Raw genomic sequence first — 72,089 nt, 5'->3', positions numbered from 1 at the left:
TTCTATTAATTTCAAACTGCACGATGTGACTCGATTATGGTATTTTAGATGTCATGAGAAAACATCATTCAACTATCAAATTCCCACGAAATAACTATGTGTACATATTATATCAAGTGCAAATACCTGAATGGAATGAATTTCCGAAAAATTCCAATGCTTCATTTCAAACCGAATGATTTGGTTCATTTTAATTCAGACTTCCCAATAATTCTTTACAAATGATTATAATATTTACTATAAAATATTTCAACCTCTCTAGCTGTTGGCTATAATATTTTGTTGATACACATTACAGCAACTTTCTGTTATTGAAATTCCAATACTGACTCGCCCAATACGCTAAAATCAATTTCTTTTAAAAGTTATTCGTTTATTCGATCGAGATGAGTCATTGCTATCCCTAACATGAGCATTGTATTAATTAGGATGTATTATTTAAAGGCAATAACTCCAAATTTTACAAGTAAAAACCAGTGCTTAACTAATGCTAGTTCTGAGACAGATTAAGAAACGCAATGACATTCCTATTTATTCGTCTTTTCAAACTTTTTTTTTACTGAAAAAGCTTCAACTCATTTTTTTCTCATCACTCAAAATTTTTGCTACTCGAAATATGGAACAAAATAAAATTCACAACATTTCAAGTACGAATGGAAATGAGATGTGAGTTTTCAGGCTTTTTATAGTTTAATTGGCTTCATAACTTCATTGTACAGCAAAAAATTTCTGAAGACTGTATCTGTTTAAAATATATAAATTTTATTCAAGCACTAAAAAAAGCATATGCAGGAACTACAGTCTTGGCAAGATGGTGAATTTTTAACACTCCATTCCCTCTAAAAGAACGAAAATCTGTTGGTGCAGCCTTTCCACAACCTATGAAAACCACATCTGAATCCATTTTATAATCAAGTGTTTAATCCAGAGCTGGAAACTTTTGTGAGCATTTCATTCTTACACAAGCGTGATGCGATTTGATATGCTTCATGTTTACCGACCTCTTCAGGCAAATATTGTGCTTTAACTACATAAAAGCTTAATTAAGTGATTCACATTCGTACACTAGTAAGACTTGTGTACTTAAAGATGAAAGACATCGCATTTTTATCAATGATAATATTAACTGCCGGTTTAAAATTCAAAAATTTGTTCTTTTATAATATTAATTTTGAATCCGAATTCATTTTGAAATCATATTAATTAAAGCCACAATTATCCAATACGTTGAAGGCTATTTTAAATAGGGTGCAATCTGATATGTACTATTTATAACAAATGAATGAAGTAGAGCTTCCGATACTAAGTCATAAATTTTCTAAAGCTCTAGTACGATACCTTTTCGAGTATTCGGATTTTCAATTAGGCAAATGATTAGAATTGCTGAGTTTCAGGAATGATGGGGAGGGGGGGCAGAATGCAGGTAGGTCTATTAAAAATATACATCATTGTAAATAAATTCGTCAAAAGAATAAATTCCATGAACTATAAAATATTAGGGCTATAATGTTTGTTAACACTAAATCCCTAAAATCATAAAATAAAGTTGAGAATAATTATTTGAATCTTAATTATTAACTGGTTATGGCATATTCAATTTTACAAGTCATTGCTTGTAAAATTGAATGTAATTTTAAAATAATTTTTAAAATTACATTTGTTTGAAATTTATTATTTCTTCATAATAAAAGTTCGTTCTTTTGATCTGATATAGCTTTAACCTTCTTACTGCCGCATTTTTAAAATCACTATTTAAATGCTGCGTTTGCTAACAAATTCAATTTTTTAAAGAATGGAACTGCTGTTATATGGCACCCGATAATGATATGATACGATTCAAATCTGTAACAGTAAAAAAGATAAGCACATGAAGATAAAAAATAACGGGATGCAGTAAAATACTGACTGAATTACAACCTGCGAAAATGAGGGATAAGCATCCGAATGATGAGGGTCAACATCTAAAATATAACCTTTGAAAGAAAATAACTCGAAATATTTTTTATTCAACAAAATATCTGTCTTTAGAATAATTCAGTTCTGAAATTTTAAGAAAATATGCATATAAAACTGAGCTATTGACTTCTGAATTGAACACGAAAATTAGTGAAAGCTGAGTTGTTTGGATGGCAAAAAATTAATCTATGTATTGCCACGAAGCTATTTAAAAAATTAACAATGATAAGTCAAAAGTTCTGCAAAATGTCTCACTAAATTTGCTAGTTTTTAATGAGGGGGTTATAATTATTATTGGAACAACAAAATGCCTGCATCCGCCCCCCCCCCCCACGATTTTAAACAATTCGGGCGATTGCATATTTATCGGCTATGATACACATTTCATTGTTAAACAGTAGTTAAACCCGATCCCATTATTATTAAGTTAAACTGGCTTTAAGTTAACATAGAGGCGGCATTAGCAAGGGGGCATTTACTCTGTTGGCAACCACTTCCCTCTCCCCGTCTGCGAGAAATTTAAGAGTTCCATCATTTCAGAATGGTTATGGAGACCTGAGTATTAACGATTATAACAATTTAAAAACCATCTTAAAGTTAATATACTGTATACAATCGAAACATCCGAATAAGGTTTAAGAGGTTAGACTACATTTGGCAAATTGATAAGCTGACAAATCAATAGGATGTCGCTTTTATCGATAATCTTTGGTTGGACGTTTGATATCACCGATAATTTTTGGTTGGCGTTTTTTGGACAACGACGTCAGGTCCGCAGATTTTCCGCAGAAAAGAATCTGAGTATCTGAATTAAAAAAAAAGGCCAAATAATATTTAATGTCCTTTAACTAAATTGAATTATTATGAATTATTTTAAAGAGAAATAAGAGAAAATAGGCTTGCCCTCTTGTTGGATTTATCGTGCCCCCCCCCCACCGTAGACTATCTTCTGCCGCCACCTTACGTCTTAATTAAACGAGGAATTTCTCAAAAAAATTGAAAGCAACTGTGAAGCATGTTGGTGGATCGGTAGTGGTCTGGGGCTGAATTTCAGCTACTGGCCCAGGAACCTTGCATTTTATTGAAGGGAGATTGGTTTAGAATATATACTTAGACATTTAAAAGAAAAATTTACAACAATGTGTGCGGAAACTTTCTCTTGGCAACAAGTGGTGATTTTATCAGAATAATGATCCCCGAAACAAAATTTATCGAACGCCTTCCTGAATTCTATATAATTGTCCTTATGTCATGAATACTCCACCCCAAAGCTTCGATATAAATTCCATCGAAAATTTATTGGAATACCTTAAGAAAAAAAGTCCGGGAACGCGTGATTTTAGACCTCTCCGTCCACAGTTTTGATAAAAAAATACGCCCATTCAGGGTTTGAACGAACTTTCACCAAGACTGATTGCCTAAAAAATTTCATCGTTGATTGTTCTAAAATAATGATAATAAAAATTCTATAACTCGATAAGACAATCTCAGAAAATTGAAACGTTAGACTACCAAGATCATTTTACTGAATAGGATTTAGAGGAACGAAGAACTGTACAAAATTTGGACATCATAATTATTTTCAGAAATACATTTATAGATTGAAGATAAACTGAATTTTAAATTGAATCAGAATTTCTTTTTTGAATAATTCTTGGAAATATTGCATACATTTTTTTAAAAAATATTCTGTGGTACACTTAAGATTATAGCGTTCAAAGATTAGATTTTCTTTTATTATGTTTAAAAAAAATACGTTTCAATTCATGAAAAAAGTATGTATGTATTGAGGTTTTATCTCTTCCATTTTAAATTTAAATCTTGCGTAAGTTAACAGAAAATTAGAGAGATAATATATAGTACAATGTTCTAAATATCGTAAGACTTCTATAATAGTACGAGTTATATGAATAGAACTTTGAAGCTTAAAAGTATTTTACTAAAGAAGCTTATTAAGAGACAACGGCACATAAATATTTGAAAATTTCAGAAGCATTACTTTTCGCGAACCAGCTGTTCGTTAAAAGGTGACTAATGTATTTGTAACTGCCAATTTTTATAAAAAATTATTTATTTATAAAAGTAAAAATTAAAAAGTTATTTATGATAGGTAAAACAATAAAGCCTAAAAAATTTTACACTTAATATAGGACAATTTATTCTGTATGATAATCAAATTTTTTTCCCACATTTATCAGTATGCGAGTTATACAAGAACCCGTCGTAGAACAACAATTGAAAATTGAAAATAAAAAAAAAAGAAAAAATTTAGAATTATAAAAATTCTTTACCTTGGAATTTTTTCAGCTCATTCGTAGACGAAGAAAGTTTGTCCAATGATACAGCAGGACGAAAGTTAAGGTTTAATGTGGTATCAACAGGAAATTAAGGCAGTCAGATATTTTCCACCATGATGAAACATCTGTGCACTGAGAACACTTTTCAGAGGAATTCTTGGTTAACTTAGGTGTTCTTAGTCTTGAGTCAGCCTCCAGCTTCCAACATACAACCCTCCGTAGTTTCATATTTTAGAATTGAAAAGGAAGAATTAGTAACATATTATCATTCACCTGCACCAATATTTGTTATATAAGATAAAAAAGTTTAATAATTCAAAAATATATAACATCTTAAAGCTTTTGTATGACTCATCAGTTATCAGTTCTTTGGAGTGACTGAAAATAATTGCAATCTTGCAGTCAATAATTGCATGTTTTTCTTTCCTTTATTGGTATTTTGAGGCGAGTTTAGCACAAGTATACATTCGTGAAATATTTTGGGAACAAATAGTTGAAATTGGCATTACAGATATGCAAATAATAATAATGCTTATAATACTCGTGATTTTTATACATTCAATTTATTTCTTATATTAAAAAAATGTCCAGGATTTCAAAAATCAAATTATAATAACAAATAATGAAAGAAATAAGCATAACGAAGCTCACCATCTCCAAAAGGGCAGCTAAGTTAAATGAAACTTTCGAAAGTGTCCAGACAAATAAATAGCTATTATAAATCATATATTAATATATCTATAAATATATGGCCCTGTTGTTTATATTTACTAAAAAAAGTTGCATTTGCTTCCACATAGATTTCTAAAATACTAATCAATCCACTAGTGACCACCAGGTGTCTTGTTTGATACTGCTGTGCAGTATACTGCGTCTTCCGTCTTTTGGACATTGTGATTCTTTTATGCTTATGTGTGTTATTGCTTTCTGCACGTACTTTTGAACTTAGTCTCCTGAACCCAGAATTGGTTTGCTAACTGTTTAGTTTAAATATTCCATTTTAGTCAAATGAACTATAAAATATACGAACCCTTATTTATCGCCCATGTTTTGTCAATGGTTGGGTTGACGGATGGCCTAGCCCCGGCAGGGGATTATCCATGGTAAGGAGAGACTTCACAGAGCTTTATTGTCACTATTTTGCCGTGGCCGTCTTCGATGAGATTTGGAGATGGCGAATGTCATTGCGATTGTCTGATAGAAGTGTGAGGGTGCGGGGGTACGCTGCCGTTGGGCTTAATGAGTTTTTACTGCTTGTGAGCTAGAATTGGCTATTGAGATATAGTTTCAGTTTGAAATAATAAAAGTTAGGAAGAAAAAACTAGAGCGGTCAGATAAATTAAAGTAGTATATTACGGGGTCTTCTAGAGTTTGCAGTTGGTTTATATTTAGGGATTTTAACTATTGCTTCATTCTTATCCATGTTTTTAAAGAAGTTAGTAGCTAGTTTTTTAATGAATTTTTTAAGAAGGGGATAGTCTAGGCATCGGTACATATTTGTATTGGGCATGAAGTATTTCATATTGCAGAAATTTCTAATTAAGTTATTTTGCTGGCGTTCAATAAGTCTAAAATTAGCCTTGGCAGCATATCCCTACACAGGGCATCCATAAGTTAATACTGGACTTAAGTAGGCAGTGTATTTTGTCTACTCATTTTGGAGTTTCGAGAAATTAATGGATAAAATTTACGAGTTAGGTCTCGAAACTTTTTAGCTGTGTAAATAAAGTGGGGTTTCCAACTTAATTTCCTATCTAGGATAACGCCTAAATATTTGCATTCATTAGACCACGGGGCAATTTGATTTTTAATTTTGACTGAGGGTGGGGGATTCTTTTTACAGTTACTTTTATTAAAAACTATAGCTTCAGTTTTATTAGCATTTATTTCAATTTCCCATTCAACGAACCAGTCCTCAAAAGATTTAATATGTCTGTTTAAAGCTATGGTGATGAAATTTGGATTTTTGTTTCTACCTAGTATTGCAGTGTTATCGGCGTACATACACAGCATAGTGTTAAATTGCTTGGGGATATCATTAATAAACAAGGAAAATAAAATTGGCCCTATATTAGACTCTTCAGGTACACCTGCAAGAATAGGTATTACATAAAAAAATCCATTGTTTATTTTGATTTTGAAGGATCTATCACTAAGGTAAGAAATTATAATTTTGATAAGGTGTGGGGGTATGTTGTAATTATTTAGCTTGTAAATAAGGCCATCTTGCCACACTCTGTCAGAAGCTTTCTGAATGTCAAGGAAAAATGCTGCCGTTTTTTGTTTATTTTCAAAACCTTCCTCAATGAATTCTACTGCTCTAATTAATTGGTGGGTTGTAGATAGGTTACGACGAAATCCAAATTGTTCAGGAGTTAGTATATTATGTTCTTCTAGGTAATTATTTAATCTATTGAGAATTATCTGCTCAGCAATTTTGCTGACAGAGGGGATATGAGTCTATAACTGCAGGGATCAGTTGGGTCTTTTCCAGGTTTCAATATGGGGATAACTGCAGCTGTTTTCCATAACATGGGAAAATGTCCTAATTTGAGAATACAATGAATTATATTAAAAATTTTAAGTAATTGTCCGGAAGTGGTTTAACATTTTGTTGTTAATATTGTCAAAGCCAGGGGAGTTTTTGACATTAAGTTTTTTTTAATATGATCTTTTAATTCATCAGTTGAGGGAGGGGGTTTATCAATAAATTTTTGTAGCAGTGAGTCGAGAAAACTTTTGACTATATTATTTACATTATGTTGTGTGGTGAAATCGCTCAATTCATTAAATTTAAATTGTTTTTCAAGGCTAGCCGCCAAGCAGTTTGCTTTTTCTTTATCAGTTATTGCAATACTAGCAGGGCCTTTAAGGGCCGGAATTTTTTGTATTTTACGTTTAAAAGTTTTGACAAGTTTCCAAATTGATCCGTCATCTGTGTTTATAAATTCATTGTTTTGGGTTTTATTGTTAAGTTTTTAAATTTCCTTATTAAGTTGGTTCATTAGTCTCTTGAAGACTGGGTCTCTGATTTTTTTAAAAATTTTCCTGGCAAAGTTTTTATCCCTAATAAGGTCTCTAATTTTGGGGTGAATTAAATTTTGACTATTTATAATGGGACTTGACGGTAGATTTTTTTTGTTAATAATTTGCGATTCGAAGATGTTAACAAAATAATCAAGTTTATCAGGGTTTGTAAATTCATCGATGTTTGGGGTTTTTGATTGACTGATGCTTAATTTAAAATTATTCCAATTTGTTTAGTAAAATTATTGGGCAGGGAATATTTAATGAAAAAAATTTAGTAAGATGGGATTATGATCAGAGCTAGGTTCAGGTAAGTAGTGAATTTCATATGGGTACAGGAAGTCTTTAAGGTGAGGTTTATTGTATTGGCTGACTGGGGTCCAAATCTAGTGTGTGTGTGTGGGGGGGGGGTGCTATAATGTCTAATCCGGCCTGAAGGGCGAATGATTTTAGGGAATTACCTTTTGGGCAGTTATGCTTACAATCCCAACTAACGTGGTGAGCTTGAAAGTCTCCGCAAATTATTTGATTAGGTCCTGTTTGCATCAGGTTTTCAATGGCGAAAATAAAATTTTAATTATCTTCACTAGGGGGGATATAAATAGAGATTAGGGTTATTGGATCTTGATTTTTGAAATTTAATTTTACCACGCTTGCTTCTGCATGTTGTAGTAAAGGTGGGGGGACCTACCTCACTACCTCACTGTGAGGTAAACCGTTTCTAATTAAAATTGCAGTACCGCCGCCAGCCTGGTTAGTCTGTAACTGTAATATGAGAAACAGTTTGCCAGGAAAATTTTTCTTTGTGGCCTAAGGTGGGTTTCTTGCAGTAGGATTACATCGGGGTTATACTTATTTACAAAATGACGAAGGTCAATTATTTTATTGTTAATGCCATTTGCATTCCAGTAGACTATGCGAAGGCTATTGCAGGAGAAAACTAGTTAATAACAGGTTGACTTGGGTTATCGAATGCCTTCATGAGTATGTCCAGTTTTTCCATAACAGTGTTTGCGGTTTTTAGTTTTTTAAGCTGTGAGAAGAGTAAAGGGTACTCGGTCGTTACCTTTTTAAGTTCTTTCATTACTTCTATAATGTCAGCGAAATCATTGCCTTCTAAATGTTTTGACATTGACTGTAAGCTCTTCAATAAATAATGGTTCTCTCCCCGGCAACCTTCAAGGTCTTACACTCTTTCGGGTAGGCTGGTCGTTGGGTAGACCAAGACCAGGTGCCTATTGTCACATCCTAGATATTCAACACTCCCAATAATTTATGGCAGTAGAAATTTTCAATTTTTCAGCAATTCCTTTTCCCTTTGGCATATCAAATTCATTAGTAGATAGGATACCCAAATAAAGATTATAATTTTCTATGGGAATAAAAAGCTTGAACACTATCTAGTACACGTAAAAAATATGATGCATTTTGTGTTTATCTTCATTGAGAGCGCATTTGGACTCTTTCCTTTTGATTGACTGGCCCCAAAATTTTACCAACATTTACAATTTTGACTAAGTTCATAAACCAAACAAAATTACTCACGTATGTTTTTGAATTATTACATCCACACATCCACAAATACACAGATCGACAGACTACCAATCCTAGACGGATTTGATCCAAAACTGGATTAGTATTTAAACTCTCTTGATAGAACTTAGATATCTAATTTCATTCACTTAGCTCGATGAAGTTTTGAGTGATTTTGTTCACAGACAAATAACATTCCAAAAATGATATATTAGGCCACAAGGAAGTCAAAATAAAACGTGGAGATGCATCAAAAACTCGGTATAATTTAAAATAATGTAGTGAATAGCTTATAAGCCAGTTAACAGCTGCGCTACACGAGCAGTTGTTTTTGTATTGCGGTTATGTTACTGGGCTGCGAACCACAAGGTCCCAGGTTCTATCCCCGCTTATACCAACTCGCCACAATAACATTACTTTTTCTATACTTAGTATAACAAAAATATTATGCTTTTTTACTATACATTATAAAAACTAATTATAAATAGAAAGGAAAGAATTTCCAATTTGATATTTGCTAGCAGTCATGTGTCTACTATTAATTTATTTGTAATGTCATTTAAAAACAAACGCAAACTATAAAAGAAATATTGAAATATGAATTTTTTTTCATAAATATGATAACTTATAGCAAATTAGTGATGCCAAATAAAAAGAACAAAAACCTACGTACTCGAATTTCTGCGTACTTCTAAATCTGAGTAGAAATACTTATGAAAATTAGGCGCTTTAAATTCCTCGAATTATGTTATCAATTCGAATCTGCACAATGTATTCGCATCCACTATTTGTAGAAGAAAATTACCCATTCTATATTTATTGAGTAATTAAATCACCTAATCATCATTCATCATCATTTAATCACCTAATCATCATTTAATTAATCACCTAATTAAAGTTTGCGAGCAATGCTTCCATTGAATTGGTTTATAAAACCATTTTCTTTGAATCTTTTAATACAATAAAATTCTCATTCTTTCATTGTTCGCCGGTATCATCAAATAATGACAACTTCGAATTCTTTCTTACTGGCATTTAGAAAAAATCCGCAATCCCACACATTTTTTATACTAATTATTTTAACTTAGAATATATACTCGTAACAGGGCCGAATTCAAATGTGTAGGAGCTCTTAGACAATGCAAGTTTCCTTCCAAAGAACCAAAATCAGATTTTATTTTATTATTGATTTTAAATTTAATATAAACAGCCATTAAACTTTGCATTTATGTATTTATTTGACCTCCTAATTAGATGATACATATTTGAGACATTGTTATTTAAATCTCCATAATAAAGAAGGACACTTGAGATATTGAGACATTAATAAGCGATTTTGGCGTTTTAAATGACGTAACACATTGATTTATTTACTAAAAATTCAATCATTCGATGTACATATCAGAAACGCCATTATAGCCTACAAGTTTAACAAATTTGACTAAACGAAATAAATTATTTAACTTCAGAACTCATTTTTAAAATAATGAGATTCAATTAACAGCGTATAAAAAATGTAGAAATAATTTTAAACAAAATAGTGAAATAATTAAATATTTGAAAATTTATATATTATACAACAAAATATATTCTGTTGTATGTAAGTGAACCAAATACGGAAAAAACTAAATTCGCACAAGTCTGTAAATGATTTTTTTGGGGGAGGGGGGCAGATTCTCAAAAGATGATGAACGATTATGAGAGTGATGCGCGATTCTCATAAAATAAATTACGGTGCACAATTAGAATACTCTGAAAATACCAAAGAAAAAATCTGAGGTTTTCAGCCTCCCGAAAGTCGGGGGGGGGGGGGGCTCTTAAGCAGTAGTTTACCATTTTGATAATCCAGTTCCGATTTGTCCGCATTTTTTTTTCCTATGAACTTTCATCTGATATTTCTACGTTACGATTGATGCGTGGATGTGGTGATTTGAATAACGATTACGCATCATTAGGAATTTTGCAAATTATAATTGATTATTCAAAACATTATGAAAATTCATTATATTCTGTCTAAAAAGGGTAACAGCAAAAATATTCTCTTACATTAAATAACACTAGTAGAAAATGACGGATTTATGGATAGGATTATAGATATTTTAATTAAAAATAAATTAAGTAGAAAATTAAAAAGTTGAAGGTAACAGTAACGGCGTTCTCACAACATAAAAACTCTCTCAACATTATGACTTAATTTTATAGCCATATATTTCTTAAAGAAAATGACACTTTAAACTCACACATTTGGCCTTGATGAAATATTAGTCAATCAAATTCATTAATAAATATACTTTTATTTACCTATTGAACTACTTCCATTATTGTTATTGGCTAAATAAAATAGTTTTCATTTAAAACATTAAATCAGGCTTCTCAGAACTTATCACAAGTCTTATTGTTTTAACCCGAAAATTTAGTCCCAATAACAAATGCGAAAAATTAAAAATGCAAAAACATTAATTAACAACTTAAAAAGTAACTCAGTTTAAATAAAGTTCATCCGTTAATTTTAATGAAATATTTTAAGCCAGAACAGTTTTCTTGATTTTTATTGTAAACGGAAAGGATATAGAAAGGAAAGCACTATGAGAATGTTTAATGAAAGTAGGGCACGATGTATTAAAGAAAATATAATCAAACTTACCGAGAAAATGCTCCTTGAACATTTTCATCATTACAGTATCAATTTTTTTCATCCAAGGTAGCTTTGAAATAAGGAACTAAGCTAAATGATAGTTGGTTTCCTATTACAAAACCTACCTTCTAAATTTATGAATCATACATTATATAGTAGACTCTTCTACAACGAAGTTAAGAAGTTTCATTACAAGGAATCGCCCTGTTAGACAAATTCATTTACAAAAAGAGTACCAAGTTGCTCATAACGTGTAGTCATTAATACGCGGTTTATTAATCTCGTTGTAGGAGAGTCTACTGTATATTATTGACAAAATCTTGTAATCACAATTCAAATGTTTATAATAAAATTATATTCTAAATATACATATGCAAGCGATGAATTTTTAACACAGTTACCGAACTGTACATGTAGAATGCTGAGAGGTTCCACCCCTTTGATCAGCGTCTCGATTCGACTTCTGGCTCCGCCTCATCACCATCGTTCTTCGAGCGTTTCGAGGGATTCACCCGACACGACATTCCTTGCGACCGGGAACGAATCCCACAATGTTCGGCAAAGCCACAGTTTCTGTTCGTGCATCCCCGCTTATCAAATGAAATGTGATGAATGTTTATTGCGTACAAATGGATTATATTTGAACGATATTTTTTTTAGGGTAACGGTCAGTGCCGTAGAGAGAAAGGAAGGATTACTGCCCGGTTGTATCTGCATGGTGCATTTGTTTAAAAAAGCGTCGTGAAGACAATTTATAGTCAGTGGCAAGAGCTGAGAATTAAAAATAATAAATGAATAAAATTATTCTAAACATTTCTCAAGAAGAAAAAAATAAAACGAATAAAGTAAAGTACTGACGTCGTTCTTGTGTTTGTAAACGTGAACAGTAAATGATAGTCTTCTTCATTTAAATTTAGTTAAACTGGATTAATTATACAGACGTCACTAATGTGATTTGCTTACGTGTTGCGATCCCCAACTTTTTAGCCTTTATTACTTCATCCCTTTTAGTCTTCAATTATGAAAGCAGTTAATGAATCATTTAAGGCTTAATACATTAGTCTTAAAAGGGTCAATGGTGATTGACGTTTAATTATTTCAATAGTTGTCCTTGTTGGTCATTAGTTTAATATTTTTCATCTCTTTGTATTTCATAATATTGCGTGACTGATGTGGCGTTTCTACATACTGCTGAGATTTCGACTGAGAATATTATTTGATAGATATATGATCATTTATAGCGAAATTATCCCTTTAGCATCATGAAGTGCAATAATAGAAAAATTGTACAAAAATATTAAAATGCTAATTGTGCTTATATATCCCCACATTTCAGCCTGAAAACCAATATCCATTTTTTACAACTAATTCATATAAAATTCCATTATTATACTTTCTATGCACTCCTGTTGAGTGAAATTAAATGTTCTAAATTTCAATTAAATGGTTCAGTATATGATTCTATTATATTTTAAATATATCAAATTTAAATAGGGTTATTGCGATTCCGTTGTCTGCATGAGACATAACCGAATGTTCAATCCAGAATAGAGAGACCTGGATGAAGTGTGATGTAGTTTCGACAAATTATAAATATTGTTATTTCTTATAACCAGGTCCCTCTCGGGCTTTCAAAAACACAAATGGAAAGCTATAAATGGAAAACTAGTCATTGCATACAAATTTCAGTGATCTTGTAACGAAGCCAATAACGTACTCGTATTATATTTTGTAATACTCATCAAATATAGTAAATTTTTCTACATAATATTTCGCACAAAAAGCATCACTAATCCTTCACTGATCTGATATATTTCAGATTACTGAAAAACGTTTATAGATAACCAACTTAATGACTATAAAACTATTAGTGATGGATTTTGCAATTCTGCAAGATGGACAGAGGAGAGGATACTATATGTGCCGGATATTTACCGGAGCGTAATGAGATGCGACTTTTCACTGCACTGAGAGCTTGAGTTGCCACTGACTATAGTATATTTACTATTGCGTCAGAGACACGACTATGTTTCAAACTTTATTCATTAAGGATGTTCATTAAATAAATGGCATGTATCGACGAGTTTTGCTGTATAACAGTTCTTTTCTCCCATTCTTTTTTAATGGTTTTATAAATTCTGAATAATAATAAGGCAAAGGTTCGAATTATACTCAAAAATATGATCTATTTAATTAATATGATAATCGTTTTGGCCCTAAATCTTGGGACATTTTTCGTAATATGCTCAAGAAATGTGTAACGGCAGTTGACATTAAGCGAGAGCATATTATTCCCTGCCTGGTAATGATTGAACATTCATGGTGAACTGTGCGGATCATTCCGCTCATTACATTAATTGAGCCAAGGCAAATATGAAAAGGGAAGAAGCAAAAAGATAATAATAGTCGACTCTCTACGCCACTGACAACTACACAAACCAATTCCGAAATTATTTAACATATGATTATGGCTTGCTTTAGTGCTTGATAAATTCACATTGATTTAACAAAAGATAACAATGATATTCCCAGGCGTGGCGATGTTAGGAATTCAGCTCCAATCGAGGCTACTTTGACAAGACGCTAAAGTATTATTTTCATTCATTTGCTAAATTGTTGCGGAGAATTCCGCTAGAGCTTTGGGCCTACATTGAAAATGTGTCGCCACACCAGAGATAACAATACAAGGCATCAATAAATAAAATATTGCAATAAAATCTATTATGAGAAGTAAATAGGATTTAAGCAGCAAAATTCCTCTTCAGAATATTAAGCATAAGTTTATCACTTGGGTATACCTATGATTTTAGAATTTTGTTTCATTTCACAAATTCGAAAAGAAGCCAATGGGTACTTTGAGTTTGGTTTGGTTTACATATATTAACGTCTCGTTTTAAAGCAACACTAGGGCTATTATGGGACGTACCTCATCATTTTAAATCAAGGCGAGATGATGAGGTTTACACTTGATCTGGCACCCCACATCTAGAAATTTCCAAACCAGCGGGAGAACTATTGTCCCCGATGGATTTAACGTGCACCAAACTCAGTTATATGACTGCACTTAGGTGTAATCGGGTCTCGAACCTGGAACCCTTTAGTCCCGAAAACAAGATCTTACCACCAGGCCACTGCGGCCTATGGATATTTTGAATATGGCGAAACATCATTCATAAATATTTAATTTAATTTGATTTTAGACCAAGCTTCTTTTTAACTGACCTGAAGTGAAAAGAAAAAAATCATATTTAACTTTCTATTTTAAGATGTTGCTAGCATGTATTATTTTTTTTAAATCAGGATTTCTTTTTAAAATAAACAGGCATCAGTATTCCTAGTGATAGACTAATAAAAAACGAATTAAATACCTTATTTAATTGTTGCTCCACAGAACTAATGTTTGCGTTTTTTAGTGTAATCAGATATTAGAAGGTCAGATATCCAAGAAGTGAAAATTGAACTAATGTTACAGAACTATGAAACGGGTTTTTTTTTTGTATCAATATAATAAATTTATAACCATTAATCATTTTATGTAAACTTTCTAAATCTTTATACAGAAAAAATTTATTCAACCTTTTCTTTACAGCTTATTATTGAGAGATATTATTCTTAGCGTATGATCCTGCATTACTTAGAAATTTATGCTTCTTCAACTTATCATTTCCATTCGGAATTAAAATCTATAAACCAATTGCCCGTTAGATTGTTTTATTACCTTTTTCTACTGTACATCCCAAAGTATGACGAAGGAAACCGAAAACGTATAATATTAAGATCAAGATTAATATTAAAAGGTTAGAAACAGTTTCTGTTTCTATGTAAAATTTAAGCTTTAAAAGAATTTTCGAAATTTTTATCTCCAGATTATTTTTGAGATCAGAAGGATAAGATAAAGTGATTTCTAAAAAAGATCATGTATGGGATATCTGAATAACGAGATATTAAAAATATCTCTTTATTCAAAAATAACCATGGTACCCACTATCACAATGTCAATTACACTAACATACAATACAAAATTATTTTGATTTATATTTAACATTCTGTGCTGGTTTTTACCACAGAAATTTTAAATTGTTTCTTAGTATACGATTAATATATACGGGAAAAAAAAATTTAAACTGTAAATGTCATACGTATTTTAATAGGGAAATAAAAGTATGATTATTATTATGAGGATATTTTATTATAATGAGGAAAATTATTCCTAATTTGAGAGTGCTGGTTAAATTTTCAACGAAACTTAACATTTCAGGAGTTTATTATCAGAAAAATTATTTAATTCATACGCGTCGGGTACAGTTACATGAAAATTTAATATTAAATCTCAGATTAATTAAAAACCCATTTTAAGAGTGGTAAAATATCTTAATGGATTCGACTGACTAGGAAACAAATCAACTGCACCTGAAACGCTAGTTAATTTTCCCTCGAAGCATGTTAAATGTACAGCTCAATTTTCCAGTATTTTCATACGTCCAAATCCGAAGCGGCGATTTGTGAAAAGTTAATTTCACAGTAAAAGTTCCTTTTGTTTTTCGATGGGATATAGATGATGGAGAAAAGAGAAGAACGAACAGTCAGTAAAATCCGCAAAAGACGAACTTTCAAGCACGCAATTCAGTAAATAACTGTAAAACTCAGATGTTAAATAAGAAACAGTCAAAACGTAAAATAATTCATTATGAGGGCACTAACAAATTTTAAAAGTAAAAAAAAAAAAATACATCTAATCCTTCAAAATTACTTTATTAACATGCATCTGGCTCATATGTAAGACGGATATTTAGGGAAACGGTTTTTTGAGCTCATGATTTTAATGACAACGCTAAAGCGAGAGCAAAATATTGAAAAAATATTTTATTTCTGTAAAAATGAAATTTTTTATTTTCCTTAACCATTCAAAAAATCATAAATGCTATTTAATTTTCAGTCATTTTATCACAAATCGATGATCAGAATTATTTCTTTGAGATAATTCTAATTAAATTACATATTCTATGAGACGGTTCTCCACAACCTAGAAATAGAGGAGTTTCCTTTATTTTAAATTACTGTAAAACGTATAAATATAAAAATATACATTACGGAAAACATTAACAATGGAGCAAATATTTGAAAATAACAAAACAAAGTTTTGATAGAATTCAATTATTTCCTAAGCACTGCAAAATGAATATTCCTTTTGGAATTCTACGCATATGGTAAATGAATAATTGAAGTACCTGAAAAATGTCATCTGACCTCTAAAATGGATCCTATTCCGAGCTAATATAAACTATCAAACACAGAAAATCTACAAAAATTTTTTTTTTTTTTGTAAACAGGCATTTTGTACTAATATCAATGTGAAAAAATAGCGACAAAGTCTAAATCGACCAAGAAAACGAGAAAAAAATCGATTGTATTTGAAAACATGAGCTCGAAAGCAGTTGTTAATAGAATACGAGAACAATTACCTGTTCTACCATTGTGAATCAAAAAGTATTCACATATATTGAATCTAAATCATGAATGGATGCATTTATAAACAATACAGAACAGCCTTTGAGAAACAGAATTTCTTACCATATGTGGGAATAAAAATTTTTTTTGACTATTAGCAATGACGCGGACTTCAGATTGCTTCATTCGTAACCAAACAAATATTAAATAAGATATAACTACCTCAAGAGAAAGTATTTGAATAACTAAAAAAGTTACCCAAGTTCATAAGATGAGAAATGTTTTTGGAAAGCATACCCCATACCATTTTCAAAAGAAATTTCAATTTTGAGTTAGCAAGTCACTTGAAAAAAAATTCTTCAATTTGATTTACATGCTAAATAAATGTTTCTTCTATATTCCGTTAAGTGACAATGATCTAGCTGAATTTTAGTTGGTCGAAAGAAGAATGAAAGAAACAATTTGTCATTGATAAGATTCTCTAGACAAATGCAGGACTTCAAACATGTAAACATTGAACATGAAGAAACTTTCGCTATCATACATTCAATGTCTTATTTATTTTCCAAAATTATAGAAAAACAACAGTTTTCTCAAAAAGGCACAAACAGGAATGTTTAAATCTTTACTTTTGTAGTGCTGGTAACCTAAAACCACATTTGATCAAGCACTCAGGAATAATCTTCGGTTATCTTCGCTCTCAAGCCGAATCATTCATCCAAATATTGGAATTGCTTTTGTTTCATCTTCCAAAATAAATTGCCACTTCCTCGCATTTCTCTATAGATGAAATACTAAACTAAACCATGAACATAAGTTCAAATGCTTCATTTCAGATCTTCAGATTTTAATAAGAATTCAAAATGAAAAAATAATAATAATTGAATATCATTTAAAGCTCGTGGAAACTATTTTTGTTATTCTATTTTTTAAAATATTTAGAAAATAAGATACTTTGCATAGCTCTTGCCAAGCAGTGGAATTTCAAAAGTGATATTCAAATCAGAATTTTAATTTTATTTTAAATATAAACAGAAGTTCAAATAGTTTCATATTTTGTAAAATCAGTCTTTTTTGTGGCTTTTAACACCATTTTATTTTCCTAAAATATGCAAATTTTAATTTTGAATGAAGGAGAATGAGTTATTTGAGGAAAATTTCTTCGAAATGAATGAAAAGCCGAGGAAAACAAAAATTAGGTAAATATCTTTATTATTTTTGCGTACAATTCGTAACTTTGATATGTGTCTCGTATTTCCATACTTTGATCAAATATTCTCACAGAAACGAAAAATTATGGATTATAGTTGTTTTTAAAAATTTCAATAAGTAAAATATTTTTATCTTTCTGGATATGATGCAATTTTTTTTATATTCATAACTTGCACAGCATTGCTTAGTTCTGCATTTTTATATAACATGAGCTTACCTCTCAATTTTGAATAATTTAGCAATAAATTAATGGAAATTAGATTTTGAATCCGATATACCCAAGTCTCTCTTTGAGGTGTTTTAATTAAGAAATCCTTCATTTTAACCTAAAAAATCATTAAAATAAATTTTCTAAATTATTTCCCCTGCGTTTCTTACTCGTTTTCACTCAATAGCAGAACTGGGATTGAACAAAAAAAAATTTTAGAATTATAATGTTCGCGTGGGAAAATTTTCGTATATATTTGCAAGAATTTTATTTATACAATAATATCTTTAAAAATATTTATCATTGATCAACTTTTATCGCCTTCACTATTTTCGAATTGTTCGAGAAAACATACTAGCAGCCTCATATGTGGTGCAGTGCATTTCAAAAATTATTTCAAACCATATGATGGGGAGCAAGTCCTCGTATTATTAGCATGCCAAGTAGATAGAAGTTAGGACAGCAAAATAAAGTTCTACGAAATACTTTTACCTATATGAAGGGAAACTGCTTCCCCCGTGCTTTCTTTATTATTGATCGATTTAAAAATTATGAGCAAAAAAAATTAACGGTTAAATTTATACGTTAAAACACTTCAATATATGAATTGTGGAACTGCAATACATCGAAGCACTCGGATTGACGCATTTTAAATTCAAAAGTTACATTCACGGCTTTATTGTTGTCTGCTCGATTCAAATTTCGGGTATGAGAGAATATGGGTTATAATAGATATAAACTGTTCTATCACAAGTTTTATATTTACGATTCTGTAAAATTTTTAAACACTATTTTGCCTGTAAATTTCTGCAAATTATCAATGATTTAATAACTGAAATTCCATTTTTAAAATTCATGAGATGAAAATGATTTTAGAACAAGAAACCAACTTGTAGTTTTTAAGTATATTGTAGATCTAAAACTACTCTACTACTTTTTTCGTTAAGTTCATACAAGGCAGCAACAGAAAAAACTTTTAAAAATATATATGAATTACTTTGCTAAATTTACGTACTATTAATGATGAATATTGAACACTCGTAATCTGTAGAAAGGATAATATGAAATAGTTTAGAATTTTCGAAGAATTTTAAGATAAAAAGAATACTAAAAATAGCCTTATTTTGAAAGTATCATTCTCTTAAAAAATTTCCGCACAATTATAGGCAGACTCGTGCATATTTAGGCCTAATAATTAACGTTTCGCTGAAACATCCCCAGAAAAATATATCTTCGTTGTATTTACCCAATTTTTTTCCTTATGTCCAACTTCGATACTACAAGTTTAGCACAATTACATGTTTTAAAATATCTTCCTATTCTAATTTAAGCATTTTATATTATAAATGGAGTCGCAAATGCTTTAAGCAACTAAAAGAGCATCCATTTCGACTAATGAAAAACTATTTATTAATTTAAATTTGTGAGCACCATTTAAGTGCGAAACTATCATTTAGTTCCTGCAACGAAGTCGAATAAAAAAAACCAAATCGTCTGCCAATGAATAATTAAATCATCAACTGCAATTCAGTTGTGGTCCAATTAAAATAAAAAAAAAAACATTCCGAACAATAAAGATTATCGATTAAATATTTTTATTGCGAGTAATCTGAAGAAAATTGTTTGAATCAGAACAACATTTTTTTTTTAATTAGGCACTGTATTATATTGCAAAAGAGATGTATGCGATCAAAGAACAAAAACAAATTTAACTGGCTTCAGCTTTCATGCGATAAAACATTGTTAGGTATATAACATAATGCACAATAAGTAGTGGATTAAATTGACAATAGAATATCCAAATTCTGAAATTATTCCATGGGCTAATCAGGAAAATACTAAAATAAAATTCTCAATTTCGCAAATCTTGGCAACTTAATCAATATAGTCATGTACAAGAATAGTATGGAAGTCAATGCTTTAGTAATCTAAGATGTAAACTTTCAACTATGCAAATACGGTAAAAACCACCTCTCGACAGTTCAATTACAAAAATTCATATCACTTATCCGGTTGTGTATTCAACTACAGACAGGTAATTTATATTATTAAAAAAAAACTTTTTTTAAACCTTTAAAGGAATTTTCAAGGTTTTTTTTATTTATTTTGAAGATTATTAAGAAGTTTCAAGTCAATTGTTTGTCTAATTCACAATTGATTCGACCTGGTGTTGCATTAAAAAAGATGAATAATGATTTTTTCGCAAATTTTGCTCTTCAATATACAGCGCGAAAGAAACTGATTAAAATAGAACAAGAAGTAATCGCAAATATTAAGATGGGACTCATTTTAAGTATTATTCTATCATTCAAATCTACTATAGCAAAATAATATTTCGATGGAAAATTTGGTTAAATAGTGACTAATAATTTCGCAACATGAATTTAAAAAGACAGAAAGAAGGTTAGTTGTATTAACGGTAGTCTCAAGCAATTGGCACACATATCACATTTTTGCAGTGAATTAAACTGAAAAATTCCTGCGATATTTAAAACAATAGATTAAATATTTGACGTTCGAAGGTGTTTAAATTTTATTAGAAAATATATTTATCCAAGCTTTGAAGAATCCTGAATATTATTAAATTTATGAGATTTTTTTCTACAATTATGATCGATAAACTTCTTTAAATTTATGATTATAAACAGCTAGTTTGTTTTAAGTCGCCTTTCAAATAAAAACATTGTTTACCAACGGATTCTAAAATCCTCCGTGCTTTTGCGCATGCGTTAGGATGGGTTTAATTCGACAAAATAGAGGTGAAAAGAAAGGAGGGTGATATTTAACAATAAAGTAAATTCTGGAAATGCGCACATCATTTTGCGTCTAACCCCTTAGTGAGATAGAATCATCGAATAATAGTCGTCTCAGAATACTGAAACGAACAGTAATACAATTCAGCCTTATCTTTGTCAAATAAGACTGAAGAGAACAGTTTATTATTACTTACAGCACATTATCAAACAAAAATAAGATTCGTGTCACATATATAATAATTTAATAAATATTGTTAATTTACAGAAAATCCAGTTTGCTCAAAAAGTTCTGAAAGCTTAATGTATTGATAATAAAATTTAGTAACAAAAAACTTCCTATCATTCCAAACTAGACATTTTTATAATAGTGATGCATTTAAAAGTTAAATTATTTCGTTTAATAAAATTTAGCACATCAGTATTTTTTCAATTTTTAATTATTGTAAAAGTATTACTAATAATAAAATTTATATATTTAAAGAAAGTGCACACACTGCATCATGTGCAAAAAAATAACGCTATTTAACAAGACATTAAAAATATGCAATAAAGGCAATTTTTTCCTGAATCACTGTTTAGACAGTTTAAATTGTAAAAATCGCATTAATTATTGAAAACTGAAATGATTGATTTTTGGTTCAAACAATTAATAGATTGATTGCCTTAATGCCTCAAAATCCAACAATGAATACTTGTATATTTGCACCATTTCATTAAACAAAGAATTATCATTTCAAATAGCAAAAATCACAATTTTAGCATAAAAAACATTGTAACTCAGGTTTCCATACATTAGATCATTTGAACATGTTGAAATACATAGTCTTCTGATTCGATTATAATAGTCTTCAGATTATAGTAATTATAAAGAGTGATTCAATATTTTTACATCCATTTCCGCAAAATTTTCGTGGCAGTCAATGTGCTACAAGCGTCATGAACTTGAAATTGTTATAAAAAGAATATAAATATATAGTATGTTTTATAAACTAAGCACAAAATTTATGAAACATAAAGGAAATATCAAAATACACTGGTTACAAGTATAAGCATTTTAAAGAAGAGGGAATGGAATTTTCTTTTTCATTTTTTATTTTCTTTTTCTAATGATTTTTTTTTTGCATTTTTTTTAAATTTCTTTTTTCTTTCTTTTTTTTCTTTTCTTTTTCTTTTCTTTCCTTTTTTTTCTTTTTTTTCTTTTCTTTCATTTTTTTTCTTTTTTTTCTTTCATTTTTTTTCTTTTTTTTTTTCTTTTCTTTCATTTTTTTTTCTTTTTTTCTTTCATTTTTTTTTCTTTCATTTTTTTTTAATTTTCTTTCTTTTTTTTATATTTTTTGAATATTTCTCATTTCCCCCTTAAACATCATAAATACAAGTTAGAAATGCACAATAACAGCTACGAAATAACTACATTTATATTAGATTCTTCCACAAGTAACGTGACAAAGTTTTACCCCATATTGCACAATTTATTTTTTCAATCACAACTGTGTAAACAAATGTAAATGAATAGTTAGAATACATTGCAAATATTAACTTGTCGGCTTAGTTATTTAAAATTAATTTTTTAAAGCAAAACGAACTCAAATTCTTATAAATTAAACTAAGATTTCTTTATATATAAGATTCCCTACACCTAATTTAAAATGTAACAAATTTTTTAAAATCATAATAAAAATATAAATGAATGAAAAATTTTAAATAATGTAAATAATTATGCAATATAGGGTTAATATATGAATTTTAATAAATAATATTTCATTAATCTGAACACAAATCATTACCATTTACAATAAAATGGGAAATAATGTGGTCAGATTTCTAGGAATAATGTTTATTTTAGTTTAGCTGTCCTGCATGATTTTAATTTTCAATGCAACTTTTCATTCAAATATTTTTATCGATTTATAAACGTATTTCTGACTTGCAGGAAATACATAATGAAAAAACAATGAAATTCAGGAAAAGAGAAATTTTCTGAAATATCTAGAAGTTTCTTTTTTTAATTTTATTAGAAGCCCTCTATGAAAATGAATGTTAATAGAATTAATAAATTTCAATATAATTCGAATAGAATAAACTTCGATATCAATTAAAGTATTTCCTGTTTTATTAAAAGGAAATATTTTAAATGCAAGATTATAAACAAGTCTAAAATTCTGGCCTGTCCCATGCAGTCCGTTTGAACTGGCAACATTAAAAGATGTTCATGTCACTTGCACATGTTTGAAATTAATGTTGATTTGAGACTGAGACTCCAAAACATGCAAAGATTCTTAATATCCTGCATTTCCCCTAAATGGTAAGTTTTGGAAACGAATTAAAATTCCAAAGTATAAATCGGCTGGAATAGGTTTTATAGATTATGACTTGAGCAGATATACATAGTAAAAAGTCGGTTAACTTTGTGAACAGTTAAAAAAATATTTAATTAATGATTTTAATATTACATACTAGATTTTTTTAAATGATTACTTAAAAATATATAAAATTTATCAAAGAAAGTATCATAAAATGATTTTTTTTTTTCATTTTCAGAAAAACATTTGCTGAAATGTTCATTATGTAAAACAGATTAATTCTTTTCGAATTAAACAGACATCGGAGTTATTTGTTGCACCAGCGCAATACAACTGCATTTTTCAAGTATTATCTCCCAATATTAAGAATATTTTAACGAACATTTTCTTTCAATTTCATACTAATTCTATGCTAAAAATATTTTTTTTATTACGAGTTTATAGTAAATTATTTTATAAAAATCATTATTACGCTATTACACATAGTATTCATCCGAAATTGCAGCATCATAAATATATAATATGGTCAACAAGTATAAATACTATGAATATATGATATGGTCATTATCGCACATAAATCAGCAATATTTATACAAGCAGAGCAAAATTATTCGAAGAAGCAATGTTCACAGAAAACATCTTTTACAGTCTACAATACTAGGTTGAACACTGCAGCATTCAACTAAATAATGCAAAAAGAAGAACTACTTTATGAGACTGCTAGTGTGCCAAGTCCACTCCACAAGCATGGAAAAGTGCGATTAATTTGTCCGTAATGATGGAACATATATTTTTTGAAGAGATTGAAAAATAGCATTTTCAACGGATGCATAAATAAATTTTCGATGCAACGTTTTCGTTTTGATAATGCAATTTTAAGCGTTCAGAATCATTTCACTTCACAAACGTTCAGTGGTCGATACAATGCATTCGACTAATGAATAGCAGAAAGATGTGGCATTAACAGTTGCCTCCCACCAAATTGCCCGTCTTTCTTTTCAAGAATAGTTTTTTCTCGCCGTTTCCGCTTAAAGGATTCTAATTTACAGGCAATTTCGTCAACTAGTTGAGAAGTTCAAACTTGTAATTTTAAGACTGATCATCTGCTGGTGAAAGAAGGCCGATTTATTTCTACATACACGTAGAAATAGATTATGGATGTTGACCTGAGAGGATGGCTTTTAGAGTTCCCAGATGAATTAAGAGAAGATTTAACTGTGAAGAATCAGTCTTGAGCCTGGAAACTTATCTGCAGTAGATTTTATTCATACAGCAGTTTCTTTCCTTTACATTAAAGTAGTCTTATTTTATTTTTTTTTTTTTTTTTTTTTTTTTTTGCAGCTGTGCAAGAGGATTTATTTTTAATTGTAGACAAAGATTTTTTAGTTTCTTCTTGCAAGATTTTTTTTTTTTTTTTTTTAGTTTCTTCTTGCAAGATTTTTTTTTTTTTTTTTTAGTTTCTTCTTGCAAATTTTTTTTTTTTTTTAGTTTCTTCTTGCAAGATTTTTTTTTTTATTTTTTAGTTTCTTCTTGCAAGATTTTTTTTTTTTTTTTAGTTTCTTCTTGCAAGATTTTTTTTTTATTTGCAACAGTTTATTAGAGCCAACAGTTTTTCACTTGCAACAGTTCAGCGAAGGCAAGAGTTTTTTTTTCTTTTTCAGTTGCAACAATTCATTGAAGGCAAGAGGGTTTTTTTTTTTTTCTCTCTTGCAACAATTCATCGAAGGCAAGAGTTTTTTTTTTTCTTCACTTGCAACAATTCATCGAAGGCAAGAGGTTTTTTTTTTTTTTCACTTGCAACAGTTCATCAAAGGCAAGTTTTTTTTTTTTTATTTGCAACAGTTCATCAAAGGCAAGTTTTTTTTTTTTTTTTATTTGCAACAGTTCATCAAAGGCAAGTTTTTTTTTTTTTTTTATTTGCAACAGTTCATCAAAGGCAAGTTTTTTTTTTTTTATTTGCAACAGTTCATCAAAGGCAAGTTTTTTTTTTTTTATTTGCAACAGTTTATCAAAGGCAAGTTTTTTTTTTTATTTGCAACAGTTCATCAAAGGCAAGTTTTTTTTTTTTTATTTGCAACAGTTCATCAAAGGCAAGTTTTTTTTTTTTTTTTTATTTGCAACAGTTCATCAAAGGCAAGTTTTTTTTTTTTTTATTTGCAACAGTTCATCAAAGGCAAGTTTTTTTTTTATTTGCAACAGTTCATCAAAGGCAAGTTTTTATTTTATTTGCAACAGTTCATCAAAGGCAAGTTTTTATTTTATTTGCAACAGTTCATCAAAGGCAAGTTTTTTTTTTTACTTGCAATGGTTAATCAAAGGAAGAGGTTTTTCCCCTTGCAACAGCCATCATCACTTGATCACGACATATTCGATATATAGTTTATAATGGGGGGACATTCCATTAACCAATAAAGCCTTCACCAATTCATATATCTGATATCACTAACCTTCTCGCATAATGCATTATAAGTTGAAGAGAAGACAAGAAAGTAAAGAAAGTAGTATTTGTGGTACTGAATAACATTCGAAATCGTGTTTGTTTTTTCCTTCCTTCTCTTCTTAGTTGCATATTCGTTCGTGCTCACTTGTGGAAAAGCTGGTAATTTTGAAACATTATGCTCATGCGCATCACTTCTACGCATCAATACAAAACATTAGCGGCGTAAGTTCAGTTCATGTCACAATTAACTGGTAACCATGACAAATTTATTTCCATTACCGTAGGTGAATAACTGGTAAGGTACACTGATGCAGTCAAAGAAGAACTTTACAGTAATGAGAGTTCTTTTCCAATAATCGTTTTACTACTACTTGCAAAAATCATAAGTTTAGTGTTATATATACAATTGCAGAACAGAAACTAATTTGTACATTTAATTGAACATTTGAAATATACAGAAACAATTTTGATGCTGCAATTTTTAAAAGAGAAATATAAAGTACTATATTCATTTCACATGTATTTAACTTAAAATTTGGTTATCTGAATTATTAGAAATGCTATTTTTATTTTAAAAAATTATTTATCACCAAACACCTTCTATAAAATAAACAGAATTTCCAAAAAAAACATCTTTTTTTACTGGGGAATAATCACATTTGATAAATATCCTTTGTATATTATTTGTATAATTATGATAAACAATAGTTTTTATTTCAAGACAATGTTTCGGAAACTTCATAGAAATGCTTAATGCACTGGTGCAAAAAAAACTATAATGTAAATTTAATTTCCTTTATAAATAATATTTTTGGAGTCTCAATGGTACGAGGAAAAATAATTACACATAATATAATTATATAATCAGTAATATAATTAATACATATAACATTCTCTAATTCAACGAACATAAAATATTGCAGAAACTATAAACGTAAAGCTTCGCACATAACATACACATATAATTTATATCATTCATCGATACAAACACTTTGATAATTTTTTCCACTTTCAAATTTACAATAAGTTTGCATTTCTAGATCAAATAATTATGGAATATACATTTACAATATGCATTTAATTGGTGCAATATACATTTAATAGTGCAAAATACATTAAGTAAAAAATAATTTCAAATAAAAAATATTAGATACAATAAAACATTTAATAAAAAAAATTAAAAAATTAGATCAGAAGTTTCTTTAGCATTTTTATATCCAATTACTAATTTTAAATATTAATATCTAAAATCACTTTTTAAAGTTCTTAAAAGTAAACTTTCGTAATTATTACTACTTCATGAGCAAACTAGCATTCATTTCATGAGACAAATGTCCTAATTTCAATTATTAATTTTAAAAATGCATAGAATTATTTATAATTATTATTAACCGAGTCATAATTAATAATAATAAATAGCAATCAATAACTTCTTTAATGTGCTGTAAGAATATTTAATCAATTTCATGAAGTCTTAACATACCTGCTTGTACTTATAAAATGAAATACTGCAGCAAACAAATAAACATTTGTTTTCTTTAGCAATTTAGATTTCATATTTGAGCTAATTCATTCCCATAATCCATAAAAATGAAATTGTGATCATAGAGAAAAATTTTCAGGATAACACATTTTTTTTTGCAATAAATTCGAAACCGATATTTTAAACCAAAAATAAAATCTCACCTAAGCTTACTAATCATATTTTTGTCACACTATTCATTTCCGCAATTTTATATTCCTATATTTAAGGATGTCTCCTGTGACTTAAAATTGTATTTCCTATTGCTGTAATGACTGAAGAGATCTATTTATCATCAGCATTAAATGTACCATATTTAATTTTCAAGACATTTCCGTTATATCCATCTCGACAAAATTGCTCACAAATTCAAAATAAGGCAGTCGAAAATTTTATAAGCATAGAAAATTTCAATTCTGTTACATGAATTTGAAGACAGTCCATTATAGTAAAATAGCCTTTGTTTAGCATTAAATACTGAAGTTCACTGCAAAAATGTTACAAAACAGATGAACATTCTAAATTGAATAAATTGTTGGAAGTTAAGCCAAATTTTGTAAGGATCACAAATTAAAATACAAAAACTAATAGAAGTACAAAAAAAATTGCTCAAGATTATCATTAGTTAACTTGATAATGATAAAATTTCCCACAATTTCGAACGTTTTCTTAAATCAAATACGAATACGTTCCATTATACGTTCAATGAGATATTTTCATGGAAATGAATGTTAATAATTCTTATAATCCACATCAGCGAATTACTTCAGCCTATAAAATTTCGGGAAGATGAAATCACTAACAAAGGAATACTTTAAGTATATTATTTACACATATTTCATTTTTGAGATTCATCCAAATATTAAATATATATCATTGTAATAATATAAATCATTGAGTCCCATCCAGATTTTTTAGACTTTAAAATTTTATAAATTAACAATTGACGAAAAAATGTTCTGTTAAAAAATAATTTCTATATCGAGATTCATCTTAGCATTAAAATTTTAAGAAAAAATTACTATGCTTGATGAGTAAACTAGAAAAGGAATTTAGACAGGCAAGAATCGTTAAAACTACAATGAAATAATACGTCCTTTCTAGTTGTATAAATCCTGTCATCTAAGTTTCTTGTAAAAAAATATGATGCTAGAAAATCGCAGAATTATATTTGTAGAAATTTGATCAATGGTTGACATACACATGAGCAGAATCATTAATGTACTGAAGAAAATATGACGAAACTTAAAGAAACGGTTCTGTTGTAACAAATGAGTCATGTTAACTAATAGTTACAGTATTTTCATGATTAACCCATCGACATTTGATATTTTTAAGATTTCGTTGCTAATGCGATTTGAAAACACGGCAAATTGAAAAGATGTCATTTAGATATTAGAAGAGAATTACCTTTGTTCGATCAAGTGATGGAATTAACATACTAATGAGAAACTAAATTGCGTATTTTTTTTTCAAATATGGAAATGTTTTAGTTTTGCACTAAAATCACAACGGAGGCAATTGCTATTACATATTTAGATTCATTGGCAGCCTTGTAAGATTTCCTTGCTTAGAATAGCCTTCGACTTATTTTTTTTATCTGTTTCACGGAAAACATGTATCGTGAAGTCAATAACTTCGATCGGTCGGTAGTTGGGAAATTGTTCTCCTAAAATTTGATTAAAATATATTTTATGGTTGAAAAAGAAGCCATAAAAATTAAAAGTAAATATAGATGCGCCATATTTTATACAGTAATCATGACTTTTAGTAATTGGTTGCAGTATTGACAAGATTCTTCATTTTTAGATTAAAGCTATGAAGAAAAATAAAGGTTGCTCGCAAGTCTTTTTGAGTAAATATATTATAATTATATAGCGGTTCCGATCATTTAGGCGCGTTTATTTCTTTTTAAAGATACGCTTGAATTCAAGGGAAACAATGCTACCATTCATCATTGAACTATTAGCATTTTTTTTTTAATTGTCTTGATGGAGTGAGAAATTGCTGCTCTTCTTTATAATAATATCCTACATAAGAACACAAGGATTATTTTGAAATAAATTTCGTAATTCTACATCGTGAACAGATGCCGTGGACGATACCTGAGCAAATTCCCCTCCAAACACAACGGTTTGAAGGTAGGTGTGGATGTTAAACCTGACGTCCAAGGTCACCATGTCCACATATGTCAGAAATTAGATTTCGGACCTAGGACTTATGAAAGTCGATAATGTACTAGTCTATTTCTATTAAGTTCAATACTTATTTTTGTTATCAATGCGCAATCCTTAATATTTTGCTATCCGATATCGTTTTTACCCGGTTTATATATGAAATGAATATTGAAGCTAAAACTAGTTTCTTCTCCCCCCAAGAGACTCCCAAGGAAATGTTGAGAAAGGTTTCTTGGAATAAAACAGAAAACACCTTTTCTTAGAATTTTCTTTTTAAAGATCGCGAAATTTTGGTTTGGAATGGATCGAGTCTTTAGTGATGAACTTGAGACCTAAATTATTCATTATGATCTTAATTTCCATAATAAAATTGAAAAACTGTACATTTTATTTGAATTTTGTTAGGTATTCAATCTTTGTCGGATTTCAGGCGAACCATGTTATCTATTTAGTTTTCCACTTAGTCAAAATACGCTTTTATATCTGTTAATGGCTATGCTTGAAAATTATCTTTTCGAATTTTCTACTGTTATTCGGGTTATTTACACTATAAAACGGTAAGATCTTTTCAATATCATTAGGGGGAAACTCTAGATATAAGGGAAAATAAGGAAAAGCAGAGATTGAATCGGAAAACGGAACTCTCTCAGCTAATCTGGGACAATGAGAGGTTTGAATACAGACAGAAATAAGATTTTCCAAACGCATTACTGATGGACATTCTACTGGATACAAAAATACTCCACTAAATGGTGCTTTCCAGTTAACAGTAATTCAAATGAATAAAAGTAAGATATCCAGGTAAAATAATTTTAAAAATTATATTTTTAAATTAAAAATTAAATATTAGTGGCTTAATTCATTTTATTCATTAAGGATGATAAATGTAAGAAGTGCCAGAAGCGAAAATGTCAAGAAATCGCAAATATCTGCTTTTGCACATATCTAGGTATTTAAAAAAATTTAGGATTTTAATTCCCCCTCAATGTGAAACTTCTTTTTGTTTCTGAAACAATAAATTAGTTTTAAATGCATTTAATACTTTCGGCGTCTAATTCACCCTGTAAAGAATATCTATCTTTATAGTCCGCTGAGAATTATTTAGAGATCTAATTTTTTTTTCGTTTATGACATTATAAGGTATCATTTATATGCATGCAAGTGCAAAAACGAATCACAGATCAAAGCCTGTATGGTACATATCAGTCAGCGTGTAAGGCGTTACTTTAAAACTGCGAAAAACGGAAAGAATTTTTTCAAGGATTTGCTATAAAAACGTGAACGACCCATTTTAACTATTTATATATTTAAATTGATGATTCATGCATTTTAATATCGGACGTTACCAATTTTAGGGGTTTTTCTTTGCACTTAAATTTAGTTGCGCATAATAACTGATATTTATAACTCATTGATCATTTTGCACATTTAGTAACATTCATGTGTGAGTTCCTTCAGTTTTTTAAAAATAAAACCGATTCTGATTTTCGACTAGTTAAACAAACATGAATAATTATAACATTTTTAAAAAGACATCACATTAATGCTTTCAAATTTAAAGGTAGAATTCGACCTTTAAAATTATCTTAAAAATGAAGGTGGGTGGTAACAATAGATATGTCACAAAGAAAAATAGTATCGCATTTTTTTTTAAATTGGGGGTAACAGTTATTTTTAAAACATCTTTATCTAATTTTCACAGCATAACATCTGGAAAGATTAATAACAAAAATGGCAGCATACACAATTAATCTATTTCCAGAAAAATCAAATTACTCTTGAGAATAATCTCAGAAATTCGCCTATATATCCATACTAAAAATTAGTTTAGATAAGAAACGAACGTTATATAAGAAATTCTTTTGAAAGTTTCGCATTGCATCATACCTAATTGAAGCATTTTTGAAAGACTTAAATTTCGAAGCTAGAACAGAAGTTATTGTCATAGTTTTTGAACTACAAAAATATATTAACATCTGGAATAAGATATTATGTAAAAAATCTTATGAAAGAATTATACTTTTCCATAATCGTTTTCATCGTGGGTTTTAACCTCATATCAGTATAACCTATTCCATTCAAGTGCCATACATTTCAATACTTCTGAAAATGTTTGAAATTTTATCCCTACAATTTTGGGAAATACAAAATGTTCACTTTGATAAATATTCTGAAATGGAAAAAGAATCTAGATCACTACAAGAACATTTTCTGTTGAACAGCAAATCGAATTGTAAATGAACGGAGCATTACTTTCGAGCTCATGTTGTTCAATGGCAAAAAAGAACTGAAGTAAACGCAAGAAAGGAATTAAATCAAAAATAAAATTTAAAAAACAAAAGTGATTATGGTTGCATGTTTAAACTTTGCAACGACATCATTTCGAAAAATGTGCACATAATTCAAGAAAAGGAATAAAACATTATCATTAAGTGACAAGGCCTTACAAATCATCATCTCGATGCCTGACAATTATACACCAAAGAAAAACAATTTTCACGAAGGCATAACATCTAAAACAAAATCTAAAACAATTCCCATTTCAAACTCCAGTTTAAAGCATCTACTAAAGAGAACAGAAGATCCCTTAGATTTACATTTTCAAGAAAACAAGAAGCAACGTTTATTTTTCTTCAATATTTTTATTTAACATCAAAAGATTCAGTGGGGCAGAAAAACTGAATTTACTTTACTGAACTTTAACCAAAAAATTATAATTTATTCTTTTTATTCCGGACAGATTTAAATTTCAATCTAACGCAGAAGGATTTTATCGATTGAAGAAATACGAAAATTTTCGAAGCTCGTCAACTAAAGCATCAAAATATTAATTTATCAGAATGGAAACAAAGCTTAAAATATATAAATAAAATTTATATATTTTATCTTCTACACAACACATTATTTCACGTATCCATCCAATGAACATGTCTAAATTATTATACCCCGAGGAGATAGCACAAAAAACAGGAGTTATGCAGGCTATAAAAAATACGAATTCAAAATTGCAATGCATGTCAGAGTTTCCGAAACGAGGTAAGATTTTGTTTTAATCTCAAACTTCAGATCAGAGAAAATAACCTCTCCATCAAAGAATTAAAAACATATAAACGTATCAAAAAATAAGAATCCAAATAATGCATTTTGATTAAAACTTTGTCATATTCATTAATTAAACCATTCCGCCATGATTTTTATGAATTTGATTCGATTTTTCTCTAATATAACTTCGAATAGGCAGGTTCTGTACATAAATAAAACAAATAAACATCGCCCACTATTTTAAACTAAGAATTTAAACCAAGTTTTTGTGTAAGAATATAGACAATAATTTTAAAGATTTTTTAAAGACTCAATTTAATGATATCATCTAAAATATTACACGAGGCTTGAAAAAATTTAGTTGTAGATAACAGTCATTCTAAATGTAAATCAATATTTAGTACAACGTCAGAAGGTTAATAATGTATTTTACTGTCGTAACTGAAAAAAGTGAAAATAGTGGAATACTTTCGAAGTCAATATATATATTTCTAACTTGTCAGCTGGCACATATTTGACTATTCGTTAGATTGAGAAGTCAATGCACAGCCACTTCAAAAATTTATATTTTTTGAAATAATGCAAGGAATTTAAAATGTTATTTTTCAATATTTCACCATATTAAAAAAAAAATCCTACATATATTTAAAAGAGTTTTAAATGATTTTTCAATATTTTTGAAAAAAATTTCAAAATTTTTCGTAATTTAATTTTTTTTCACACTATCATTTTAAATTTAGTTAATTTCTAATTTATATAATTTAGAAAATTTTACTTTAAAAAATCTACGTGTTACATTAAATAAGCAGAAAACGATTAATATTCCTGCTATAAGATCTCATTTAATACATTTTATTTGAACTGAGTGCTTTCATAATCTTATTAAAAAAAATTTACAAGACACTAATAAACATTGTATATTAGACATATCATCACCTAATTTAATAATAAGCATGAATGATCAAAAATATTGTGCATTCTCATTGATAATTTAACTGTTATATAATTTTGATTAATTTAATTAATGACCAGTGATGGTCTTACATCTATTAAATTTTGAAGCATATTGATAATTAATAATATTCAGTTTTTATCATTTTATTTTATTTATTACTAGCCGCCTTTGGCGACCAGCCGGTTCGCCAATCTTAATGTTCGTTAAAATTTTAATAATTAAATATTTTATGCAATTTCTACTTCAATAGCTTCTTCATCAAAATATTTTAAAACTTCAAATTTTGATTATCATATAATTCATTCATAATATTATAAAGGCCTTCAGTCATAACGTAATATGTATCTCTCATTTTCTGTTAGCACCCGTAGAATTTATGCTTTAAATTAAAGTGGAAAGAATTTATCTTCAATTAATATAATAATATTTTTTACTGAAACAAAGCATTTTTTTATAATCTGATTACTGAAAATAGAGTCACTCAGCGTTTAAACTTTATGGGCACTAAAGAATATCTTTTTTAATTTATGTAATATCTCAAGAGTTGGTCAACAAAATTTTCTTAGATTCATTATGAGCAGATCGATTAATTAACAATGTTTAAATTTAAATGCATCAAACACTAAGAAAATAAAACGAATCGTTTAAAATAAACGGTTGAAAACAGGTTTTAAAAAACTACTTAAAAAACGATGTACTTAAAACTATAAGCATATACAAAAAATATATAACTAACATAAATACAATTTACTTACAAACGCATGCAACTAACCCAAAAATAATTTAAATCATCCATTGATAACGTTGTCATGGCAACAATCAGAACAGAATGCGCATGCGTGAATTTTCTTCGCCGGTTACGTAACGCAAATACGTGATTTTTTCTACGCCAGTTGGGGTAACGCTATGCGGATTAGAAATTTTTAATTTCCTTTATTCTGTTTTATTTTAATTCAAAAGTACTTCAGAATGAATCTGAAAGATTGATTCATTAACAATGTTTAATTTTAAATGCATCAAACATTAAGAAAATAAACAGAACCGATTGAAATAATCCGCCGAAAAATTTTAACCCTAGCCTCATTACTGTTGGGAGAAAAAAAACTGAAGCCTTTCTCGTTTGGCGCTGGGGATAATGGAAGATTTTTTTGGCGGAAAAGTTGACGGTGGGGAAAATGGAAGATTTTTTTGGCGGGAAAGTTAGTTTTTAATTAATAATTAAAATTCTAATTAAAAATTCGAAAAAAGAAACCCCAGGTGCACATTCCCAACCTCCAAGGTATACATGTACCAAATTTGGTAGCTGTATGTCAAACGGTCTGGCCTGTAGAGCGCCAACACACACACACACACATTGAGCTTTATTATAAGTATAGATTAAAACACTATTGCTCGAAAAGCTTAGCATTGCTACCTGAGAGTGAGATTAGTTATTTCAATTCTGTGCTATTTCCAGAAACATTTTTTCAAATTACGTTATTTAAAATCACAAACAAATCGTTAATTAAAAAATAAATAAAGTTTGTTTTTTACCATGTTCTAAATTTCAGAAAGAAAACCAGTTTTCTAATTTCAATAAAATACTGTACATCGTTTAACGGATTGGTATAAACTAAAACGCTTAATTAACTTTGATTATTAAGCATTTAATTTTATTAATGCAAAGACTAACTACTAATATATTTTGATATATAAAGATACTCTAATATATTATAAAGAATTTTTAAGATAATACTAATATGTTACAAGTTGGCATTGGGAATAGGTTTTAAAATTAAATAGTTAAGCTAATAAAAGTGAAAATTCATACTTAAATTGCTTATCTTGCTTATTAATTATTATGTTCTTATTGCATGAGATTTAAATGCATACAAATAAGCGTTTGATTTAAAAAACTTAATCGTCTGACATTCTGACTAAGTATTAAGAATAATATGTTTATATTAATACCGTGTTTAGAAGTAAAACTGAATAGAATAAATCGAATAAATGCATTTAATATTTTTTTACTGGAGTTCTGATAAACAAAATGAGTTCCAGGTTTTTCAGTAGATTCTGCAGTGTCCTTAGAATAAAAGTGGTGCAATTTTACATTTTTCTTTATTATCTTTTACATTAGTACTAGACAATTTGGTCTACAATTATTGAATTAAAGATTTCCCCTTTAGTAGTCGAGGAGAAGCAAGATTAAAGCTGAAAATTTATAAAAAGGAAAACGTATAAATGAAGCTTTGAATCTTAAATACGAAATACATTGTTAGAATGGTAACAAATGAATCAGAACTGCTATGAGATAACATAAATGGCAAACGTAAAGAACGATATTTTATAATCTCATTTTTTGCTTTGTAACTTGAAGATTTTAAGTTTTTATTCAAAACTGATTGAAATGAATATTTAAAAAGTGAATAAAATAGTTGGCATCCATTTTCCGTATTCTATTAATTTCAAACTGCACGATGTGACTCGATTATGGTATTTTAGATGTCATGAGAAAACATCATTCAACTATCAAATTCCCACGAAATAACTATGTGTACATATTATATCAAGTGCAAATACCTGAATGGAATGAATTTCCGAAAAATTCCAATGCTTCATTTCAAACCGAATGATTTGGTTCATTTTAATTCAGACTTCCCAATAATTCTTTACAAATGATTATAATATTTACTATAAAATATTTCAACCTCTCTAGCTGTTGGCTATAATATTTTGTTGATACACATTACAGCAACTTTCTGTTATTGAAATTCCAATACTGACTCGCCCAATACGCTAAAATCAATTTCTTTTAAAAGTTATTCGTTTATTCGATCGAGATGAGTCATTGCTATCCCTAACATGAGCATTGTATTAATTAGGATGTATTATTTAAAGGCAATAACTCCAAATTTTACAAGTAAAAACCAGTGCTTAACTAATGCTAGTTCTGAGACAGATTAAGAAACGCAATGCCATTCCTATTTATTCGTCTTTTCAAACTTTTTTTTTACTGAAAAAGCTTCAACTCATTTTTTTCTCATCACTCAAAATTTTTGCTACTCGAAATATGGAACAAAATAAAATTCACAACATTTCAAGTACGAATGGAAATGAGATGTGAGTTTTCAGGCTTTTTATAGTTTAATTGGCTTCATAACTTCATTGTACAACAAAAAATTTCTGAAGACTGTATCTGTTTAAAATATATAAATTTTATTCAAGCACTAAAAAAAGCATATGCAGGAACTACAGTCTTGGCAAGATGGTGAATTTTTAACACTCCATTCCCTCTAAAAGAACGAAAATCTGTTGGTGCAGCCTTTCCACAACCTATGAAAACCACATCTGAATCCATTTTATAATCAAGTGTTTAATCCAGAGCTGGAAACTTTTGTGAGCATTTCATTCTTACACAAGCGTGATGCGATTTGATATGCTTCATGTTTACCGACCTCTTCAGGCAAATATTGTGCTTTAACTACATAAAAGCTTAATTAAGTGATTCACATTCGTACACTAGTAAGACTTGTGTACTTAAAGATGAAAGACATCGCATTTTTATCAATGATAATATTAACTGCCGGTTTAAAATTCAAAAATTTGTTCTTTTATAATATTAATTTTGAATCCGAATTCATTTTGAAATCATATTAATTAAAGCCACAATTATCCAATACGTTGAAGGCTATTTTAAATAGGGTGCAATCTGATATGTACTATTTATAACAAATGAATGAAGTAGAGCTTCCGATACTAAGTCATAAATTTTCTAAAGCTCTAGTACGATACCTTTTCGAGTATTCGGATTTTCAATTAGGCAAATGATTAGAATTGCTGAGTTTCAGGAATGATGGGGGGGGGGGCAGAATGCAGGTAGGTCTATTAAAAATATACATCATTGTAAATAAATTCGTCAAAAGAATAAATTCCATGAACTATAAAATATTAGGGCTATAATGTTTGTTAACACTAAATCCCTAAAATCATAAAATAAAGTTGAGAATAATTATTTGAATCTTAATTATTAACTGGTTATGGCATATTCAATTTTACAAGTCATTGCTTGTAAAATTGAATGTAATTTTAAAATAATTTTTAAAATTACATTTGTTTGAAATTTATTATTTCTTCATAATAAAAGTTCGTTCTTTTGATCTGATATAGCTTTAACCTTCTTACTGCCGCATTTTTAAAATCACTATTTAAATGCTGCGTTTGCTAACAAATTCAATTTTTTAAAGAATGGAACTGCTGTTATATGGCACCCGATAATGATATGATACGATTCAAATCTGTAACAGTAAAAAAGATAAGCACATGAAGATAAAAAATAACGGGATGCAGTAAAATACTGACTGAATTACAACCTGCGAAAATGAGGGATAAGCATCCGAATGATGAGGGTCAACATCTAAAATATAACCTTTGAAAGAAAATAACTCGAAATATTTTTTATTCAACAAAATATCTGTCTTTAGAATAATTCAGTTCTGAAATTTTAAGAAAATATGCATATAAAACTGAGCTATTGACTTCTGAATTGAACACGAAAATTAGTGAAAGCTGAGTTGTTTGGATGGCAAAAAATTAATCTATGTATTGCCACGAAGCTATTTAAAAAATTAACAATGATAAGTCAAAAGTTCTGCAAAATGTCTCACTAAATTTGCTAGTTTTTAATGAGGGGGTTATAATTATTATTGGAACAACAAAATGCCTGCATCCGCCCCCCCCCCACGATTTTAAACAATTCGGGCGATTGCATATTTATCGGCTATGATACACATTTCATTGTTAAACAGTAGTTAAACCCGATCCCATTATTATTAAGTTAAACTGGCTTTAAGTTAACATAGAGGCGGCATTAGCAAGGGGGCATTTACTCTGTTGGCAACCACTTCCCTCTCCCCGTCTGCGAGAAATTTAAGAGTTCCATCATTTCAGAATGGTTATGGAGACCTGAGTATTAACGATTATAACAATTTAAAAACCATCTTAAAGTTAATATACTGTATACAATCGAAACATCCGAATAAGGTTTAAGAGGTTAGACTACATTTGGCAAATTGATAAGCTGACAAATCAATAGGATGTCGCTTTTATCGATAATCTTTGGTTGGACGTTTGATATCACCGATAATTTTTGGTTGGCGTTTTTTGGACAACGACGTCAGGTCCGCAGATTTTCTGCAGAAAAGAATCTGAGTATCTGAATTAAAAAAAAAAGGCCAAATAATATTTAATGTCCTTTAACTAAATTGAATTATTATGAATTATTTTAAAGAGAAATAAGAGAAAATAGGCTTGCCCTCTTGTTGGATTTATCGTGCCCCCCCCCCACCGTAGACTATCTTCTGCCGCCGCCTCTGAGTTACCCCCCCCCCCCCATCGTGTATGTTTCACCACTCTTGGCCAAGACTGCAGGGGGGAAATAATCTATACCGTTCAATTCCCTGCAAATGTATGCAATGAATATTCATCACATTTCATTTGCTGAGCGGAGATGCAAGAACAGAAACTGTGGTCTGCCGAGCATTGTAGGATTCGTTCCCAGTCACAAGGAATGTCGTGGTGGGTGAATCCCCCTAAACGCTCGAAGAACGATAGTGATGGGGCGGAGTCAGAAGTCGAATCGAGACATGAATCAGAGGGATAGAACTCCCTCAACATTGAACATGCACAGTTAAGCAATTGCATTAAAACATTCACGAGTGCATAAATGTATATTTATAAATATAATTTCATTATAAAAACATACAAAGCTATAATTACAAAATTCAGAATTCAAAAACCTTTGCATTTTGAAGGCAATTTCTTTTGGTCTAATATCTTACAAATGTCGCAGTTAACGTCATATTTGACTTAAATTTTAAATAGATTGTTTTTAACAAATGCATTCCATATTCAATAGAGGTGATTCATAGTCTATAACAATAACTGTTGTTCATTCATTTTCTTTTAAATCGTTTAGATGAAAAAAAATACATAGTGTTTAAATTAATATTCTTTTAACTAAGTTTTTTTAAAAGCAATATTGAAACAAAATAAATTTTTCCAAAAATTACAATCTAAAAATAGGTTGTTTCAAAATTTAAAATCACAATTACTCATTCTATTTGAATTAATGAATATGGTTGATATTCTTGCAAATATAAACAATATGATAAATAGATAATGCACAGTAGATTTCAAACCGTAACTACTTTGATTTTGAGAGATTAACCCTCTCGATTCCAGCGGGCGGTTTGGAGCGGCTGTTAGCCGTTTTAGGGGAAATGGGTATTAAAAGAGGCTACTCTACTGAACACTCAAGGAGGTCCTCGTTATCTTCGACAATCGCGGCTTTTTCACAGTAGTTTCCCCTCTGCCTTAGGGCGGTAGGGGTTGAGGAGGAATTCACTAAATAGGTTGTTGGCGTACATTTTGTATTTTGAAAGGGTTTTAGTTTCTATTTTCACGTGTTGTTAGCTCAAAATTGGAAAGATTTTATGGCCATTTATAAAAGAAATGTTCCACTGAAGTTCTCTGGTAACGATGAATGTTATATAAGGATACCGACACGTTGTTTATTTTTCGGACAAGCATCAGAAGCCCTTTTCAGTAGTAAGACTATTGTAATGATATAAAGACAAACCATTGCATTGTCAATGCGGCCTATTCACATCGTAGTTTTCTCACAAAATGGGTAGCGACACTTGTTACTATGAAAGGAAGTCGTTTTACACTCCAAGCATCTTATTCTTTCATCAAAGGACTGTCGGAAATTCTGAGGCCGTGTACAAACTACCGCTTTTAAAATAGAATTAAAAGACAAAAAAAAAAAAAAAAAAAAAGATTGGGAGTATTCTTTATCGCCCTCTTCAAAGAGTGAGATAAGTTATATAAATACCGAGTTCCTTTTTAGAATGTCATTCTGAAAATTTCTCTTCAGATGTGAATTTCTACTCTTTATTTTATGTACTGTGAATCGGGTGTTTGGATTATCAGAGTAATTTTTCTGTTGAAACGCTTATTATTTCTTCATTATGAGTAAAAGAAATCGTGAACACACTGAAGAAGAAATTAAAGCAATTTTACTTGATTCTGATGAAAGTGACAGTGATCTATTAGCGAAGATGATGGTTGGCCAAAAAATGATACTTTAGCTGATCTCTCATTTATTCTAAGCAAAGAAGCAGGAGATGAAACTAACGAGTGTCAGGTGAACGAGAGAGATAGAGATGAGGAGTAAAAAATGTTATATAATGTATATATTATCAAAAATTTGCAAATGATTGCCTCGTGTGTAAATTTGTGGAAGTTTAATATGAAGCTTTCGTTCAAAAATTTATCTTGTCTTAACAATACTATAGAAAACTTCACATAACATTTTAAAATCAGAAATTCAGCTTGAAAAATTCAACATGACAGTTCATACTAAAAAAGTAATATTTATGATTAATGTAATTTTAAATGTGTTAAATCTTCATATTTAGTTTATGAAGAATAATGTTTTAGTAAAATGTTCTGGCTGAAAACTGAAGGAATGTATTTTCGAAATATATTTCACTGAGTAATTTTTCCCCCGAATTTTATTTCATAAATTTTTGTATTTCATTATTAAATGAAGTTTTAAAAATATGTTATCTCATCTATCGAAACAATTCGATAGATGAGATATATAACGTTTGACGTAATATATTCCCTTGGTAAGAAAAAATTTTTAATAGTTATATTTTAAAAGATTAGTAAAAATGAGTGGCAAAATAAAGATATTTTTGGAATTTATATTCACCCTACATTCTTTTTCGATTATTTAATGTAAAAGCAAGAATGCGTAAGGTTTTGGGGGAAAAAAATGTGAAAACTTCTTTAAAAATTTAATTAAAGTTCTAAAACTTTTCTCTTAGTATCACTATCGAAAATGAAAAATAATATTTTAAATTTAAAAATTCAATAAAGATAATCGTTTATACTAAAAAAAAATGCTAAAGACAATAAAAAAAAAAAAAAATCTTAGCTGAGTGTCGAAAGAACATATTTTCGAAACATCTTTCAAAAAGAGCAATAACATTTTTTTTATCCAACGATTGTTTTTATTTCGGTATTAAATGAAGATTTAAAACATTATCTTGTTTATCACTGAAAAGCATTGACATCTATACTATGTAAAAAAATGTACTAATTGCATTGATATATGTATAATGTATGTTTTACATTACTATGTAAAAATTTTTTACATGGTAATATATGACATATTATTTAATTTTGGCAACAAAAAATGTAAAAGCCTATTGAGAAGTAAATGAAACATAAAGAGGTTTTTGAAATTGCTAGTAAAGCCAGTTTTTATTTAAATGGTTTGGAAGCCTAACATGAAACTTACAAAAAAAACAAAAAAACTATTTTCTAAATTATAGAATAAATTTCAAATTTTTTGTAAAAAAAAAAAATACCCCACAAAGATGATGAGCGAAACATTTCACACTAAAAAATATAAATACATTAGAATAAAACTCTTACGCTGATGGAAAATGAATCTCGTTGCCGAAAACCGCAAGGCAATTATTCAAGGTAGAGCGTCGACAGTTTTATTACTTCAGAGTGCGGGGGGTAACTGCCCCTCAGTTAGGAAGAGTCCATGTCTTTCAGAGACCCGCTGAGAAAGTCTGGATGTTAAAGGGAGTGCCACTTGAAAAGTGCTTGGATTTTAAAGAGTTAAAGGGCGAACCTTAAATTTGGTTTTCTAAACTGTCAGAGTCCGAGCCATGACCATTGAGGAAATATGTGGCGTATCTTCGATTCTATGAATATGAAGTTAAAAGGACAAAAATCAAGTTTCGCGACGTTTTAACAGTTACTGCTATTGCATTCCAAGATTCATAAAGTAATTCCAGTGCATTAAGAGGTTAAATATTTTTAAGTTTGAATTTAACAATGTAGAAAATAATTTTATGAACGTGCTAAAATGAAATAAAAAGCATATGCATATATATTATACCTAAAATAAGCATTAAAATATCTTAAGACTTCCTAAACAATCGTATTAGATCAAAAAAATCTACAGATTCAAGATTCTCATATGATATTGCAGAATTGATTAAAAATATTGTATAGCATTTTAGAATATACCGATGGCACGAATTTGCAAACTTCCGAGTTTAGATATCGACAACATAACTCACAAGCAACTTGCAAAAAAAAAAAAAAAAAAAAAGGTACATATATTATATCCATACCAGCATTTAGAATTTATAAAAATTGTTAGAATAGAGTGTTTAGTTGATATTTTTAAATTTAAGTTTCTAATAAAATCAATGTATTATACTGTAAAGTAAATAGCAAGATTCTCATAAGAAGCGAAAAAAAAAAAAAAAAAAAAAAACTGTTTTCGCATAGCCAGAACCAGTTTTAATATTAGTTTACAATGCTAGGTTTTTTCCAATCTTTACATTTTGTACTACATAATTAATAGCATCATAAAAATATTTTCAAATCAAAAACGAATGCATTTTAAATGCTTTAGTTATATATCAAATAAAACATTTAAAACTTCTACTATTCAATCATTATTATTAAAATTTCAGCATTTTAATAAAATATAAATAAATATATGTTCAAGTTAAAACGTAAGTAACAAATAATATTTAATATCAATTACTAATTTTTTCCAATAATCCAATAGTTTTATTATTGGATTTTATTATTATTTATTATATTTAACCCAATAGTTTTATTATTAGATTAAGACATGGTTTGTTTAGTTATATTAACGTCCCGTTTTAAAGCAACACTAGGAGTATTTGGATTAATGCATGGATTCAGACAATGACTAAAAATGATTAAAATTTAGAATCTAACTCATTAATTTTAGACAAGCTGTGATATAAAATACCAATAATTTATGGGTAATACCGAATTAAATTCTTTTATATTGGAATTACCTACTCTCTGGTAACTTGAAAGTTCGATTAATAAATTTGAGAGCCACCAATTCCATTACAAAGAGATAAGCAAACGTTCATTACGCACAAATTTAGCACTTTCTCTTATATTGTCTGCAATGTAAAATATTTATCTCTGGTCATCTTCATTGTTCTTATTTACACAATTAAAAACATTTTATTAACAACTTACGCAATTACAAATTTGAACCGCGTTTGAGATTGACACGTTATACTGAAGACTGCTTTTATCAAGATTTAATAAAAATATTTTACAAAATTTCAGAGTTTTAAAACATTAATCAAATGGTCATATTTGATATGCTATGTTAATAGAATTTTCATTTAATTTAAGCTCAAATAAGCTATCGCCGAGAAATAGAAAAAGTATCATAAAAGAAAGGATTGAAAAGTGAACAGGAAAAGTTACTTCATTCACTTAAAAGAAAATATATGGATGCCAGTCGAAGACGTTAAGTTGCGAAAAGCCCAAGAAAAACACACCATAATTTTGTGAACACACTTTAAGCGACAACCCCATGTGAAAGACATAAAAGAAACTTAATAAACTCCTGGTGTTTTACAAGAGCAGCTATAAAATATTTCATTTTTCCACTTACACCTAATAATATAATTGCTGTTTAAAAAGATCTGACAATTTAATATTTTTCATTTCGTATACTAAAAGATTTTTTTTAATCTTTATTTAAAAAATGTCGAGAAGTGAAAACTCATGAAAATGGATTTTTTAAATCTTCCAAATAATTTTCCAAAGAGGAATTTATAAAATGTTTAAAACGTTTAACTGTACAGATGTAAATTTTGACGCTAGGGATTTGCAGTTTATGTTAAAATTTGTTGCTCTAATACAATATTCAAGATCCGCTACTGTTAAAAAAGTGGAGTTAAAATTATTCTTCGAAAATGAACGGACATTCATGTTTGCTAAATATTTTATACTGAGCCGTCAAGAATTGGGCCTTCAAAATGCACAGGTGTTTAAAAGTACATTATAAAGTTTGTAAAAACAAGGATACTTTCCTAAATATCTAAAAAAATATTAACCATTAAGGGTTACTTACCATTATTAGAATTAATCTTTAACAATTATAATAAATAATGATTTCAACTTGATTATTGGTTAGTTATTTTAAAAACAATACCTGGAAAAAGAAAACTAGAAAAAATACCTTAAGGTGCTAAAAATGTTCATTTGTTCTCACCTCCCCCCCCCCCAATTTTTTTCATGATTAAAAAATACACGAGCAAGATAGCAATTTTGCACTTATTCTTGAAAACTTTCAAAGCTGTTAAAATGCAATCCAAATGAACTACTTTTAATGACTTGATATGTGCTATTATCCAATTATGCACTAAGAAAAAAAACTCCACAAATAAATAAATTTATAGATGCAATTCTCTCAAGGAAGTCCATGAAACTAGAAATACATAAAAAACACATTTACCATAAAGGTGACTGCTTTTCCAGTCAAATTTATGTCAGCCTTTGTTTATAACTTCATGAATGTTACTTAGAATAGGTTCCAACCTTCTGTCATAGTTAGTTTGAAAAATTCATTCGTACTAAATAAAAACTTATACAAATGAACAAATATTTAAGTTACACTGAAATCTGAAATCAAGAAAATAAAATGAAAAGATTTAGTCTATTTGATTATTCGATATATTTTATATTTGATGTTCTCGGAACGATTACTAAAAATGAAAATTCATCTAATATAATTCACACGTTTATGATAAATGTTGCTGATTATTAACTAGTGATCGCTTGAAGCTTTCTATTAACACGAATCAGTTGCAAGAACCGAATAAAAAATATCAGAACAATTAAAATACACAAGCATTAATACTCCAAACTGCTTCTAAAATCAAATTATTAATTGTAAACAGTCACATATTGATGTACAATTTGTAAAATTGTATATAAACTACCGAAAAGGCAATTAGAACATTTTACAAGAGAAGCCCAAAGAAATTCTAAAGGGTCATGCATCGCATCCTATTTTTTTCTAACTCAATTTTTGACAACATTTTTTATTTTTTATTTCTGTAAGAAATGTGATCAGGAAATAAGTAAAAACCTTAAAACCAACTAAATTGAATTTATCACAAGATACAAAATTAACTTATTAACTAGAGGTACGAAATTGTAGTCGATACAAAATCCCTGAATCTCGTTTTGATGCATTCACAAATTTTAAATGCTACTTTTGTGCAATATAATTATTAAATGCTTTATCGGAAATTGCAGTCAAATAATATTATATCATAACTTCCCACATCTTATCAATGGCAGTACATGGAGTCTACGACCATATTTTCTATTTAATAAATACGATACATAGGATGAATAAAGAGATCTAGTTGGGTTTTACAGATATTTACACTCGTTTTAAATGAATTTGAGCATCATTTTGAGATGGACCTCATAAATTCAAACCGTGGTCAAATGACTAGAATGGATTCTGAGAATGCACTCGTTTCTCCAAACTTCCGCGTCACTTCAGCGGTGTGGCATTTGATTCCGCTTATTTGAATACAGACCAGACTTACACGACAGTTCTTCAGTGGAATGGAGTTTCAAACCTAGTCGCGAAGCTCCAATAATGAATATTCTGAGAAATCGAAATTTTAAATCACTGACAGAAAAAAATATTCGATTCAGTTTAGAGATTCTTAGATTCTTTTAAAAAAATGCTTCTAAAAATATTAGCACAGTTCAAAACTTTCAGAGATAAAACAGTTCGAATTTATTATTCAAGCCCTTTTTAAGTGATTTAAAGAATTAATATAAACATTTCTTAGACATTTTTAACAAAATTTCATAAATTTTTGGCATAATTAAAAAAAAATTAAACATTTTAATGTGATATCACTATCATGTCTTTCAGATGAAACGCAATCCATATTTAATATATAATTTATCTTAATACTAAAAGAGAAACTGTATATGTCAATCCACTGGCATATTAGATCCAACTATTTGACCAAATTTAATCAAACTTGACACTAATCGATTTTGGATGGCAGGAAGTTACACCTTAAAGCAATTTTTTTTAATTTCAGTTTTAATGAATCAAATTAATAGAAATCTCTTGTCTTAGACTTCTGAACTTCTGAAAACATTACTACACAAAAATAACAGTGTAACATTTTTTTTTTTTTAATTTAAAGATAGTGTGACAAAAAAGTTCTCTTCAATGATAGATAGTTGAACAATGTTTCCAATTTTAACAACTTTTTGAGAATATTTTTGGATGCCATTAAATTGCCTATTATTCCATTTGATCGCATTGTTCGAACTAACTTGCCTATTATTCCATTCACTGTTCGAATATAAATTGCCTGTTTCGTTGTTCCATTATTCAATGAACTTGATGGATTCACTAGCTGCGATTTTAAATTTATATATAAAATTCCTGTTTATAAATATTTACGAAAAAAAAATTGTTTATATTAGCTTACGATATTAACTGCTTCTTTCATTTATCATTTCTCTTTCATTGAAAGAGCGCATTCATATTTTGCAATCTGCCTGCATTTGTATTGCCACTATTTCAAAAAACGGTATTAAATTCTGGAGAAGTTCATTACTAAAACTTTATTTCGTAAATGATTTACTTTTAAAAGAACATTATAGTAATTTTCTTAAGTTTTTGATGAATGGTAAAGTTTATTCTCTCTCAATTTCTCCAACTTCCACAGTACGTAAGAAGACAGTCACACTAATATGACCACACTAAAGAAGCGATTTATTAAATATTTTTATTTATTCGTTTAAATCTGAATTTCATATGAATTTTGTTAATTATCTACAACCAACTGATTTTTTTACTCTGATTTTGTTTCAAATTTGCATTCTAAATCGACTAGAGATTTTTATTCGTTTCGACACGATTTGAGTTGATGGCTGCAGCAATTATGCAATTCGGAATCTACCAATTAATCTATTTTAATGCACGTAATTATTTAAAAAAATAATACATGTATTAAAATTACAGGAAAAAAATGCTCAGAAATTTATATCACAAAAAAACTAATTTTTAAAACTTTAAAAAGTTTGTGTCAATATAATCTTTAGAAATATTGTGGAATAATGATAAAATTGAAGATAATTTTAATTAAAAATAATTAAAATATTAAAACGGCTCTTGCGAATGAGCACATACTATTCAAAAATATTTGTAAAATTAGGTAGTTTTAGAGGCTAATCTCGTATGGTGTCGTTTACCAATAAAGCAAAAGTTTTAAAAAATTACGTTGAATTTAATTAAAAATAAACATTTAATAAGAATTGATAACATATTCAATACAAGAATTACAATAGCATCTCACGAGTCTAAAATAATTTAAAAATAAAAGCACATAACCTAATAAGGAACAAATAGTATACATAGGAATTAAATTTTGTTCATGAATCATTTTTAGAGTAGCATTTACAAAAATAGTTACCTTGTTATAAGTCGGTAATTAGTATAGTGAAATATATTCTTTTAAAAACTGAGTCTAGATTTTCTTATTGGATATTATTGTTGTGATTGAAAAATAATTCTGTAAATGCTAGTAATCAATTCATTTACTATTAATGCTCCAGGATTAATGACCTTTTATTTTACTAATTATATTTGATAAAAAGTGCTTTAATAATTAATAAGTCGTTTTTCTTCAAACAGCATGGCTGGCATTTCAAATATTTTATAATATATTAAATTAGTATCAATAAAATTTACATACATAAACAAATTTCAATCAATTTTTTTTTTCATAATCTTTTATAAAAATTATCAAAATTCGTTGAATATAATTTTATTTCTGTTTTTAAATAAGACGGTAAATTCACACTGATTAGCCGAGCTTTTGATTGATTTTAAGTAAAATTTGAAACTGTGTGTTCACCAAACTATACCGATAAAAAAAGTGATTGAAAGACCAAATGCAAAAATGTTATTAACTTATTAATTATTTAGTTAACTTAAAAACTTACGCGATAATTCTTTAAAAAGAGCTCCATGCATTAAAGCTATAAATTTTCGATCATTCCCAAGTCTCGAAAACAATGACATAAAAAAAAATGTGATCCTATGAACTTAAACACCAATTTACAGCAGAAGGTTATTTTCTTAAGTCCAAAATAAAATTCTGTAAATGCTAGTAACTGTAATTGTAGTGCAATTCATCAATAGAAATGTGGATTCGAAATTTCACACCTGTAGGATTAAGGTCAAGATTTATTACGAAAATGTCATCTTTACGAACATGAAATAAATAAATCTGATATGGAAGCTTCAAAAACATCAAAATTTGAAATCAGATTTTTTAACATTTTCAAAATATCAAAAAAAAAAAAAAAAAAAAAAAAATGGTAAAAGTGAATTTTAGTGTGCACCCAGCTGCGCCAACAATGCCAAGTCGCCAATAAAGATGGCGGACAAAATAAACAAATACTTCCGCAGAACAGTTACGGTTACTATTTCCCGCCATCTAATTAGAACTTTTTACTGATAAGCATTTTTTTTTTTTTTACATACTGCCCGGTGCTTTCTACAGATGCCGAAGGCATCTGTAGAAGGCACCGGGCAGAATTTTTTAACTTAAAAAAAACATCCTACGGCTTCGCTAGCAGCGGGAGCGGGAACCTAGTAGCTTCGCTAGCACATTGAACATAAGGACTGTGTGGAAAACATGAACTGTACATAATCAATTGAAAAGAAAGAATGAAGGATGTTGTACGAACGGATTTCAGAGGGAATCCTGCCCGGTGCCTTCTACAGATGCCTTCGGCATCTGTTGAAGGCACCGGGCAGGATTTTTTAACTTAAAAAAACATCCTACGGCTTCGCTAGCAGCGGGAGCGGGAACCTAGTAGCTTCGCTAGCACATTGAACATAAAGACTGTGTGGAAAACAGAAACAGTACATAACCAAGAGAAAAGAAAAAACGGAGAAATAAGCAATCGGAACATTCTCCATACAAAATTTCAAACAAACATACTTTCTCCACCTTCATCAACTTGTAAAAAAATATATTCCACTCACCTTCCATCCATTCTGCAGGTTCGATATCAAACCATTCTCAATACAAAATTTCAAACAAGCATCCTTTCCTAATTTCATTAACTCGTAAAATATATATGTATGCATATTTAACTCGCCCTTCATCCATTCTACAGGTTCAAAATAATCCCGACATAACAAATTATGAAGGGAACCAACCGTTATAACACCAAAAGAATTACGAGAACTGCGAAGAATTCCATTTGCAGCTGTCTTTGAAAGTGAGAATGCAGACGATTTTTTTAAAGCGAATACTGACAATTAAAAATTGCAAAAGAATAAATATTTTCTGTTCGTATTCACATTCAAAAAAGAAAGAAGAAAATAACTTTTAATTATAAGCTTAAATTTCTTTATTTAATAAATTTTAATTATAATAAAGAACAAAAGTAAAATCTTTAATCGATATTTTTTTAATATTTTTAATTTAACATTTTTCATAATTTAATTGTAGTTTAAGTACAACTCAACCATTGCAAAAAGTAGTAAACAAAACAGCAGTACGGTTGCTATAAGAGGGATCCGATGGGTTGCAATATTGGCGACAATCGGCTGGTGCACACTAATCTTCACTCAGGCCAAAAAATTATAAAATGCTTAAAAAAGCGCGAAGCGATAAAGCGTTATGCGTTTCATTTAATCTCAATACTTTCAACAAATTCTGCAAGAAATATTAATCATTTTCCTCAGACCATTATTATCAATCCAAAATTTTTAGGTCATTAAAACATTCTAATTACGAATTACATGCAATCCTTTAAATCAGGCAAATAATAATCGAAATCAATGTAGACACTTTATATGCAAAAAAAAAAAAAAAAAAGAAAATAAACACATTCTGCAAACAACTAGTAACGTATCAAACGTAACTAAAATAAACTACATCAATTCAAATTTTAACTTACAACAAATGCTCATAGAAACAAATATACAGCTCGTAACGATAATTTTTTTAAGAGTGAATCAAGAAACAAAAAAGTACCGACGCATAAAAAAAGCAAAGAAACTTACCGAATGAATTTTGTTAAAATAACAGCAACGTCAGCCTATATACGAAATTAAGTTGAAATGTATAATCCATTTTATAAAACACAGAATCGCTGACAGTTTGCTTTCCCATCGAACGACGAACTGAAAAAAAGTTTCAAGATTCAACTGCCCATGTGATGCGCGCGCATTTATGATAATTTTTGACGCCGACTCTGGGAAATAGAAAGCAAAGAAAACTAAAAACAAGCAGGTGGTTTGAAAAATGCTAAACAAAGTGGATCTCAGATCGGAATTGCCCTCTCTCCCTCTCTTTTTTTATTTATTTTTTAATCCTGAAAGTTATTATTCGTAAATGAATTGGAAAACAATGAAAACTCCGATTTTTTTTAATCCGTTTAGAAAGTTTTTCTGTTAAAAGATAATTCGATGGAACATTTATTTTGGAATTTTAAGTTTTCAAAAGCCGGCGTCCTGGCATAGGGATAATGCATCTTCCCCCTGATCTGGGCGTCCCGGGTTCGAATCCCGGTTCGGGCATGACGGTTGAAGAACGCAGAAAATACTGCAATTATGAATTGAGGGATTCGAACCACCGAAAAGACTTCGTTTCTATGTAGTAGCAGCGATTTCTTTTGCCGTATTTTTCGTATTTTGGATGGAAATTTGCATGTGAATGTGAGATAATGATGTTTGAAATTAATAAACTTAAATTCCGGTTCAAATTGCGTACTTTTCAGAAAAACACTCAAAACAAAGATTTTTCTCTTTCGAAAAAAAAAAAAAAAAAAAAATCAACACTTAAATACACTATCTTTTAAAGTAGCAATTTATATAGAAAATGTTGACCTTTACAATTTTAAGCAATTTAAAATAAAATCACGAAAATTCTAACGTATCCTTTTTTCTTCCCTTTTGAAATTATTGCCTTTAGCGAATTCCAATACTTTTTATTCAAGAACTAGAATTTTTCAAACGTTGGTAAACATCATAAACAATTTTCTCGGATCAACTATTTCAAGTTTCACGATCGACTTTTCGAAATAGTACATGAAATATCCAAAAATCCTGTTGTCTGCCCGAAACTGTTCAACTCCTTACCTCTGACACTTTAGTTTAGTTATATTAACGTCCCGTTGTAAAGCAACACTAGGGCTATTTTGGGACGGATCTCGTAATTTTGAACCATGGTCAGATGACGAGGACGACTCCTGAGCTAGCACCCCCCCTCTCCACACCACACCAGTGGGAGGAAGTTTGGCATGACGGATTTAACGTGCAACAGACCCCCTCACACAACGGTTCTTTGGTAGAATCGGGTCTCGAACCTGAAACCCTACTTTTCACAAGCCGAGACCTTACCACCAGGCCACCGCGGCCTCTTACCTCTGACACATCAATTGAGGAACGAAGATTAATTTGGTTAGCATTTACTACTTAGCTTTGATTGAAAAAAGTTGTAATATTTTTTATTTCCTAATTGCTTCTTTTGATCGTATTCAAAACAAGGCGGTTTTGTATGGTTATAGCATGGTTAGCATTCCGAACTCTTTCGGTCCAAGCTGGATCTCCAATGTTGAGTTGCACATCTAACAAGGGGAGGGCATGGGCTGGAAAATTGAGTTCGGGATGAGCTGTAATAAGGCTAATAATGAGCTAATATAAGGATAAAAATATTAAAGCGCAATAGCGAAACGATTTTTAGAAAATAAACTGCAAACTTTTGTATTAGCTTACATACAATTAAATCGTCGCCAACGCTGAGCAGCCGATTAGTACAGTAGTCGCCAAGAGGTCTGTATCGCCGGTAAATTTTAAAAAAAACAAAAAAACTTTTTTTTTTTTTTTTTTTTTTTTTTTGCAAAATTATTTGTAATTCGTTAACTCTTCTTTTTATGCAAAAACAAATATTTATTCTCCCAAAATTTGAAGGTTGGCTTTTAAGTAGGAAAATAACAAATATGATTGGGTATTTTTCAAAATTACTTAAATTAACAATTCAGTGGCTAATCAGAATTGTAGCTGAAGTAGTCGTTTAGAAATCGGGAAGTCAGGATTCAACCTCAGATATTTTTTTTAATTTCAAACTATCAATTTGCAAATGTATCTAATTTAAGTTATACGTTTTTTATACAAAAATAAATGTTCATTCAACTAATACTTGAATGATAAAGACAATTTAATTTTTAACATGTGAAACAATTATAAATGCAATTTTAAAGCTGATAAATTTAAATTACTGTAGCCATTTTAAAATCGTCGAAAGTTGTAATTGTTGGATTTTATGAGTCAGAAATTATTTACTGTTCAACCGTGTACTATGTCTCCGAAATGAAAGAGATCAGATGAAAATTTATAAAACATTTATTTTAGCAAACGTTTCTTACTTTGATAACCGAAAAGAAATAGTAGAAAGCAGGTGTTAATCTATTGAATTCATAGACAGATGAATCACAAATTTTGATGATTGTGCAGTTCCATCGAAGACTATGAAAACAAAGCCTTTTCCAAACATATTCTTATCGCCATGTGATCATAGCCAAGGCGATGAAAATTAAATAAAGATGCCCCTACTCATGTTAGGGTTACTCTAATCGAATAAAAAGTTTATGCTTTGAAGATTCTTGTTATTGCAAATCGACTTTGTTCGTTTGTGCTCTTACTATAATTCTTTGTGCTATATTAATGCTATTTTTGAATTAATTTGAATTCCATCATTTTTGAAAATTTGTAAAAGTAAGTAAAATTTAACCACCCTTCATTCACAAAATAAGTTTCATCAAGATATGAAATTAGCTATCCATACTCCATATTTATATCTGAATGATAGTTTTGTAGATTTTTGTTACTTTCCATTTCGTAATTCAGAACAACTATGTTTAGCTAAAAGGCTTTTAACTGATTCGAACTTACAATTTTAAGTAGTTCATTTTTTCATGTTAATGTAATATTTGAAATGTTGTATTCCTCGATTTCCAGTTTTTATGATGATGCATGCCATTAAGTGCCAATTGATTAAAAGGATATTTTGCATTTTTTAGCATCGTGCGGAATCGTAGGTTTATAATTTTTATTGATATAACAAACCGCAGTCCGATTCTTATTTATCGGTATTACCGTATAATCGGTTATGTGTTTTGATTTCAAATGGTAATTCCAGTCAAATCAATGCACTACATCCCTCCGGTCAACTTGCTCTTAGATTTCTAGTAAATTAGTGCTCTCTCTTGTAAAATAATTTCCCTTCATTCATATCTGATGGCATATTAAAAAGCTCCTCCGACCTCTGTTTAATGCGAGATCGACACGCGTTTTTGAACTAAAAACAATAAAGCACCGAGAAACTGCACGAAATAAATATTAGTTAAGATATATATGGATATTAACTTATTTGGTGTTTCTTGGTGTTCTTAATTTTTAATAAACTTTATTGAGTCCTTTAGACTACTGCGATTTGCGTATCTGTTTTAAATATTTGTTGATATTTGTGTCTTTTTTGCTTATTGGAATTTTCTGCTTTAAAAACAAAAAGGTTTCTTGCATTAATTTTGTTTAAAATTTTTTCCTTAATGTATAAATAGTTCCATTTCGTATAAAAACCGAAAAACTTCAAAGATTCTATATATAGCTCGTTTATTATGTTTTATATATTTATCGTTTATATTATTACTCTTTTATATATATTATTACTCGTTTATATGTTATATATATAATACAGAAAAGCTTCAGATTATCGGAAAGTAATTTAAACTTGACTATGTCAAGAAATTTAAGGCATTTTATTTTATCTGTATCAGTCAATGATTAACATTTCCAATTTCGCGATTTGGCCCCCGAAAAGTAATTTCGTATTTGCCACAATAATTCACTTTTAAATTATAGTATTGAATGATTTATAATTCCAGTATCTTCTTCCCAACGCTTCATTAGTTGTATTCCGCGTCATCAATGTGACGCAACTCTACTTATGCTCTCAATGAGTCTCCTCATTCAAGATTTATTTTGTTGACTGTTTAAATGGAAGTTTATAAATAGTTCTACAGCCATTGATATTCCATTCCTTCTTTTATTAGATTATTTGCAGTTGGAAGGTAATTAGATGCAATGAAAGTTTTAGAATTATTGAATTTAGATTGAGAATTTCAGAATGTAGATGTATTAAATTATTCATTGCTCATTTCATTACTTAAAAATAATAAAATTGTAAAAGTGACAAAACATAATGAACGAGCTAGTGGTCTGAATATCTATATTTAATCGGAATTACTGTAATATATAAAACCTTTTTTTTTTTTTTTTTTTTTTTTTTACTGAAACCATGTATTTTTTTTATATGAAAGCAGAGCCTTTCGGCATTGAAGTCGTCACTGCAGAATAGTTTTCGTAATTTATATATTTTAAGGAGTTATTCAACAAAAATTTCTGATTCACCGTAAAATTCTACTTTCAAAATATTTAAATGATGTAAATAAAAATATATTTTATTTCTTTCAATAAACTTTATAATTTTTTCATAAATACGTTTAAATTTTACAGTCCTTTTGTATTAAGAAATTATATTCTGCCAAGTATTCTTTACACTTTGACGTTTAAATAGATAAATAAACATTTCTATCTTCTGCTATCAAATTTGACTGATTTATGAAATTTCTATATATCAATTTTAGAACAATCAACATTTTCATAATCATAGGCCAATCACTGTTGAGAAACACTGGCAGAAGATTAGCGTATCTTCTTTAAGACGGTCGATGAAGTGGCCTGAAATTGCCAATTTTTATCGAAAAGTGATTTATTTAGTTGATTGGAGTTCAATAATTTTTATATATTGGTATCTAAAGTATATTTTGTTAAATATGATTCAAAGGGCAGATGGCCTATGTAAAAATTTAAAATTTGTAATCCATCGAAGCATTTATTGACTCAAGTTGCAAAAATTAGTCGATTTAGACCATTTTGTTAACAGATGTATGCCCCAAATTAGCTGATGGGCGATGATTATTGTTATTATTATTTATACATTGAACTATGTTTACCTTAAATTAAACGGTTTCAATTGAATTAATAATCTAGATGTTGTAAAAGATCATAAAAAAACTTTTCCTCCATTTTTATTTTTTAGAAAATATTATAATTCAAATTTTTTTCACTTCATACAGATATGTGCTGAAAATTGCACTTTTGTATGTTTAATTTGCAATAATTGTGGATTTATTTCTCAATGCGATAGCAACACGTTGATAAAAGGTAATCTTACCCTTAAGAATTTTCCCCTTACTTTTTCCCATTCCCTTTCCAGATTAAGTTTTATTATTATTTCGTGAGAAATATATTAAAAAATTCGTTGAAAATCGAAACTTAATTTATAAGTTGGTATTTATTTTATTATTTATTTATTAATTTATTGGTATTATTACAAAGATAATCTTTTGAACATTAATTTGATGCAAAAATAAATTTTGTGCTGTAATATTTTCGGACATTATTGCAGAAAAACACTGAAATTGCGCTTAATGTTTAATTAAAATTCTAATTAAAAATTCAAAAATTGCTCCGAGGTTTCCCATTCCCAGCCTTCAAAGCATACACATGCCAAATTTGGTGGCTGTTGGTCGAACGGTCTGATCTGTAGAGCGAGCGCGCGCGCACACACATAGAGCTTTATTATAAGTATATAGATAAGTGTTTGCAAGAAAAGTGTTTAGCTTGAAATATCCTTTTATATGTACAAATTTGTATCACATTTGTATGCAATTTTTTTCTATTCTTACAATTCTGAAATTGCTATTAAAATACAATGAATTGTGTAAGGACTATAATAAATTTTAAGGACTATAATAAAAATTACCGTTATAGCATGTCTTTTTTATTATTGAATAATTGCTAAGTGCTTGCATGGAGACTTTATACTGAAGATACAAAAACTGTTAAAGGAAAATCTTTTTTTTTTCCTTCTTGCAAATAAAGCAATGACATAGCTGTAGGTTCTGGACTAGTATAAAATAAAATTTATAGAAGAAACTATTTTTTATGCAATTAATTAGAGGATATAGTGTTAATTATTTTGTGAAACAAATTTTTTATGAATAAGAATAACGTCTTTTTATTAATAAGCCAGATTAAATGTTCAATGTCAAATCTATTTTCAGAATAATAGTTAATGACCAAGTTTATGATTACCGTTATTATATAGTTTAATGAAAACTCATTTGCCTACCTTTCGTCTTCAAGGCTCTATCCACCTGTATTTTTTGTCTTTTCATTCAGCAAATTTTGAATTAGGTCATCAAATTCGATTCTTCTAGCTACGCTTTTTTCAAACAATGAAGTGGCTAAACCAGAGAACCGCCTCGTTCTCTGTGGATGGGAAACAATTCTTAGTTTGAGGTTCGAAAAACTCCTCCAACAGAATGTTAAATTGAGAAAAATCTCAATAATACTAAATTGAGATCGAAACAAAGTCGAAAATTTCATATTCACCTGCAAACAAAGTCGCGTTAATACAAAACCGACAATTTTTGACTTTTTTCCCCACAACTAATTATGTTTTGTACTCGAAAGGATCATTTAAGATACCATGCTAGAACTCATTATAATCAGAGTAATTATGCAACTTAAACTTTCTATTTTTTAAAAAAATTTTTTTTTGAAAATCGGATATGTACGTACATTAAAAAGCCTGTTACGTAAAGGCAACTCAAACATTCTCAGTCAACATCCATTTTCACTGCACTAAAGTTAATTTATAATCTTGATAGTTAAAAGCAAGCGCATATAATATTGCAAAAAATTACAGCAAATTTTTTTTCAAAATAAATAAATAAATCACTTTACGATTTAAAAGAAAAAAATATTTTTATATAAAGCTTTGCAGTGAGCCCTTACGTCAAAGGAAATATGCGTCTGTGCAACACTTTTGTACTAAAGGCTGAAAAATAACTCTTCATTTGCACCTCTGTCAGTGCAAAAAGTTCAAAATACCCCGAAGTGCATTGCGGCGTTTCCTTTTTAAATCTGTGCAGGAATTAAATTCGATTTTACTAAGGACCAACACTTGCACACTTGTGAAAATTCCCAATAGTTTGGAAGATATCGACCATAACAACTACTCTGGTAAAATTTTCAAGTTTACAAAACTAGTTTATCTAATGCAGGGATTAACTCCAGTAAGAGTTACGCGTTGTTTCGGTGTATTCGTCTAAAAAGTGCAATCGAATGAAATAGAATAATTAAGAGAATTTTTGTGTTATTTTAAAATTAAAAATAAAACAATAATTCTAATAATTTTTAAATCGCTTTCTAAAATATTTTAGTTTAATTATTGATAATGAATTCAGAGGAATTTTAGAATTTCCTGAAATATTTTTGTTCTTTGATTGCCATTTGAATGCATTTTTTTTACCAAGTCCTTACACAAAATCATCGAGCTTTAACACGTGGAATTCTCCGAGCAATGCTTGGTACATGTTGGTTTATATGCATTTCAAACGATGTTTTCATTTTCAAAAACAAAAAAGGAAAATATTGTTATGGCGAAAATATCGACTTCCATATTTCGATAAGTATACGACGTTTATATCATTCTCCCTCCCCCACACGAGCTCAAAAATTGCATTTTTTAATTATGTGTATGAAAATGAACCGATGTATTTTCAGTTATACTAATGAAATTCGATATGCTGTTTATACAAAATGCGTCTAAGAGAAGTCGTGTGTATGCGAACGTAATTCAAAGACGCATCTCTCTGTATAAGTGAAATTTGTTATACAATTTCATCATAAAAGTGAGATCTATGCTTAAGAATTACAAATTTTTAATTCTGAAGTGTTCCTACTTAAAATGACTCAGAGAATTGCACTGAAAAGGATGATACTCGGATTTTCCATATTATATTACATAGTAAAAATGTATTAGTAGCAGCATTATACACGAATAATATTGGGAAGTAATGAAATATTTTTAAGCTGATAGTTGATTTGCAGGCTTTATTACTCCCCACCCCCCACCCTGCGCCCCGTCCTCCGCTGATACCACTGAGAAAATTCACTCTTTGTAAAGTGTTATTTTGTGTAAGTAAGCTAAAGTATCGAAGGATGGTTGTTTTGCCCTTTCAAAAAGGGCTTCGAAACTGAGCATTCTAATACCTTTAACCCTTTGCATTCGGTAAGATAATTTGATGCATAATTATTCATTTAATTCATGGATCTGTTTATTAGACCAAAAAATAAATACATACAAATGTTTTATTGTAGATTTAATTTTTAGGGAAACTCATCTTTTTAACATTCTGTAGGTATTTATAACAATTCTAATTAAATAAAATGTCAATGATGCGCCATCTTGAATGAGGACTGAGAGAAGACATTTGAATGCAAACGGTTAAATGTCGTCGTATTTTATTAATTCAATATTTTTTGGCCGTTATTCTTTCTGCGAATTTCCTGATATATATAAAAAAAATCGATGTTCTCAAAATGCAACGGCTGATTGAATCAAGGATTGAATTAGCCGAAAATCAAAGGAATTTTCAGTGGTTCGAAATTTAAGGATTTTTTTGACAATAAAATTGAAGTTCTCCTTTGAAGTGATTGCTTTTTCCGTTTTATGATAAAAATAATATTATATGAAATTGAAGATATTCCCAAAAATTTGATCATCAATGTAAACTGTTTTCTACACGTTAAAGGACAATAGGTTTTGCACATCACTTATATTAACAGATCGTTTACGAAAACGAGTTAACAAGTTCTCTTTCAAAAGAAAGGATCACGCATCTTTTAATGGAAAACTCGTATTAGAAGGCATAAAAATGACGCATTATATTGCATTTTACAAATACTTCACGATTCATAGAATCAGGTTCTTAGGACGCAAAATAAATCGGAGGACATGAAGCGGTAAATCTATTTGCCGTTCCTTACATTGCTTCAATATCGTTTAGATAATAATGACGCATTTGTCGAATTCGACAATACTTAAGATGGGAAAAAATTTCAGAACTTTAATATATTATAACAATTTTTTCAAAACTTGGATATTGGAAATTTTATTATTTTTATTACAATCAAGAATTAAATAGAAAATTTTTTTAAAAAAATCTGAATGTTTATACGTGAAACGTAATTTCGTGTATAAGTAGAAAAACTGCTTTTCCTTCTAAATTAACGAAAACTACCCACAATCAATTTTTTAAATTATATATAATATCACGAAATTCGTAAATGTTGGATATATACGACTTAATTTGAAAAAAGTGTGCAACATGCCTCCCTTCCCCCCCCCCAAAAAAAAAATTCCTAGTTTGTAAGTTAAAGAATTCCTCTTTATACAGAATTCTGAAGAGTGAAAAATTGTAAAGGATAAGATTCAAAATTGACGAAAGACAGAATTTTTCCCTTGTACCGTGATTCACAGATCACTAGAACATCTCGCCGTCATTAAGGTATCGAGAACGAGCACACAAATTCTGCAGAATAAAATCGCAATGATAAGTTTTCAACTGTTAAATCTTCTAGGAAGTATATTATTTCGCCAAAAATTCAAACTGGTTCTGAATTTTCGACTTGGCTGTATCTTTTGCAATCCGACTTGCCACATGTTTGCAACAAATGTTATAGCTTTTAACTAGCCAGTACCCCAACAAGTCATTTACATGTGTAAGCAACCACAATTTACAAAAACAAGCTGTATTGGAATAATTTTAAAATATAGCTTGAGATTAAATGCAAAAGGTGGTTGCTACGCTGCGAGGGAGGGGCCTCTTTCTAACTGAATTGTAATAGAAAAAAATGACAGGTAAATGATGCAATCCATGTTTAACCGAACATACATGTACAAGAGCATTTCAAAATCGATAAATAATGGCATTACAGCATGTCTTTTACAATGGCAAGTAGGAAAGCAGTCTCTGGAGTGTTCAAAGACTTGAAACTGTCTAGGTTTCAAATTTTTTATAGAGATTAATTGTTGTTGCGACATTGGAAATTTTCATTGTATTAAAATATGCGTTGTACATTTTATCCTTTCATGTTCAATAGCAAAAATGATGTGCTTCTTCAAGTATGACCTGCCTTTTAAATTTGCTAACAACTTTATGGAGGACCTTTTTGAAATAGATTCTATGTGAATACGAACATATTTGTACTCAATGTATAGGCCATTTTAGAGAACCGAGATTTTACAATACCATCTTCATGTAAACATATTTGCTCATTTAAATTCATACATTTACGTATTCAAACGATTCGAAATTGACAGTTATAGAAAAAAATATTAGGACCTCAACTATACCGAAATAAACCTATTTATTTTAGTGAAGTTCATTTTTACTTTCTCGCATGTGAAATATACAATTTTTGAAAATACTGTAATCATTACAAATATTCGAACTCAATATTCAGACTTGCAAGAATTGAGAAAGCGCATATTTGAATTGTCCTTAATTTGAAATTGTAAAATATATCTATACAAGTACCGGTAAACACTATAATTCAAAATGAATGAGCTATATGGATGAAATTTGTGATGAAAAGCATTCGGTGAAGATGAATATCATCATTGAATGTTCGTCACATTTGTAGATTTCTGAAAAATTTATAATGAAATTCATTCAAAGTCTGTTTGACCAGCTGTCCGATTGCAAATGAATGTGATATTTAGGAAAGGGTAAAGAGCTAGATAGATAAAATTTGGTATCCAAGTTAAATATAAAATGTTGGGAGGTATAAAACTTTGAAAGAAATTCCATCCATCCATCCATCTTTCTTTTCATTCGTCTGTATGCTAACGCAATTACTTAAAGGAAATTTGTGTGATCGTGCGACTACAATTTTAGCTCTGTGCCAAGTTTTGGTTTCAATCGGTTCGGAAACATTCAGCTTTCTGGCACTTGTATTGTATTGCTAATGATTAATCGTCACTAAAATGTCCAATCATCGCATTCTAGATGCAAGCCAAATGTCAGTACTCTGAAATTATTTTTTCGCCATTTAATTATTACACAAGTACCGATACTCTAGCACGAAGCTCACAACTGACGTATATGGGATTCAAAATTTGAGCACTCGCCCTTTCTTTTACGCCCTTTCACAGGGTATGCGTTATGATAGGCATAATACCTTCTTTAGGGAGTATGCGAGAAGGTTTCGAGGAGATCACTGCCCTGGTTATCCGTGATAGAATTTTATTTTAATATCTGAAACACGAATTCCTAATGAATAAGCCAGACTAAATGCCTCAACTGAATTGAAAGTTAGGTGAAGTAGAAATTACTAAAGAAATATTTGCAGGTATGCTTTAATGTAAAACAAATTTTTATTCCTTCAGTTGAATTAATTTAAAATATTTTTCGTTCAAATATTTGAAAGCAAAATCTAAATATTTCTGGTTCAGAGACTGGTGAATTGTGCTTATGAAATTCGAAAACGTTTATCGGGCACAAAATTTGGCAGGAAAAAAAAGTGTAATGCAAATTTTGAATGCAAAATATCATTATAATTATTCTTCTCCATTTCTGTTTATCATAAATTTAGTTTCTAATAAACTAAGATATTTCGAACTTAATGTATCTGGATATATATTTATTCCTTAAACAAAATATTTTGTCTTTCAGATGAGTTCCGACAAAAATGATGGAAATGGACGTAAGTCACCTTCATTTCTTTCAATTTCACTTCTCATTTTTTTAAATATTTTTGCATGATTTTTTTTCACTTCTGAAAGTTGTCTTGCGTTATTATATATAATTATCTACCACAGTTTTTTTTTCTTGTCTTACGCTGTGAAATCTTTCCACAAATTCATTTAAATTCTATTGACGATCTGCTATATCGGTTTAGCAAAAATAAGTATTGATGCGTTATCAAAATCTGAACAATGGAATGTCTTGAAGCAAGTTCTGCCTGCGTAGCTTTGAAAAAGAAAAAACTATCATTAATTTTTAAGTTTTTGGAGGATAAAATCTTCTAATAAAAACAATACTTAAAAAAATAAAAACCCTCATCAAAACCTCATCAAAAATAAAAACGTCACATCATGAAAGATAAAATTAAATGAATTTTCACCTTTTCTCAATCCTGTGATTCCTGAGATTTTCTTGAGGTGTCTGTAATTGATAACAATCAAAATCGTTCGAAGCGGTTTTCTCTCCTAAGGGATAAAAAGAAGTCCAAAAAAATTGCCATCTGAAATTGTTTAATATGACGAAATGATAGCTCTAATTTGAATCGTCGTTCACTCTTCAATAATAAGTTGTAAGGAGATGAAAATTCAACCACGCTCCTCCTATGAACAGGATGGACCATTCAGGAGATCGGGCGATATTTTCACCCTTTACTAGCTTTTGTGTGGATTTAAACAAGGGTTTTAAATTACTCTCGGATGAGCGGAGCACCTCTGTGTATCAGGGATCGCACGGGAATGGCATCGTGTTTAAGTGTTCTCTTTTGGGAGCGGTTGCTCCATAGGGTTTCAACAGTCAAAAGTTTGGCTTTATCACCGATGGCTAGTTTCAGACCTTGCACACATCTTGGTAGACTCGGTTCATATGGGCTTTCACTAAGAAATCGTTAATTAAATGAATCGAACCATTAGTGGCGTCGCACCATAATGAGAAAGTGAATAGAGTGTGGCATGAGAACCTTTCCATCTGATTCGAGATAAACAATAGTAAACTGAAGAATAAAAGAACTTTTGATTTAGTAATTTAACAGACACGATTAAAAATTTGTGTTAATATTTCTGGCATTCCTTATAGAATTCTTGTCTTTGCAGAGGGGGACAGAAGAGAATCTTCCGAAGAAGATCCACAACGGTCCAGACATGCGGTAAGTCGAAGCCAATTTTATTATGCTTATCCCCTTCTCCACTTGAACCCTTTAAAAGGCCATTTTTTTCTAGTCATATTATGTTAAAATATTTTTAGGCTTGAAATTAGAATAAGAAAAGGGATTCATTTAGCTTATTAGATAAATTTAATTTCATTAATTAATTTGGTTCATTAATAAAGTAACAAATAAAGGCGCACCATTTTGTCTGAGATAAAGAACTGAAGCGTCTAAAATTCTGTCCTACTAAAAAAATGTGTCAGAACTTCCAACCTACATAATTTCATACAAAGATTGATAAATTTGGTGGGAAGCTTACTTTCCATGGCCCTAGAAAGGGTTAAGAGAACTCGTTAAAAATATTTGCAATTCATGATAGTCGGGACAGATCATCAGATTTATATATGAATTTATAATCGGGTTATATATTATCAGATTGATATACTTATATATACACTTATAGCTTTGCAGTAAACTGATTCAATTGAATACATGCTTTTCAGTATTAACAAATAACAAGAAGAAATGTCTTTAATCGCATTTCATAAACCATTTAAAGGCCTAAAAAAGTCGGTAATCTGGGCGAATAAGCTAGTTGCTGAATGAAGTTTTATGAATGCTTACAAAAATGGTCCATAGAAACCAAATTTTAACACTATTCTGTTCACATGTCTAATCGGGATTCTTTTGTTTGGCTTCGGTAGATCGTTTTGGTTATGTTTAGATCAGATAGTTTTTTTGGAGGTCACCAACGTAGTGTCACTGGATTGTACAGTGTGACCTATTTTAATTTTCAAGAAATTTTGATAGTTTCTTGCTGATCGATTTTAAATATTCGCAACACATCCGATTGGTTAATTTTTTTTCCTTTGCTTAACTAAATGCCTTAATTTCCAAAATTGAAAAACAAATTCTTTCAAACTTTAATTTATGTCACAATGTATCTTTCCAAAACATCTAGTGTGCCAAAATAATATTTGAGTCCTTTCCTTGAATGCTTTGTGGCCTATAATTTATGAAATCGCTTGAAAATCTTTTTCTTCAACTTTTTCAGTTTAATAAATCTTGCAATTCTAAACTTTATTAGCCATGAATTTAGGATGAATTCCCTTCAATAACAAATACAAGTTGGACGCTTTTAATTTTTCAATTCATGTAGTTGATCCTTTATTTCCCTTTGTCTTTATACCTGAATTTTGGTAAGCATCCTGTCATTCAAAAACCATAGAGAAGCAATTTTTTGAACTAATTACCAGTTCAAAAAAACAATTACCATTTTTTTAAATCGATCACCAATCGATTAACAGTTAATCAGATTGTAGTTTTCTTCGTGTGTTGTTGTGATTTGCTTAATTCGAATGTTTAAAACTGTAATAATATATTTATCTTTTTATTTTCAGCCTTATGACATCAGGCGATTTTTGAGGAGGCGAACGGGCACAGGTGGTCGACCAAGACCAGCCCGGGTATGTTTCTTGCTCTCGTACTTTTTATTCTTGATCCTATAAACGGACATAAAAATACTAAAGCTGATTTCTCTACATGAATAGCTTTGTCATTTTCCTGTTGAAAGTGCTGGAAGAAGTTTTACAATACCAGAAAATTAAATAAAATTTGGCACTCTAAAATTTGCTTTCTTTGTATGCATCAGCTCGAATTAAAATTGTTCACAAGAAGTTCATGATCATAAAAATATTGCAGCCTAGTATTTTACTAAGGCTGTAAATTATGACTCAAAATAATGTGTTAATTTAACTATAAAGTAAAACAACCTCATATTGAAAAAACTCGAATTAATTAATCTTGAATAAATTAAAATTTACAATAATTGGCAAGAATGAAAGTGTGTAAGTATGGAACATTATCTTGTATGGATTAAAAGTTACTGTAGTGCTATTTTAAATTTTGTACCGTGTCTCTGGATTTAATGCTTAAATATTTTACTGCATCTTTCGGGAACTTTATGGGGAATAATGTAAGCGTTAGAAGACATCTACACAAACTGCATAAAGATATAAACATTGAGAATCTTAAAAAGTAATTCTGCTATGATTTCATTAAATCTCTAAATTCATAATTTCTCTTAATTCTCACCATGATGGAAGAATATATAGTGGTATATAGTCCAATATATAGTGGCCAATAAAAAAAATAATGGGACACATCTGTAACTTTGCTCTTTATTATCGCATCTTCATAAAACTGGTTTCGATGAAATTGGCCCAAGTTGACAAATTTGTTTGGATTGACACATTGACTAATTAAAATGGTTAATATCTGGAAATTTTCCCATTGCGCCTACCAATCATTTTAACTCAATCAATAACTTGTCACGAAGTTTGTCACCACAGATTCTCACCAGCATCTGCTGAAACTTTCTGGAGTTACAAAGTTTCGAAAAATGACACGTCTAATTTAAAATGAATAATAAAAAAAAAAAAAAATATCGCATATACCTTGGAAATTATTTCTGATTTTTTTTATGGATGGGTGGCTCATTTAAAGAGCATAATTTTATTCATTAATGAGTGAATAAAATTTACAAATTAAAAAAAATTACTATTTTTAAAAAAATTTTAAACACTATTGTGGTAAATTTTCTGACGTTACAATTCATTTTATGGGAAAGCAAAGCTGGAATATTTAAACATCGAATTCCTAAAATTACATGCATATCTGTAAAAGTTTTTGAAACATTTTCAAAAAATGCAACTGCAAACTTCCCATCGTTGATTGGTAACAACAATGTGACATGCTGCTTGTTGTAGGGCTGTTATTTCTAATTTTCTATAGATCTGCATATCATAATGGGGAATTTTACGTATTATAAAATCACTAGATAATTTCCAAATCGGATGATTTTATATAAAATTGAATTTACTTTTATCAAAAGTAAATATATTTCATAAGTTGATGTAAAAGGTGTGAAATGTTTACAAGAAATTCTTATTCGAAGGAAAACTACTAATGTTGCTGGATAGTGAATTTTATCGAATCATTCATATTTAATTTTTCTAAATATTGATAATCAATAAATAATTGGGCAAGTAATGTAAATTTAAGAATTTTTATGTAGAATTTAAGCATTAATCATATAATCTATATACTTCCGATTTCAGTTAACATAAGGATTTGAAATAAGGCCGATAAAAGTTGTCTTGTTTATAAAAAGCCCTCAAAGATTGTTACAAGTTTCTGTTTTCCAAATAGTAAAGTAATACTAACCGTAAATGAAAGAGAATGCCGTTTTATGATTAAGGTACTCTATTGATTGTAATCACAATCTTATCAGACTTTAAAGTTGATTATATAATTTTTTCGGAAATACGCAAATTAAGAAAGTTTAACTTTAAGGAATTAAATCATTAAATCTAAGTGAAATGGTAGTCAAACAATTATCACAAAGATTGAAATAAAAGAATTTTTATCTTTACTTTTTTCCGTCGCAGTAACAAGACCGCGTGCTTTCGACTGATAACCACATTTTTAAACAGTTTCGTTTTATAAATTTGGAATATAGATAAACAAGTAAAGATTCTCATGCAAATTATAAGTGGAGTCCATTAAACCGGTTTTAGAATTTTCCTCTAATCCGACTCGGACGTGGATTTTTTTTTCCTCTTTCAAATGCATTAGTTTTTGTATTCCTCTCAAGGCTGAATCAGCGATCTATTAATGAATCTATCATTTTATATAGCTAAAAATCTGCAACCTTATTCTTTTACGTTAATTTAATGTGTGATTAGAAATAGTAATGCAAATATCATTCTCGTGTAAACTAGACATTCAATACCTTGTTTTAACAGTTCTCATTGCGTAACGATGATTAAAATAAAATTTTTAAAAAGGACGAAAATTATACAGCCGTAAAAGAAGTATATATTTTTTCTTAAAATCTGATAATTCGTAGTTTATATATCATACAGTTCTGCTATTTGAGTACCCGCACTTCTTTCTGTGGGTTTTGGTTCCAGTAATAGAATTCAAACTGGGAGATGCAATATAACAAAGCCCGTATGCAAATTAATAGTTACTTTGTTTCTTTTTTTTCCATTTAATGCTTTCTACAAGTGATTACCTTCCGTGGCCGTATTCAAATTGTGACTATATTGCAGATGAATATTCTTATTGAAAATATTCAAAAATTGATATTTTAGTTACTTTATGAAGTAAAAATGAATTTCTTATTGCTTTTAGACATTAACTCTTGGATTAGAAAATCGACACAGGAGTACCATTTTAGTGCCAAAACTGCATGCTAAATTTCATGCGTCTCGATTGTTGCATTTCTGAGCAATCTCATTTGAACGCTCGGGAATTGACAGACAGGTAGTCAACCATTGGCCAATGAAGTGACCCAAAATTTGAAACAGATCTTTAAATTTTATGATAAAACCATATATCAGATGTCATATATAAGACATAATACTAATTTTCACAACTCTAACCAGTACTATTTTTGAATTTCCGTTTTCACAGACAAGCGGATATAGTTCCAAATAAGTTTTTTGCTTCTTGGAATTCCAAAACATGAAGATTCTCTTAATTCACGGAGACAAATTATTAGCCCATTACAATGCATAGTGTTGTATATTTCGCATACGACAAAATAAGAATTTAATTCTAGCGAATAAAAAAAATTATATATAAAATTTCAGTGAATGGCTTCAGCGCCATAAATATCTTCCGTATGCGTTTTTTAAAACCGGAAGTCAATTGAATTTCCTTTTGTGAATCAACCTTTATTACAACCTCAATACCTAAGGTATTCTGTAATTTCAAATCCTAAACTTGCTTATTCTATTGATCTTATAAACATATTGTTGAAATCAATTGAAAATCAAAAGTACTTCTTATCTTAATGAATTTTCTATCTGATTCACAATCGCTCATACCTGAAAACAAAATATCTTCTTTTAAATAAAGGCTGATAAATTCATTGGCGTAAAATGCCATTATGCGAATTATTTTTCTACCAATGAAGTAAAATTTCACTTGAAAAATTTCACCTGCTTTAACCCTAGAAAATCCATGTTTTTCACATGGCAAGTTGTATGTTGCATGCTCACGAGTCGGACGGCCACAAAATTTATTTTTTTAGCTGAAGATGGGGAAAAATAAATACTGTTTATCTTAAGACACTCGGAAAATAAAGTTTCAAAAATGGAATAAATATTATTTATACTTCTCCTTTATATATCATTCAATTTCTATAAATGCATTCACTGTCGAAAAGAAAAGAAATATCATTATTTCTATCTTTCCTAATCAAATAAGATAGTGATTCAAACGATTTCAAAATTATTTCTTCTGCGGCAGGAACACACCGGGTACTAGCTAGTTCACAATTAAAATTTCTGAGTGTCATTAAAATGTCTAAAATTGAAGCGAATTCAAAAAATATTTTGAAAACTTATGTTTAATTTATGCTTAAGCTTTGAAAACTATGCTTAAATTTCCAATTGCAACTTTCTATATTATTTGAAAATGAATATCCATGTTAAAGATCTGACTTATCTGAATTTGTTCAATTTTTTGTAAATGTACAAAAATTATATCTACATGGTCCAGTCACATTAATGATTAGCAAGACAGCTGCGAAACGTGCAGAAAGTCACTTAGATTCCTCAAGGTGTTCACTGAGATGTTGAACCATGCCAGTTCCAGTGCCGTGGCCAGCTGCTCTAGGTTACGCGGTGAGGATCCATGGAGCGAACAAGCCTATCGCGATGATACCACAGATACTCGATTGGGTTCAAGTCCGGGGAATTTGCTGGCCAAGGGAGTACGGTAAACTCGTCCCGGTGCTCTTCGAACCACGCACGTAATCTGTGAGCTTTATAACTCGTCGCATTGTGCTGCTGGTTAGATTCGCAATTTTGTGAAAATGTGATTCTGAATAAAAATGAGATTATTTTTTGCGTCCGTATCCATTCTATTCATCTAATGAAATGGTATTTAGTGTCGTTTATCAAAATTCAATTCAATTTTAAATTCAGCTGCATCTTGAGCTTTAAGTTTAAATGCATCTTAAGGTTAAATGGAAAGATTGCTGAATATTGCTGTTTGGATTACCACGGCACAATAAAAAGAATGAAAAAGTTTTAAAACTTTCAAAAGAGGAGTAAAAGAAAACTGAAGTACTTTTTTTTTTCTCTCAAATATTCACTTTTACTGCCACAATAAATATTTATTATATAATAATTTTGCCACAATAAATTGCGAAAGAACCGGATTTAATGAGTTTTGAAATCCGATTTTCAAATACATTTTTCAGACATTTATTGCTGACGACTGTTTGCTGAGGTTATAAACTAAAATCTGAAACGTTTCTGAAAATTAAAGGCGACGCATATTTAAATTCTTGTTTAGAAAATCATGTATACTAATCTAAGTATCAACATCAAAAGTTTGTTCTCCCTCAGTCAGTCCGAGTTGCCAAGTTTCTTCAAATTTTGTAAAATTAAATTATTAAGAATGCAACTTTTATAATGTGTATACAGGCAACGTTTACCAATTTGAAATGGTAAATGAAAGAAATATTTTCTTTCTCAGGAAAAAGGTTATGCAAACGCTTTACGCTTTTTGTGTAAACAGCGAAATATTTAGTGACACATAAATCAATGCAATGCATAAGGGGCAATAATTATTGCCACTGAATGAAAAGGTCAAATCCTTTCAGTAATATTTTGTGTTCCATACTTGATGAGAATGGCACTGCTGTACTTTGTTTTAAGATTAATTATGTAATATAGAAGCAATGGATTTAATAGTATGCATTTTTATAAATTTCAAAATAAAAATTGGATATCCCGAATTTTTTGGGGAATCTTGAGCAAAATAATAAAAAAAATAACAAATGGGATAACCGAAATTGGAAAGAAAGTGGGATACGGATTTTCATGTACCCACTTCATGGTGGGTTAAAAAATTGAGGAAATTATCACTAAATGGCATATTATTCTTACAGGGAGCACAAAGAGAGGCTCCACCAATTGGATTTGAGGAGCAGAGAAGAACCACACGTGAGGAGGTTCGAGCTGAGGTAAGACTTTCCGCCTTCTAAGTAACCATGCTAGATCTTTTGCTTTTCAGTTTCTGCATATTGCTATTTCGTCCTCTGTTTTTCATTAATTCATGAGAATGTCTCTTACTGCATTACTTCTTGGGACCAGAATATATCGATGTTTCTTTTTCTAAGTGAATTTTAATCCGTACTTTACATTCATGGCTATTTTTTAAAATATTTATTGCACAATCGTGGGCGGAAAAAAAGAGCCATAGAACTTTATCTGTAGAACATCGTATGTGAAAACTAAAAATATTGTTTTAAAGTGAATAAAAATATATACTAAAAGACAACGCGTTCTAAGATACTCGTAGAAGATCGTCTGCAGAGTTCGTATAACTCTAATTCTTTGACTACACACTTATTTGAAGCGCATTTAATTATTTGAACACGTGAAGGCAGTGGCTTTTACGTAAGGATTCGTTTTTTTTTTCTTATTCAGAATATATACTTATGCTTGATACTGAGTTGACTTAAGCTAATTAGAATTATAGAAAGAAAAAAAAATACGGAACATTCTGATACGTCAAATGTACCCAAAGGGTTAAACCCTTAAGCGTCGTTATGAATAAATTCCCAGTGAGTATCTATTTTAGTTAATATACCTTGATTAAAAAGGGAGGTATTGAATATTTTTCGTTAAGGAATATTTTCCATATTTATAAGGGCAAAGTTTAGCATTCTCCTGACCTCGGGTCTTTTCCTTGTGACACTTCAAAAGTATCTGTAATGTTGCAATTTACATGTTGAAATCAATTCCTACAGAATGCATGACAATAGAATGAGAATATTACCTATGAACATTGCTGAGAGAAGTTGGATTCTTTTTCCCAAAGAATTATTAAAGAGTACTGAAAATGTTGTTTAAATCACACCGAGTCCGAGTCACCATTACGCTCAAAATAGTAAAATGTAAAGTATCATTCATGAGTGAAGTAATTGAGAAATAGAGGGGAAAAAATTCTTTTTGAGCTGTAATTTTGTATTTCTTTATCGTATGTGCTATTCCTAACCTCAATGCTTACCACTCAAAAACAGACGTTAAACAATTAACTTCTTGATTTTATGAGTAGAAAAAAAATTAGAGCATTTCATTCGACGATAAATAGAAAATCGGTATTCTTCTATGCTTTGACGACCATTTTGTGTAGAACACTGCTTCTTAATTGCAAAAGATTTCAGTACATGAAGACCTTTATGCATTATATAAGCATGCTATAAACACGGAATTCAAATTGCATAACATCACCCAGTTGTATATGTGTGTTTTAATGCATCAGTCCACTTGGATTAGCTTAATCTTTTTATTCTTGATTAACAAATGATGAATTTTACAAATGAGAATCTGATAATAAAGAAGGAATTTATATTACATGAAGATGGACAGTTGATATTGTTTAAAGGACCTTTCCCACCTATGTGTGGTACACAGGCATTTGCAGAGCAATTCTTCTTCGCAAGAATTCCAGTTTCGGCCCTTTTTCAGAGTTTCACGTCTTCTCGATTTCCGGTCGCACCTTTCTCGGCGGACGTCAGTTCTCTCCCCCTGTCCAGTGAACTCTGCCCTCCGACTGCTGGCTATCACCGGAAGAAAGCAGAGCGCCCTCTCGTGGAGTTAATATACCACATATATACATCTTTAATTTACATCAATGTGTAGTTAAGATAGCGATTCATCACTTATTTTGCTGCTTCTAATAAATGAATAGAAATTTGAA

This window comes from Argiope bruennichi, chromosome 11 (genome assembly GCF_947563725.1).
Source record: "Argiope bruennichi chromosome 11, qqArgBrue1.1, whole genome shotgun sequence".
NCBI lineage: Eukaryota > Metazoa > Arthropoda > Arachnida > Araneae > Araneidae > Argiope > Argiope bruennichi.
The sequence above is the reverse complement of the archived record's forward strand: the minus strand, read 5'-3'. Positions refer to the sequence as shown.